The 71,364-nt window shown below is 42.3% G+C and overlaps 2 protein-coding genes across 6 annotated transcripts; both read left to right on the top strand.

Annotated features, from left to right (window-relative positions):
* The first annotated feature begins 9,417 nt into the window (after positions 1 to 9,417).
* POPDC3 (popeye domain cAMP effector 3) lies at positions 9,418 to 24,955 on the top strand. 4 transcript variants are annotated; one of them, XM_076333316.1, is made up of 4 exons: positions 9,418 to 9,574; positions 19,735 to 20,479; positions 22,347 to 22,455; positions 23,359 to 24,955. In XM_076333316.1, exons 2-4 carry the CDS (start codon positions 19,989 to 19,991, stop codon positions 23,677 to 23,679), a joined length of 921 nt encoding a protein of 306 aa, XP_076189431.1. In that variant the 5' UTR covers positions 9,418 to 9,574; positions 19,735 to 19,988; the 3' UTR covers positions 23,680 to 24,955. The 4 variants fall into 4 exon arrangements, with proteins under 4 accessions (XP_076189431.1, XP_076189430.1, XP_076189433.1 ...); XM_076333315.1 differs by lacking the exon at positions 9,418 to 9,574 and adding an exon at positions 10,134 to 10,312; XM_076333318.1 differs by lacking the exon at positions 9,418 to 9,574 and adding an exon at positions 11,913 to 11,924.
* Positions 24,956 to 36,788: 11,833 nt separating this feature from the next.
* On the top strand, positions 36,789 to 70,515 carry POPDC1 (popeye domain cAMP effector 1). 2 transcript variants are annotated; one of them, XM_076333313.1, is made up of 8 exons: positions 36,789 to 36,911; positions 42,095 to 42,328; positions 44,600 to 44,724; positions 55,437 to 55,624; positions 56,821 to 56,929; positions 58,946 to 59,113; positions 62,872 to 63,013; positions 70,167 to 70,515. In XM_076333313.1, the coding sequence occupies exons 2-8, from the start codon at positions 42,106 to 42,108 to the stop codon at positions 70,289 to 70,291; spliced, it is 1,080 nt and encodes a 359-aa protein (XP_076189428.1). In that variant the 5' UTR covers positions 36,789 to 36,911; positions 42,095 to 42,105; the 3' UTR covers positions 70,292 to 70,515. The 2 variants fall into 2 exon arrangements, with proteins under 2 accessions (XP_076189428.1, XP_076189429.1); XM_076333314.1 differs by lacking the exon at positions 36,789 to 36,911 and adding an exon at positions 39,016 to 39,038.
* The last annotated feature ends 849 nt before the right edge of the window (positions 70,516 to 71,364 follow it).

Raw genomic sequence — 71,364 nt, 5'->3', positions numbered from 1 at the left:
CCAGTGCTACAGCATTTCTTAATGATAAACATAAGAGCTGATCAGCACATTGGAAAATATTTTGGAGCTCTGCAGACATAACACTCTCTTGGTTTTTTTTTTCTTTGTTGTTCCTTTACTCCACAGACCATACGGTAAAAGGTAGTATGATAAATGATGTTTCCACTTTTTTTTCTGTGTAATACTTTGTATCCGGTGCAAATAATAACCAAAAGTAAAATATTAACCCTCTAGGTTCCACCTTGCTTCTCAAAAACTTCAGGTCATGATTTCTAGTGCATCTACGTGCCTCCAGGACTGAGCTAGCACAGACAGCTCTGAGTTAGCTTCGCACTAACTAGATACATCCACTTTACAACTGTTGCATAGAAATACCCTAGCACAGTAAATTAGCACGCTCAGAGGGCTGTGATTTGAAAATTAGCTTGGATAGCTCTCTGATATGTATCTGTCCACACATGTTTACTTCAGAAAGGTATCTACTCTTTAGCACAGAAGCAGGAAAAAAAAATTAGCACAAGGTATTTTTTATTTACTCCCCTTTGATTTCCACATGCAGCCCATCACTGTAGTATCTGAGCATGTCATCCATGTTCAGATACTCCAGACATAATTTTCTGTGCATGTAATAAATGCAAAAGCACTGCAATTTTTAGTATCATTTATTCATTATTTGTGTGCAGTGATACATAGTCTATTGGTGTTATGGCAGGCAAGCTACGTTAATAAGCAGAATGACCTTCCCAAATTTCCAGTCTGCAAGAACAATATTCAATTGACATTTTCATAAATACTTCTGAACAGCTTCATTTTTGAGTGCAATCCCATTGAGGCTACATTTTAGCCTATATGTCTGCAATTAGATGTGTCTGTGTTACTCTTTGGGCTGAATGTGTTTAGCCAAAACATATACTGCAAATTGTAACGATAATGCCAGAAAAGACAAAAGAAAAAAAATGTTCTCGGTTGCTATATACAAGTGCAGGCAAACGCCTGAAAACAGATTATGAAAAGAGTAATTGAGATACTCTTTTAAAGTAATTAAGCAACTAGGAGAGTTAACTCAATTGAAAGACAATATCCTTATTAAGGGAGAACAAGATAAAGGAATATGTTGAAGTGGATGACACTTTTCAGAAAGAATAAGCTATTTCTGAAGTCCCTAAATTGAATTTCGATTGTTACCGTTTTGTTACCTAAGCTTGTATATGTGTGCCCAGTATGAGTACAGGTATTCTGAACTCCATCCTCCCTTAATGTATTGATTTTTCCCTCCCACTGGGCTGGCTTGGTAATATATTTTTGTACTGCTAATATACAGCAAAGGTACCTCATGTACATGTTGTTCAGTGAGAACAGCATCATGTTCCTGTTTGGGGAAAAGAAGTCCGCAAGCCTTGATGTACCGGTACTTGCTAATCTTTCATATTCTGTTGCACTTGCACCCTCCTGCTGATTTCTACGGCGTAGAAATGCTTTTGCAGTCACAATGGAGCTCATTAACCCAGTAACTGCTTCTTTGCTGGCTGTTTCCCTCAGTTGGTCTGGTCCTGCGTACAGGCAGAGTCTGGGAGAACATCTGGAGGTGAGGAGGAGGGAGCAACCTTCTGGTTCAGAAGCCAGATGCTCTCTGGTGCCAGGGAAGCCCCAGGTGAGGATTTTGGAGGAAAAGGCAGCCGTCCTGATGCTGCACCACACAGCCAGTGCACTAGCACTCCATTGCTTATACTTTTTTCATCTGTACCTGAATGAACGAGGAAGGCACAAGCGAATTCACGTGTCAGGAAGCTGGTCACAGCTGCTACTTCAGGCTAATGAGCCTGGCTAGTCAGAGGCTTCTTGGCAGTAACAGGAGAAAATGGATTTTTCCGAAAGTGGCTGAGCAGCTCTCACAAGGACCGCTCTGCCCAAGCAGCCCAGGGAGCTGGTGCCAAGTCAGGGCCTGGCTCTGGGAGGAGACGGACGCCTCCCTGCAGCCAGCACCTCTGCCCTCCCTTGCATCAGCTCAGGGAGAGCAGCCGTACCCAGCTCTGCCCAGACAGGCTGACTCCGGCAGCCTGCGAGGAGGGAGCGAGGGAGCTCACGGTCTCCCGGGGAGCTTTTTCTCGGGTTTTCCCTCCCTGCCTGGCACGCAGCCCACAGGAGCTGCTCCCCCTTCGCGTGGCAGGACTTGGAGGCACTCATCGTCCAGGCCTGCATCTGTCTGCCACCCGTGGCAAGTGCCTGCCTCATCCCAGCCGACCAGGCTATGGGACCTCACAGCTGAATGTGACAAAGTCAGTGCAACAGCCAGGATATGGGGTTTTGCCCCATGTGAGGATTTTCAACAGTAGGACCTACCCCAAATCTTTCCTCACCCAGAGCTACACCTAAGCTCCCCTCAACTCAAGGAGAGTCTCCTTTTCCGTAATGGATTTGGAGATGGCTCTCCCAGAGAGCCACTGACAAAATTTGGTGAGCCGCATGTGTGAAAACAAAGGCAGGTTTGAACCAAGAAAGAAGCATATTAAGAGGTGAAGGAAATTGTGTTCTCTTTGCTGTTTTTTTTTTTTAAATGTCATTTTTCCCACATGTAAATGTTGAAGAAAAAGGACACTATCAAATGCAGTCAGCTGTGGTTCAGGTGCTCTGCCTTTTCTTTGTCATCCAAAATATTTACAAAATATTCACATTTTAAAAACCCTTACTTTCCTCTTCTGTCAGTTACTAATTTTGTTTTGCCACAGCCTACGTACAACATAACTCTATTTCTTTTTACTAAACTTTCACTTCAATCGAATATTTTTAATACAGAGAGTATTAAAACAGTCTGGATGTTCTTCATAATGGATTAACTGTATTTTGGTCTTTCCTTTAACTTTCATCAATTTTGGCTAAACTGTACCCCCTGAAGGCATTGCATCCAACAGCCAGGTGTGGTACATTCCTACTTACTTCCACCCGTCCTCGTTTCCCGTCACTGTAAATTGGTCGCTTCACATTATGCAAGACAAACCATACTAAACTAATTCTCCAGTGCTTCTTTCTTTCCATGTAAATGCACATGTTGACTTACTAGATTAAAGTAATCTGCTTACTGACACCTAAGTAGTTGGTGTCATACCAACCATCATAAATTATCTTCACTGACATGAAGCCCATCGGTGCCAAGGAGAGGTGGCAGTCAACATTTGCTGTGTGTCTTGTGCTAGGAAGCCAAAAAGGAATACATAAGCTCAGGATTTACTTATTGAAATTCAGTGCGAAAGCATTTTTCTCTGCCCGTGACCACTTTCATTAAATCAATCCTAATCTTTCAACAATGATGTGAATGCCATTATGCAAATAAGCAACTGCTTTTCAGACTTGCAGAAATGATGACACCTATACAAAGATTTCTGAGGCTCTTTAATAGTGGCAGTCGCTGAACTTCATAAATACCGATTTGTAGGTATTGCATTTGGTGATAATGATTTTCTTCTGTGAGGCTGGCCACTTTTAAAGCCGTATCTCAAAGCTGAGAACTAATGAAATGTTTAATATTCTGGAATAATTCACCTCCGTGCATCAGAATGTTGTAAAAAGGCTCCCATATGATGACGCCTGTAGCTGGCACGGTACGCTCTGCATTTATCACAGTGCTCCAGATAATATTAGTGTTTAATGACTGTGCACTGATAAGCTGAAACTGGATGAATAGACTGTCTTCCATCTCATTCTGCTTAAGGTGACGTGAACTTTCATTTATGTCACAGCCACTTGCAGCTGTTCAGATACACTCTAAAAACGCTGAAAGGAATACTCTATCAATCCACAACTGAATGAATGACCATAAGAATGAGCCTGTTGTCTTACTGTCTTTGGATTGCTTTAATAAAAGCATTTGTATTCCAGGAAGGAGGCAAGAATATAATTAATCATTGACACAACTGAATAGGCACATTGTCTAAGTGATTCATTAGGAAGCAATCTCAAGAATATTTATTTTCATTATATACATTTTATAATTCATTAGCAACATAATAAAGTGAACACTCAAAAGAATCCATTTCCTATTTTTATACCTTTGAATTAAATGTAACTGCATCCTTGCTATCTGTGACTCTCTTCGCAAAGCTTTGTGTCTGAAGTAAAATGCAAGAACAGTGATTGTGATGGATATAGTTAGTAATACCGGGAACCTATATTTACAGGGCTGAAGTCCTTTTTGTATTGATAACCATAATTCAAAACAGAAAATACGATATACATGGTGAAATTCAGCCCCACAATTTAGTATTACTGATAACAACCTCAGCAGGTAAGTGTAGAACTAAATGAGTGCAACTACGTGCAAGAACAGGTATTTGCAATGATTTTTTCCATAAGCCAGGTGCGCTTCGATGTGTGCAGAATATGGGCAGTAGGTGGGAAACAGCAATGCATAATTCCTCACACCGCCGTGCCACTCTTCTGTACCTACATGGAGCTAGGGCTATACTACAGCGGCTTGGTATGCTACGTGATTTTTGTCTCTTTGAATGCTTCAAGATAAAAAGTTTGGTTTGAAGAGGAGGCTTTTTTGACAAATATTTGAGTAGTATTTCTTAAACTCCATCAGCCTTCATGGCAAGTCTGTCCACTAGGGCTTACCTTGGTTCTGTTTACTGCTAGGGCTCGATGACATACGTTACCCATAGTTTCCACCTGCAATTAGTCTAACACTTTTTTGTAAATGCATCTTCCTAACACCGAGAATGAGACCTACAGTGGATGAAACAAGAGTTAAATAGTATGGTATGTGGGTCAACTGAAATTGGTGCAACTTTGAGTTAGTCCAAACCTGTTTTTAAGAAGAAGATGGGCTCCCCCAGCCAAACAGACCTTCTGCATTGGCCGGCACATCTGGTCATCTGGATCTCTCTAAGCAAAGATAATAATTTATTTAAAAGATCTTTATCTATTCTTAATGGCAATGCTTGTGAAAATAGCTTGATTGGTAAGGACTGAGACAGAAGGCTTCTGAGAAGAGATGGAGGGAGAGCTGGAAGAAGGTGAAAAAGCAAAATGAGCAGTGAGAGTACAGAGTTAAAAATAAGAAGTGTAAATCTAAAAGCTATTGAAAACATTATGTAACTACTAAGATATTTGACATGAAAGCTTAGGCTGGGAATTACAGGTTTCCATCCTTTTTCTAACAACATCTAGTAGGAGGTTGATGACAACTCAGAACTTCAGCAAGAGAGAGTATCAGATACTGATATCAGAAACCACCTCCATGCCTGAAGAGTCTTTAAACCTTTGTGATGGAAAGCATCTGCTTTATTTGCCTGATTATAACATAACCTTTTCATTTTCACAGTTGATGTCTTCCATAGTTACATAATGCTTTGAAGAGCTTTTAGATTTTACTTTGTATTTTTAACTTTATATTCTCATTCGTGAGCAGACACCTTACTTGAGGGATGGACTGAACTATGGCTCTGCAGTGATGGAAATGTCAGCCCAGTGAAGCACCTCGTCTCACAGAGCCAAGTTTCAGCCGCATCCCTCCCCTGTGCAGGCAGCCCACCTTTTACCTAACAGTCTCGTGGTTAAAGCACCCATCAGAGAAGCTGGAAGTCTAGAACAATTCAAATCTACAACTCTTTTTTGCCATACAAGCATTTGCCATGCTATATTTGCCAGCTTCTGAACACCCGGAGATACTCAGCATCAGCGGGGTGTATCTGAGCAAGGCAGAGCTGCCATGGGGCAGTGCCTTTGGCACACAGTCCAGCTTTAGTGCTAGTTTCCAGATTTGTTTCTGGACTTGGCATTAAACTGTCTTTAGCCGCAAAGTGGAAATAGTCTTGGGAAAATACAGGTCTTTCCTCTCCCACACTGAGTGCCCTAAGCACTGGGCTTTCAACGCCCATGGTGTCTGCACCCCTCTTCTTGGTCCAAATCTTGGACCCTTCTCTGGTTCCTACATTTGACAACAGCTGAACTTTGTGCAGGGCTCAAACCTGTGAGGACGAGAGAAGCAGGCTCTGAGCCTGTCCTTGGCTCTGCCGTGGTCAGGCACAGTGACTGAGCTTAGCAATGGCTGTGGCAAGTGCCCTGAGCAGAGCGACTCTGGCCACGTGCAGAAACCACACAGGGGGTCCCTCTACAAACCTAAAGCCAGGAAACCACTCACTGAGTGAATTTAAACATCTCCATCAGCAGCAGCCACAGACTGGGATTCACATATTTTTGTTACAGCTAAATCCTACGTCGGGTACTTCTTCCACCTCTTCTAGATGCTGGTGTCTGAAATGAGCTCAGGTTGAGAAGAGCCAGTTTCCAGAAGGAGAAGTCTCCTTCTCTGTGGTCAGGCTGCTTCAGGGTGTGAAGTCACTTGGTCAGGGAACATCCCCCACACTCTTGCTTATGGAAACCTGGGTGGAGAAGCAGCTGAGGCTCTCCACCTTAACTGCAGCTGAGGATACTCAATTCCACATCTATTTGAAAGCCTTTAAAAGTGAAAAGATAAAAACTTAAATGCGATAATTAGCATTTTATTTGACTGATGCATAAAAAAGTGCCTTTTGCCTAAATTAAAACTATTTTATCTGTACCTGACAGGGAATGCTGTTAATTGAATGACATTTTAAAAAAGGTTTCCAATTTGAATTTTGCTCAGTTCTGCAGGCTGCATATGAGCTGAACTACAGGATTATATTGTGTTATGACACAACTTGGTTGATGTCTTGCTTGTAAAAGGTAGCAATAAAAACTAGTTTACTACCTGAATGCAATCCTGATTCTTCTTACTTCAGTGGTACCCACAAACGAAGGGAGGAGGGGTTTCTGTAGAACTCAGCTATACAAAAGTCTGCTAAAAACTTTTCAAAGTACATAAAGAGTTTAATTCTCATTCCAAAATTACTAAGAGCTCCTACTCAAAAGCCTTCTCGCGACTACCTGGGAAGTACAATGTTACATCTGTAGAGGAAAAGCACATCGCTTCTTAAAGAGATAATTCATCATGTCACCTGCTACCATATCCCCCTGCTTCATAACTTATTTTTATTGACCAAGGACAACGCAGGGAAAGAAAAATGCTGTAGAGATTTATTAAACATTAAAAAAATCTAAGAAAATATAAAAAATCTCCCCCTTAAACACAGTTATTGATAACTTCTCTTCCTAAAGTACAGCATGATGTAAGAAACGCCATTACTTTACTTCAGAGATAATGGAGAAGGCAACCATCTGATGTTGTAAGTAAGTCCCTCCTTAAGCGGTTACTGAGGAAATAGATGGGGCTGTTTTCTAGACAGTGAAATCATACACTGAGCTTTTTTCTTCCTCTGTCTGGGGGAAATCGCTGGCACACCCAAGGGAAAGTCTGGTGCCAGCACGCCGGGGGCGCTTTTGGGTGCCTGCTCGGGCGACCCTGCCTTGACTGCAGCAACACTACGAGCAGCGTCTGGAGGCAGGGCTGTCGAGAAGCTGACAGCAAGGCAATCTGCACGTTTTATGGAGCTGTCAGACTTCTCGTAGGATGGATCGTGCCCAGAAATAAGTGCATTTAAGGTACTCCCATAAATCTAATAGCAGGTATGAGAAGAGAGCTGTTTACAACCAGCCAGAAACTCACGCCGTCCAGTTTCACGGCTGAACAGTGGGACTCGCCCAAAGACGCCCGTTCAGGTGTTCAGGTTCCTGTCCAACCCAACTGGAACAAATCTTGCACTTTCTGCTGCCCCTTCCTAGCTGGCCCTTGCTGGCTCCTCAGCCAGGTGCCTTCCCACCCTCTGCGCAGAGTGTTTGCTGCAGCTGAGCCTCTCCCTCGACCCAGAGCCACAAAGTCTCCTGCAGCTTTTCAGGTCTGATACTGGATTTCTGAGTCTCGCCGCAGGCTCTCTTGTAAGCATACCTTTAAGTATGACCTTTATATCTTGCCATACTGCTGCAAAGAATAATATTGGTTATAATTTGGGTTTACATTTATTATATCATTTGACCTTCTAAAAATAGTCATTTTATGTAAGTACCACAAGTGGTTTTAAATATATCGAAGAGTAGTCCAATCACTCAAGTGACTGGTTCAAAGCACGCTGGGCAGTGCTAGTCTCTCCTCAGCGTGTGGTGGCTTTGCCATTTTATTATTGCCTCCCTTGGATCTCTCATCCAGGCCTGATTTTCAAGGCTAGATTGAGAAGGTCATTCGTAGTCTCAGTCTTATAGTGCTAAAGAATATTTGATGTGGCATTGATTGAATTAAAATAAAAACTACTATAGTAGAACTGTTCCTTGGCGATCTATGTGTCTGTGGAGAATTATGATGACCGTTCCTTCCAACTAAGTACAACTCAAAAAGTGTCTTACAGATATGCCATCAAAATATACTGATTTTCTTGCTTCTTTTACGATGATTAGAAGGAACTTGTTTTAATTGATGTACTAGTGGTTTATCAGAATAATGTAATCTCAGCAGACAAGTAGATCAAATAAAAAACTTTAGCATCCTTCTTTTATTATGTATTTCCCCATTCCTTTGCTATCATCCCAGTGAAGAGTAAATATAGTGGGTAATATTTTGTGCCAAATGCAACTGGGGATAAATCTGGATAAGTGGTTGGGTGCTTTCAACTCCACCCAAGTACAAAGAACAAAAAGGGAAAAAAATGTAAATCAGCACTGCCTCAGGTTTGCCAGTATAGAAATCTCTCAAACGATACTGCTAAAATTAAACAAGTTGTAAAATATCATATGCAAAGCATGTCTGAAAGGTAAGTGTTTGGAGCTACACTGCAGAACCCTTTAAATGTTTAATTAACTGTAAGAACCTTAATACATACTTGATTAGACTTACAAAAAGGCTTTTTTCTCTCTAAAATAATAAATATAAGTACTGCAATCAGATAATGAAGTTTTGAATATATGTAACTCAGGATAGCTTTGGGTCAAACTGCTCTGGCTCTTTGTTTTCTCAAATTTTAGGAGAATCGGTTATTCCAAAAATTTATGTACCTTCTTCCCTGGTAAATATGGAGCTAAAAATCTTTGAAAAATAAAGAACCCCCTTGGGAAAGCAAGTTCACATAGGTGTTACGAAAAGCCCTAATCCCTCTATCTAGAGCATGGCAGGTTGCTCTGTCCTTTTACTTCAGGAGACGTTCACGTCGGTGCATCGCCCTGCATCGCCCTGCTGTGCGATGAGCATGTCAGCCTACCGCGGGACCTGAGAGCTGGCCACCGGCGAGCACACGAGGTTCTCCACACTTACTATTTAAAAGATACTATTGCTCATCCTCCAGTTATTGAGAAATAGCTTCTGTAGTAACAGGAGCTGCACATTTAATATGCACGCTTTGTATATTAACAACTTGTAAGTCTGTCTCCTTCCATCAATAAATTCTCTCTCCCCGAGACACGAAGTGATCACCAGAACAAATGCATGGCTAGTACGCTGAAGGGCTTGTGTATCGACACTGTACCAACACTTTTAACTATATTCTTGGTGAGGCACGTGCTTGTTCTGAAACGAAATAACTGAAGACTGTGTATAAACAGATGTATTAGTCAAGTAATGAAGGCAACTCCGAAGGCACGTATCTCCCTTCCGAAGAAACATGCTGCTGGGGTGAGTAGGTGAAAGAGGAGAAAATTGTATTTTTATTTATTCCAAACCAATAATTCCAGACAATTTAACCCGAGGCAGCAGTACCGAAGGAGACGTCTTTCTCTCTGTGTCTTAAAAGCCGCGGGTTTTGCGTGCGAGTCCCAGCCACGCACCCGGGCTGCAGCCGCAACGGGTTTCAGGTGCCCAAGTTCAGCGGGTGGCACCGCCGCGGGCTCTGCCGTCCCGGAGGGGTCTCCGCAGCCAGCGGCGCCGCCTCCTCCTTCCCCTGCCCACCCCTTCGACGCCTTCGGCCCCCACCGGCAGCGCGGGGCGGCGGGGGAGCCCCGCGGCGGGGCCGGCTGCCGGGGAGGGGGGAGCGCGGCCGCCGCCGCCCCACCGCCGCCGCCGCCGCAGGAGGGGCGCGGCGGGACGGGCGGCAGCTCCCGCCGCCTCGGCCGCCCCGGGCTCGGCCGGCGCGGCTCGCCTCGGCTCGCCTGCGGTGGCCCCGCCGTCCGCAGCCCCCCAGGGCCGGCGGGAGGCGCCTGCGCGCTGCGGCCGCTCGGTGCCGGCCCCGGAGCTGGCGCCGCCCGCAGCCTCCCGCCGGCTTCTGCCTATTTTAGTCACAGCGGCGGCTCGGTGGCCGCGGCGGGACGCGGTGCCGGGAGCGGCGAGGAGCGGCAGTCTGAGCCCGTCCCCGTCCCCGTCCCGTCCGGGCGGCCGGGAAACTTTTCCGAGGGCGCGGGCAGGGGCACGGGGCAGGTAAGGGGCGCGGGCAGGGCGGGGGCCGGGCCGGGCCGGGCCGAGCCGGGCTGAAGCCCCGGCGCTGCCTCCGCCCGCCCCCCGCCGGCGCTGTCCAGTCAGGCGGCGCGCGGAGCGTCGCCTCGCTCTGCCCGGGGCCGGGGACCGAGGGGAAGCCGGGGCCGCCTCCCGCCCCGCTGCGCGCCGGGGACACCCGCTTCGGGCCCGGGGCGGCGGCGGGGACCGGCCGTCGGGGGAGGGCTGCCGCCCCGAGGGCTCGGCGGCGTCCCGGGCGGCGTGTGACGGGGAGTAACGCCGGGCGGGTCGGGGCGCTCCCTGCCTTGGGAGGAGTGCGCTCCTCCCCAGCACGCCCCGCCGGTGCGGTCCGGCAGCGGTAACCGGAGCGCCCGAGTTCAGCCTCGGCTAGGAGTTGGGGAGCATTACCATGTCGCCTTTATAAAGGAGCGGGGCACACCGCCCTGCTCTTCCCCTCCCGAGGGGTCTGTCAGAAGTGAGGCTCTTCGTTATATTCGGGTTTAGGGTTTATAGCCCTTCGGGCTTAGGGTTTATTTCTTAAGGAAAGCATGGTTTCTGGTTTCTCCTCGGGTGCAGCTGCTGCCCGCTCGCACAAGAGCTGGCTCGGGGAGTATCTCTACTTTCACAAAACGAACTCGGGGTCCGGGGGTTTCTTCCACGGACTGGGGGTCTGCTTCATAGGCTGCCGTTATTTGATTCTTCTCTCTCTCCCATCAACAAGTGGTAAGAGCAGATGAACCCTGAAATTAAGATCTAGTTTTGCATTTGCAGTTGTTTCTTTCCAAAGATAGAATGAACGATACAAAACACGTCTTTTCCCCAAACTGTAATTTTTTTTTCCAAACATATTTTTCCAAACTGTAATATTTTACCACGTTTTCTTCAGCTGTTCTGTAAAGCTTTGTGTGCTTTTAGGCTGTCAATCACTTTATGGGCAAACATTTTATATAGCTGATCTCTTGTAATATTGAATCATGGACCACCTGGTAGTGTTATAAAGATGTCATTGATGAAATCTGGCTTCCAGAACTAGGGCTTCTTGCCACTCTGTTGATTAATGGGAATATGATTGTATTCATGCAAGTAAAAATGTCTTCACTGACCACAGCAAAACAAGAAATGGTTTCCACATCTGCAGAACTGTTGCTGTTCAGGCTTTCCACAAAGTTCTGTGTGGTGCCAAATAATAAAGTAGCTTAAAATGTCAAGTTTTAAAGAAATGCCTTGCCTGCGAAATAGCAGGTAGACTGCAAGTCCTGTAGTGAGGAGAATAGATATTGAAACAGAAGGAAATGTGATACAGGTAATTCTGAAGGCAAAGTTTGTGGCAGGAGAACCTTTTACGATGAAAGTTGAGAACAGAAAGTTTATTAAGGATTCAAGAAAAGGGTTGTTAGCTGAAGCTACACATGTAATCTTTTTATTAAGTGTGCAGGCTCTTCAGAGATGAGATTTGATTTTATCATTTTAGTGTGTTCCACTACCTTGTGAAAAAGAACTCTGCTCGGTGTCTGGAGGTGATGATACGGAACCTGTAATTGGGCATGCCGCTGTTGCCCAAACAGAAGTCGGATATTGTACAGTGAACAAAGCCTCGGTTTGTGATTATATTACGTGATGAAACTAAGAGTGTTATGGCTCTCATAGAGAGAAAACTAATGAAAGTGATGCTAAACCAGTGCCACGTGCATGCTTCTGCCTGGCTCTGTTTTGTATGTAAAGCTGTGTGACACTTGTTCCAGTAAAGCAGAGAGTAGAACTGTACTTCTAACCCCAAACCCTCCAGTAAAGATAAGTAGTTTCAGCAGCCCCATTAGGGCACCCTCGCTACCTTTCACTGTGTTTCACTCTGGTTTAGAGCTCACGGGGTACGTAAATGTGGCGTTTCATGGCTCAGCATGCTGTCTGTCTGAACACATGGCTCGTGGCACTACTTCTCCATAATCCAGTTGTACGTGCAGGGGTAGTGCGATGAACCAAGCCTCTGTGTTTATTTCTTTTTTGGGATATGAAGTTCACGTCAGGTGGTTGGTTTCATGGGAATACATTCCCGTCCAAAGGTACTACTACACTGTACAAACTCATTTAAGCTGAATTCTGCTGAGTTCAGCTGTAGTTCATTAACACAGTTTTAAAGCACTTGTGAAATACACGTTGTAGCTGCTTTCTCTATTAATTTAAAAGTTGAACTGTAGAACAGCTTGAACTTGTGCTTCACTTTGCAGTTTTTATTAGAAAACACAGTAAAACAGACCCCCTGAATTATTATTTGGCCAATGCTGTTCAATATACAAGAGCTTTGCTCAAATTTACCCAAGTGCTAGCAATCCATAGTTAGTTTAAAAAATGTCTGACTGTCATTCCATATTCATGTTTCCTAGGAGCAAAAGACCTTAAAAAAAGGAGGGAGGGGATTACTCTTTTTAGTTTGGCAGGAATACTACATATACTTACGGTTCATCAGTTCTGATTCAAATTGGAAGAAAATCTGTAAATTTTTTTTTTCATATCAGATACTGTCTAGATGATAAAATAGATAGCATCTTCAGTATTGGCTTTGCAACCACAGAGGATTGCATTGTATATTTTACAGTGATAAATGAGGAATCGTTCCAGTACTGTAAGCTGTGTATAGTAAGCTGGTCTTTAAATATTTAAAGACTAAATAATAGCAGCTTCACTGTATGCGGTGCTTCTAATGAACCTTAAACTATTCTGTATTGCTGTGGGTTTTCTTTCTCTCTTGATGCCTCCCCCCCGCCCAGCTTTCTTCCACTTCTTAAAAAGATTAATAGGAATTTGAGCAAATTGTAAGTAGAATCAGGCCTCCCCAGCTGCAGCCAAACAAGCTCAGTGAATTGAAAGTCCCATGAAAAGGCTCCCGTTAAAGCGCTCTGCTTTGGAGAAAGCAGTTCTCTCTGCTGCAGCAGGGAGACGGGAGTCAGGCCCAGCGTGGCGAGGAGAACAACCAGTCACCAGCCTCGTGCCATTGGTGGGTCATTCGCAGGGACTTCAACGTAGAGATGGCATTGGGGTGTCACCAGGGTTAGGCAGCAGGTGACTGAAGGGAGTTCTTGGTTGAACAACTGTGAAAGTGGGAGCCTAAATTCTGCCTGACCAGAGCAGGGTTTTGGCCCCGAAAAGTCCCGCTTGACTGGTGGTTATTTCTCGGAGCTGCCCTGAAGGCAGTGAAGCACCAGTGATGGTTGGACGTGCCCCAGCTGCTTGTTTTGTAGCTCTGAGCATTCCCGGAAGGATTGTTCTCCAAGAAAGTATCACGTCGTATGGATGCTCTGGGGGCAGGGGTCCAATTCAGCAATTGCAGCCTGCGCAGCCCAGGGGGGTACTGGAAGGGCTGGAAAGGGTGCGGTTTGACCGCTTTTCCTAAGGCCTGAGATGCTTTACCTTCCAGGTGACACCCAGAGCACTGATCCAGGGGTGAGACATAGTGATGAGACATCAGTGAGACACAGGATGCCTTCCTCGGCCCAGGGGAATGCAAATCCCTTTTCCCTCCTCGCATGAGGGTGCCCCAAGTGACGCATTTTGACTCATGTGGGTGGGTCACTTGCTGCCCTTCTTGTTGAAGCTGTGATGTTGTGCAGAAAGGAGACTGAGGGAGGGAGAACCACGCTGCAGTCGCAACTCGTTCTATGATGGGGATACTCACTCGGGGAGCGGGATCCTGAGGCTCGGCTGCCGGAGTTGCATACATGTTTCATGTTAAAGCATTCATTGATGAAACACCCCTTTCTTTGAAGAACGTTGGCAGGAAGGGATGCTGGCTCCACATGGATGAAGGTTTCTTCTGGAAGGTCTATATGAGGAATAATTGCAGAGATATACCTGTCTTCAGTGTTTTCTGTTGTGCAAAGTAGCTGCTTAGCTGGTATCTGAGGCAGGCTTCTAGATTTCATTGGGAAGACCAGCTACATAACTTTCTAGGTATGTACAACTTTTTTATATTAAGTAACTTAAGACAAAAGTCCAGAAGACATTGCGATCATCTAATCTGACTTACTGTAGAATAAAAAATAGAATTGTAGTAAATCAATTAATTTTTTAATAATAGTATACCCAGATTTATTTTAGGTACCAGACAGCATCCTGACTTCTTTAATTCCCAGCAAAGGAAATCTTTAAAGCCATCCTATTAATTAATTACCTTTGCTATGTATGCTTGTGTGTCTTTGTAATCTGCATATATCTAGTTTTATAGTGACTGATTATCTTGATACCTTTGTGTTTTGGATTGGGTAGTCCTTTTCTTCCTCATCCTGCTTCCATCTTCCTGAATAGATGTTATGGACTGTGATGAAGCTACTGTAGCCTTCTCTATATTGCACAGGCTGCATTTTCTCGGCAAAATCATGTGTTTTCCAGTATTATAATTACTGCTTTCTCTAGGGTCTAGTCTCGAGAAGTTTAAGGTAAGCTAGCTTGTGTTGTTAGTTACTGTCCTAATTGCTGCATGCATGTTTTGAGCCTGGAGTGGGTTCAAGGACAGTTTATCACTGAAAATACCTCGTTTATCTGCCCATACTTGCCCGTAGGCGCATAGCCATACCTCTCTGTAGGTGCGTAGCTCCTCTGTGCACTGAGTTAGACACTGCATTGCAGTTAAGAGTTTGGTTGTCTCAGTCCCTTTGGACTATCTAACCCCAAGTGAACAACTGCTGAAGGAAAGTAGCTTAGGGAAAGCGTGCTACATAAACAACCATTGAGAGCAATAGGTGTCAGCAGGGGGGCAGAGAGAGGATTGCAGAGACAAAGGGGCAATGGAAGGAAGGGGTACGTTAATTGACGTATGCGTTTACATTGCACGTTAGAGGAAGTACTTGCTAAAATTAAGGAGCAGCTTCTTTTTATACATCTAAATGATGGCCAGACCAGATGTAACTTGCCAGCCCAGACAGGGTGCTCAGAGCTCGTCCCTCTGGAAGCAGGGGGCGTCGAGGCCGGCAGGGCCCCCCTTGGCTGGAGGGAGCTGCTTGGTTCCCGGTGGAGTCGCTGGAGCAGCTTTGCTGACTGCCAAGCCAGGCTGTAGCCACTAGCTCAGGTATAAACATCTACACTGTAGATGGCTAAAACCAGTGAGACAAATCCTGCTAAATCCAGCATAATCTCATTTTGTACATGAAAGCATATATGCTGTAAAGGAAAGTCTTCCCTTTTGCTTCCAAACCTGTAGCAAACAATTCATCCAGGCTGGCTACACGATCAGCACGTACGGCACTACAGGCTGTCAACATGTACAGTGCGAAAGTGCTGAGGGCTTTCTGGCTGAATACTTGGGATAAGACAACTAAAGAATGGAGTATTCGAATTCTGAATAGCTTTACTTTTGACTTAATCAAAAAGACCAAAGAGAGAACTGCTGGTGGCCTTGGCTTTTAGGGTTTATTTTTTGCAGAAATTATTGTGATCCAGACACAGTAACTAACACTCAAAGCTTCTCAGACTTGAATTTGAGTCATCAGTGACAAAAATGGGGTACAGTACCCAGTTCTCAAGCAAATTAAAAACGTACATAATTGGTAATTCTGTGTGGGAATACTACAGTGTATGGGGAAAATGCCCATTTGGGGAGGGGGAGGTTGTACTATGTGCGTTGAAATTACAATATAGATTCATTCTGTTTTGACTGTTTTAGTACACTGCTTATATGACGTTTTAAGTTGCTGGCAGGTATTTATTTTGGAGAGTATAAGTGAAATACTCCATTTACTGCTTTGAAGCTCCAGCAAACTCGTTGATTTTAACACTTTCTGATGACAGCTTAGTCCTTTCAGCAATGCTGTTGTTTGTTTTAAAGAAGTCCATGCCACTGTATATTGCTCACATCTCTAGTCTGGGCTGATTTTTCCCAGTGCTTGATCTGCTCCTGCTGGAGAGGGTGGAATGTGTGGTGGGGCAAAACACTCGGAAGCATCTCAGTAATTCAGCCTGTGCTGGCAGGGCATGTCTTCTTCCTGGGAGGAGACCTCTTCCATGCACCTCTGGCTCTGGCCGCCTACAGATGTCAATGCTGTGTTATTCTGAATACGGTAGCCACGTAGCAGAGACTGTTCTTGTGCACAGTGCTCCTTCTTCCCCATAGGCAGGGGACAGAGTAGTTAGCATTCAACATTTACTTGGGGAAGATACAGTTCTTCAGGCTTATAATCCAAGATACCTGCTTTAAATGCAGTTTCCCGCTGATGCTTGCCTGATCACCACCATCAAATGAACCTGTAGCGATAACTGTTCACCGCAGCCAGGACAACTGTCGCAGGACATCAAACAAGGCCACGTCAGTTGGCGCATTCCCTGTCCTGGTAGCTAAGAACACCAAAGCATCTCAGTGAAAGGATGGTGTCCCCTTCAGGTGCTTACAAACTTGGTAACGCCGTGCTACTGTGGGCACGGTCCTCAGTGGAGGATGACTCACAGTTGGTACCACAGCTGTTTGGTTTTTTGGTTTGGGGGATTTTTCTCCCCCCACCCCTGCTTGCAGTAGATGAATGGCTTAATTAGAGTGACTGTTCTGAAGCCCTCAAGAGTTTAAATTTTGGACTTGTAGGAACTATAAAGAAAAATGTGAAAGGCCTTATCTAGCACTAAATACCAATCAAAATTAGAAATTTTACTGTATATGTAGGCCCACACATACTATTGTCTCTGCTCTATTTAACACTTCATAAAAAAACCTACCAACAATTTTTAGCTCCCAAATCTTAGAATAATTTCTTGATTGAAAAGAGGTGAATCCTCTCTTTCTGCCTGCAGTTCACTGGCAGCAAGCATGCCTGCTCTTCACCGTAGCCATGAGAAACCAGCTCCATTTAGTAGTAGGCTTCGTCAGTATTTCCAGAGGGTTTGTTTTTGCCTGCACACCTTACGTAGCTCAGGAGAGTGTCATGTTGATGAGGCTGTATTCTGTGCTAGCGCTGGCCTCCCTCCTTTGCCCTTCCTCTTGCCCAGATGGAGGGAGGCCCTCTCCAGCCTGGGTGGTGCCGTAGCACAGTAAAAGTTCTCATTGTGCAGAGCTACTGAAATAAGTGGGAATGTTGCATACAGTGGTTTTGGAAGACAGGTCCCATTCCAAAAATAAACAGTTACAATTACAGGACAGTTTTTCCAGGGCTTTGGTTTTGTGCATGATGACCCTCTATCTGTGTCCTAGTGGTGTGCTGTTCTTTCCAAATTATTTTGACCCATCTTGTCATGAATAGATGTTTTACAGCAATGCTGTGAGCTGCAGTGTGGGCAGACTGTGAATGCTATAAGCGAATTGGAAATAGAACATAAATTTTGTGAAGTTATTGCAATGTCATGTCAAATGATTGCAATGTGTGACTTTACATGACAAAAAGACGTTGGTAATGGAAGGTAGATTACAGTACGGATCCACAGTGGTTTTGTTTGTGGCATGCATACAGCTTCCCATGTAACTTCTCAGTCGTGGTTCCATTCCAAACACTGAATTTTTTGTAGAAATTAGGGCCTTCATGAGAACTGCTCAGAGCAAAATGTTGGCAATAGAGTAGAAGTGTTAACAATAATCCAAAATCACTGTTATCAATTATTCTATTTAAAAAAACAAACAATCAAACAAAAAATTCCTGCCGCCGATTTTTGACCGTGCAGTGGAAATGCTGACTGGATTCAGAACACAAGGTCTGGGAACTGCATGTTTCAGTTTTATTTTCTTTTGGTTCAGAAATCTTACCCCTTGATCACAGAAGTACCGCCTAAAATTCCTCATGCTCTTACCGTGCCTAGGTAACTTCTTTGTAGCTGATGCAGTTCTCATCTCCCATTCTCCAAGGGCTAAATCCTGCATCCGGGAGGAATCCTGTACCAGAGAAGAGTATTTGGGTAAAGAGATAAACAGAAAAGCTTACAGTTACATCCTTGTAATGCTGGTTCTTCCACTGCAGTAGGATATCGAGTATTTTAATTTGGGGAGGTTCCGTGCTCTTTAGCTGTGATATTTTTATGGGTCAGTGACTTCCCTATCGCCACTCCCAGAGAGGGAGAGCTCTCCTCCTAACCTCTTCTTCTGAACTCTGCCGCTCAGTTTTTTGGGATTTTATTTCTTCATTTAGCATTAGCGTTTTTTAATCATGGAATTAATGTTGGGGCTTGAATAAACTTAAAAGAAGTAAAGCTGTAGCAGCTAGGAAATGTGATACGACTTTGCTTTATTAATTTCTTAGACCTGTCACTGTGAAAAAAACCACCACTGAAAGCCCTGCTGAATGGTGTTGGGTGCTTCACTGCACCAGCAGTACTTTTTAAGTATTGACTTCTGTGGCTCTTGGGGGGGAAAAAAAAAAGCTACCTTTGATATTCTAGAGAATCTAATAATTTAGATAGCGAGATATTTCTTGGCTTCCCTGTTGTTTTACCAGGAAAAGAACCAGACAGTTAAAGACTTCGGTGGGTTTCAATCCTGATTACACTACTGATTGATAGACTCTGGCTTTGCAATTTCTACCATGTCTAATTTCACATTGAAGCATGTATTTTTACTTTAAAAGTCAGACATAGAAAGCTAGTTTTGATTTTTTTAATTTATTTTGGTTTTTTTCATGTTTTCGGTTGTGTATTTTACTTTTTATTTAACTCTTCGGAATACATTATCATATGGAAACAAATAGCATCTTTACAACATTTTACAGTGTTAAACAACAAAATTATGTGGTCCATGGCATGAAATTATACAAGGTAGAACTTTGAATGTTATAAAATTCCTTTTAAATGCCCTTTGAGAAGTATTTTGCAGGACTACTTTCTTCATGTTCTAATAACATAATCTGTATAAAGCTGCCTTTAAGCTTTGTAGTCTTCCTTATACGGGACAGGTTTTTGCCTGTCATCCTTGGAGTAGAAAAGACCATCCCCCGTGATACTTGGGTTTCCCTTATTGTGGTGTTTGGGGATGTCGTTTGTTGTCTCCGGGGACAGAGAGCAGCCTTGCTCAGCTCATTAATGAGAGCGGTTTGACTGAAATCCAGAGTGAGATGGAGGAGGTGAACAAGGAACAAGAGTTCGCTGTCACTTCTTGTCCGAGAGCTAGGTGGGGCATTAAATGAGACTCGCAGGCAGCAGGTTCAGGACCAACAAACGCAACTACCTTCCCAGCAGTTAGGCTGTGGAAAGTCTTGCCGCAGGACATGGTGGATGCGATGTACAGGTTTACATGGATTCAGTTGCGATTCGACAGTTGCCACAGGGTTCATAGATACAGAAACATGATCTTCAATTGAATGGATATTAAGGTTTGATCCTGGAATCACAGGGTTACAAGGGGAATTGGAAGATTGTAATGCAGTCTGTGGTTTTAGACAATAAAAGCTTTGATAGAGTTTAATTGATGAAAAGAATTTTGTAAGTAATTCATCTTTTCTTCACTTGTCCAGATCAGATGAAGCTACAGATGACACGGCCAAAGTCAAAAGAATGCATGAACTGGTGAGAGACAGCATTGCCTTCTGAGAACATTAGCTTCCTAGTTGCTGGAAATCCTAAGTGCGACTTTACTGCCAAAAGAGACCCTGACATTACGTGATCATTGAGCAGAGTTTGCAAGAATGGAAAAGCAAAGGACCCTGCTAGCTGCATCTCATAAATAAAAACTTCCAAGATTCAGCTGAATCGAAAAATTATTCCAGCCATGGGAGAAAATGCAAGTTTTTGGGAAAGTCTGATATATGCACATCCTACGTGTACCACCTGGAAGCAAGAGGCAGAGGGATCTATCTACCACCTAGCCAGTATTCTCTTTGTTGTGGGCTTCATGGGTGGAAGTGGATTCTTTGGGCTTCTCTATGTCTTCAGCTTGCTTGGATTGGGCTTTCTCTGCTCTTCTGTTTGGGCTTGGCTGGATGTCTGTGCTGCTGATATATTCTCCTGGAATTTTATACTGTTTGGTATATGCTTCGTCCAGTTCATTTACGTTACCTACCAAGTTCGGAGTGTTTCCTTTGACAGAGAATTCCAGGAACTCTACAGTGCTCTCTTCCAGCCTCTGGGAATTTCCTTGACTGTCTACAGGAAGATCGTTTTGTGCTGCGATGCAGAAGTGGTTACCCTGGAGAAGGAACACTGTTATGCCATGCAGGGCAAAACACCTATTGATAAACTGTCCTTGCTCGTGTCAGGCAGGTTCGTATCTGTTTGTTCAGACTTACTGCAAATATCTTTATTTTTTCCTCCTTCTTGAAAATGAAAGCAAAAAAAATGCCTGATTTGTGTATTGTTTGTTCATTTTCCAGTACAATAGATTAAATATTAATGCAAGTAATATAAATATTAATAGGCTAAAGACACTTGTCTAGGGCAGTACTAACATAAAAACACTAAGCACAAAATCTGTAATAGCATAAAGAAAAGGATTTTAAGTCATTCTTTTCCAGACTACTGTATCATAGCACTTAACAGGTTAGGCAGATAAAGGGAACAAATGTGTGCTTCAGTCTTCAGGCTATGGTTTGCTATCTGTCTACTGCCTAGCTGATGAACACAGCATCTTTCTTTTTTTTCTTTGCCAGTATCATCTGAAACAGGACTAAAAGGTAGTTATGAAACTGAATATACTGAGATAAACTCTGTTTAATAGAGATCTTGACTTTGATACAGATTGTATTTGGTTGCTTTCTGGGGGTGTGAGAGAAGAGAGGGAGTAAGGGAGAGCAGTTTTAGAGGCCTCAAAGTGCCCTTCCGTTACAAGGGGACATAGTTGAGCCCTATCAAGATTTGCAGAACTGAGTCTACAGTTACTGTATACTGTGGCCCTTAGTTAAACCCTGAGGCAATAAGTCCACCTGCTTGTACTCCCTGCTTACTGGAGACCCTTCTGGCAACCTTGCTGATGCTTTCCTGAAGGGAAATACTAGCTTTCGTACTGTATACAAAGTGGTATACAGTACTGGACCACCACAAGAGTAGATGGGATACATAGAGATGATGGCCATGGTGTGTCTTTGATGGGACACTTTGTAGGTGCATTTTGACAGCCTGCTGCGTGGTCAGATGGAATTTGTAGGCAGCTTGAAACTCAGCTGATTTAGGACTACTTGCAATGAACAATATGGATTTTAGGTAGTTGTCCTTAGTGACACCCTGGTTCAGAGCATTCTTGGGAGCTGTCTAGAAAGTACCATGTGGAGGTTGCTTTTGGTCATAGTCATACTGAAGGAGAGGTGTCCATCCTTCTACATGCCCAGCCAGTTAGTAATCATGCAGGGAGTTCCTGCTACCCTTCTTTGTGCATTATAGGGCTGCTTCTTCTGATTGTGTAAGAAGCATTAATCTCGGTGCAGGGCAGATGTAAAAAGGGGACTCCTACAGCTTGCTTTTTTTCTTTTAGCTCATGAGGTTTAAGCATACGTTTCCTGCTTGTGTGCCTTCAAACTTAAAAATGATTTAAAAAGTAGAAAGAAAATTTTTCTTCGGCATCTGCAGAAGGCCACAGCATTCACACAGAGATCCCATACCCATGCTGTTCTCCCGGCTCCAGAGACAGTCCTGTGGCCATGTAATTCCTGTTAAACATTGAGAGAGCCCTACCTAACACATGCCATGGGGAACTCCTGCTTCCCACTTCGTGCTTTTGCCACTTTATTCCCTCTAAAACGCCTATTTGCCAAACTTAGAAGTATAGCCCATGGCTTTCAAGTGAAGGAGGCAAACGGTGTTATGTGCATTGGTCTTTCACCTCTTCAGTGCATGCTGGCCTTGTCATGACAAAGCTTGCACGTCGCTGCACGGACCTGCCCCAGAGAGAATAATATGACTTGAATAAGGCCTGGAAAGATTTCCATTTCAGTTGCATGATTGTCTTGTATTTCTTTCAACTGGCCTGATCAAGTTGTGCTCAAAAATATAATTAGATACTGTTGGCCAGTGATCGCTTTTTCATGCTCTCAAAGCTATATATACAGTCTTCACATACTAGAAATAACACATTCTTGTTGCAGTCATTGCTGCTGTACAGGTAGTACTAACAAATTAACACATCTTATCTTGGTAGGATCAGAGTGACAGTTGATGGGGAGTTTCTGCATTATATTTTTCCTCTTCAATTTCTGGATTCTCCTGAATGGGATTCACTGAGGCCCACAGAAGAGGGAATTTTCCAGGTAAAAGTGGAGAGGTTTTTTTTTAATACTACAGAAAACTGTTCAAGTACTAATTGGTTTAGAAATAAGTTCATTTAGTTGTGGGTTTCATTTGTGAAATTATACAAACAAGTGGCATTCCATTAATTTGGGGAGGGAAGTCCTCTTTACCCGCTGGACTGGTTATGCTGTCTGTATCTTCTTTCTGTTTGCATCTTGTTGTTACAACAAACAAGGTTTTTCTTAAAGCTAATCCAGGAGGTAGACTCTGTTTGCATTCTTTGGCTGTGCTAAAATCCAGCCCTGAGAAACCAGGTTTGCAGGAGGTGGGTGGAAACTGGTGCTGAAGAGGCTTCCCTACGGGAGGTGAACCGGAGAGCACGGGCTGGGGAGAGGCATGCCCGTGGTACAGCTTGGCACGGGGGCACAGCGTGGGAGAGGGTGCCCATCGGGGCTGCGCCCTGTCATCCATGAGCCCTCCCACTGCTGTCACTTGACTGACACGCTAGCTCCTGCCTGTGTGGGATCTGATGTCTCATGTCACGAGGGCAAATGGCATTTGTCGAGAGCTTTCTTTAGACCTGCCTTTCCAGTTGGGGCTGCCGAGAGCAAAGCAGGGAGCGCAGGGCCAAGGCCGGGGCGCGCCGTCAGCCTGCATTCTGGCTGGGGCTGCTGTTCAGTGTGGGCTTAGGCATACTGTCACTGAGGCTGACAAGACAATCATTCGGTCCCTTCCCAGTCACCCTTCTCGCTTGTCTTTTGCATACAGTAGACCTTGCAGAGGTTGCAGCAGGTGCAAAGACGCGAGGTGTACGTTACAGACACAGCCTGCGTGCCTGCTGGGGGGGGTGCTTTCTGAGCAAGGGCAGCAGCAGCAATGTCACTGCCTTATCACCTAGCTAATTTTAATTTGCTCTTCTATAGGTAACACTTACAGCAGAGACAGATTGTCGGTACGTGGCCTGGAGAAGAAAGAAGCTGTATCTGCTGTTTGCTAAACACCGTTTCATCTCCCGCCTGTTCTCAATTTTAATTGGGAGCGACATTGCTGAAAAACTGTATGCCTTGAATGACAGAGTGCACGTGGGGAAAGGCTTTAGGTACGACATTCGGTTACCAAACTTCTACCATGTTTCACTGCCAGAGACCCCTCCGGTGCAGCCCTCCTACCACCTGCAGAGAGGGTCCCCCCGGCGCAAGCTCACAGGGGTTACAAACTGCGGCTCCTTCAGCACACAGTCCTAGGAAGGGAGACTCTGCTGCAGCCATTCCCCAAAATGATGAAGGGAAGTGCAAAGTGGTGAAGCAGAAGAGCAGAAAGATGAAGCAGAATGAGACCCAGTCAAGCCAAATTTGACTGACAAGTGCCATTTACTTTCATTGGAGTAGCTTGAATTCTTCCTCTCTAGAGCCAGCGGGTTGGCTTCTGCATTTTGACTGTTTGTGCAATATGTTTAGTTTCTGTTGATACTTTTGTTGATCTTCATCTCCTTACTTTTGGAGGAAAACAAATCATAACAGGCTGAAGTTTTATTGTAATTGTGGTGGCCTCTGTGTTGTGTTTTTAAAAAAACCAAACCCACGGTATTTGTAATTATACTTTCTCAAAGTTATTTGCCATAATGAAGTATAGTCAGTATAGTCAATGAAAACAAGCAAGTTGTCTTCAAAATACAGCAACTTGCTTGTAACATTCATGTTTATGCCATGTGAACATTGTCTCAATTAACGTGAAGAATATTGCAGAAAAAGACCAAGAGACCGATTGTATTGGTTTTGTTTTTTAAAGAAAGATTTTGAAATGCACAGCAAGATTCTTAAAAAACAAACAAAAGAAAACAACAAATTCTGTCCCATGAGCGATTGGTTTCTCTCTGACTGTCCTAAAGAGGTATTATGTGAAAACAAACGTAAATGTAATTGCTGGCATTAGAAAAGTAAAGCAGTTGTAACTGCTGCAAATATTGCTTAGGGAAATGATTGTGTAGTGTTTCTGATAGAATGTGATGTTATAGGACCTAGGCTTCCACGGTGTCAGTGCCATTCGTGACATGTACAATAAATGCTGTTAATCAATCAACTGCCAAACCATTGGAGTTTGTTTTACAATATTCTTTTTAGTTAGGTTTGTCAGGAAGAAACTAAGAAACAGCCGCAGCAATAAATACAATTTTTAACTGAAGCATTCTTGTTTAGCTTCCAGAGTCACTTTTCTGAGCCTATGAAATTCTTGATTTAAAACGTATTCTCTCCGTAATTCTATGGCGTTTTAATGGCATAAGGGAGCACCAGCTCACGCTTTGGTAGGAGAGAGCTGGTTTCGACCCTTGAGGTCCCTGTGCCTTTGGGGAGGGTGTCTGAATGTCTTTGCTAGCTCACCTTCCTGCTGCTATGCCTGATGCCTGCCAGTAACCAAAAAATAAGAAGCATTACTATTTTATGAGACTGTATTGCTGCTTGATATATCTGAAGGTAGATCACATTTTAATATTTTAAAATTGCTGGACTGTTTGGTAGGACAACCATTGTGTTTGCGTATGTGTGGGTATACATATGAGTTTAGATCTTGGGAGTTGTTGCTGGAGGACTTAAAATAATGGTACAACCTCATGCTTGAAAGATAATCATGCATTATGTATAAGAAAGCTATTAGAAGTGATATGAAACACCACCTGTTTGAAGGACCTTCAGTGTAGAGCAGATAACGTTGTACGAGTTTTGCTTTTAGCTTTATGTCCCTTTCTCAGAGGGAAAAATCTGCCAAACATAAATACCATAGAATGCAATGTGATAATCCCCAAATCCTTCTAGTAACCCTTCCACGCGATGTATTCTGTATGTATTACTTAATATGTTAGTCATATTAAGTCACAAAGCTACTTTGTCTTGGTCAAAAGAGAACTGAAAAAATGCAAACAGAGAGTTCATTGACAGCTGTTAAAGGCTGGCCCAGAAAATAACTAAGGCACAAAGTGCCAGAGGCTGGCAGTGTGTAGTAAGGACGTACAGCTGTGTGTGCCCTCTTCCTACATTTTTCACGGTTAAGGGACAGGATGGCAGGCGACCTGACCCCTTGCTATGACTCAGCACAGGTATTCTCGTGGAGCTTCAGTGCTGTGATTAGTATCACGTCTTATTTGTCAGCAGTGCCCGCTGCCTGAGGTGGGTAAGAAGCGCGTCATCTCTCGTGGATGTTGTCACTTAGGCTGTGCCTCGCAATCCCTGCTCCGCTTCACCCGGCTGAGCTGCTCTGAAAACCTAACGCTGTTTTTTAACAGGTGATTTAAAATTAGCCCCCCCATCTCTCATTCTGATAAAACAACAAGAGTTTATAAATTTCTCGTGCTATAACATGTGTTGGACCAATATGAAGTTTATACTTAATGTTTTATATGTTAACAGTCTAGAAACATAAAAAGATTATAGTCTAGAAACAAAAAGAGATGTTGTTCTAGACTTAGGCATAGTATAAATCGTTGATTAATGCTCTCCTTGGTTTTCTTGAATACATAGGCTTGCCCCATATATTCAAGAAAACTTGCCTTAACTTAAATAGGGTCAGCGTTTAATAAACTAGTATGGTCATCTTCACCTTCAAAATAAGACCAAGGAGTCTTGCCCACACAATTTCTGTATCAAGCTTATATACTCTAATTAAACTATAGCATACTGCTTAGAAAGATCCCTGCTCTGGGGTGATGGGTGCTTCATCACATACTGGTAATTTTTTCTTCTTTGTGACTGGTGCGTGCCTTGGTTTCAGCCTGGTTTCCAACTACAGTCCTCTGTGATGCTTTTCTCTGCTGGGATCGGTTACTATCAGAAATCTCTACTAGGACATGTCTGAGTCAATATCTGAACATACTCTTAGCTAATCTTGTTTAGCTTTTGCTACTGTGCTTTTTGGGCTTTGAGTCACTTTTTAAAAATTGTTTCCAGTTTTCCAGCATCTGTCTGAGTCATGACTAGCAGAACATGTCAGCTGTAGAATTCAGGGCATATATCTCTACAATAATAGAAGTACACACAAAAGGACTGGAAGCAAGACAGCAAGCCCTCTCCACCCCTGTTTTATTTAATCTTGACAGCACTTCTAAAATGTACTGTAAAATACTCTCTGGTATGTGACTCATAAACCAAAGTTTTGGGAGAGATGTACAATCTACCTAAGTAAAGACGTACTCAGACTGATGTCTGTGAAATAATACAAGCTTTTGTGATATCATACACACCCAGCCATCAGAGAGTTGGGGTTGTTCAGCCTGGAGAAGGCTCCGGGGAGACCTTATTGCAGCCTTTCAATACTTAAAGGGGCCTTATAAGAAAGATGGGGACAGACTTTTTAGCAGGGCCTGTTGCGACAGGACAAGGGGGAATGGCTTTAAACTAAAGGGGGGTAGATTTAGACTAGATACAAGGAAGAAATTTTTTATGCTGAGGGTGGTGAAGCACTGGCACAGGTTGCCCAGAGAGGTGGTGGCTGCCCCATCCCTGGAAACGTTCCAGGTCAGGTTGGACGGGGCTCTGAGCAACCTGACCTAGTTGAAGATGTCCCTGCCCACGGCAGGGGGCTTGGACTAGATGACCTTTAGAGGTCCCTTCCAACCCAAACTCTTCTATGATTCTATGATGCTATGATTCTGATAATTTATAGGTTAGTAAACATTTCGAACTAGATGAAGCTCTGACTTGAGCATCATCCAATTTATGCCTATGTTATTACTCAGGAATAACTATCGGTGAGGTGGTCAGGCTCCTTCACAATCGGTTTAAGTGAACGGATACTTGAGTCCATGCTGCTTTGTGAATTGAGGACACAATCAATCCTTTTCTTGATCTGCAGTGATTCCCCTTTACTCACATTTTACATTTTTAACAGTTCCATAATCTTCTATGGGGTTATGTCTATGTTTGTATACTGTTATAGGTAAGAGTGGCAGAATCTGGAGCATGTGATGATTTGCTCATTCATCAGCATCACTTGATCTTCCAGAGTTTTTATAGTTGTGATGGAATCGCCCTTACAGCCTGCAGAAGGGTTCAAATTTACTGCACAAGCTAAAAAAAATACATGGCCTAGGACAGTCCAAAGAGAAAAAAAAAAGGGGGGGGAAAAAGAAAAAAAAAAGAGGGCACTCAACTTCTTACAGGTTTTATCCAGGAGAGGTTTATTTTAAATTGGGCTTGTGGCAAATTAATTTATTGGATGCAGCAATGTATTGTGAGAGCTTCAAAGCGAGTCTTGCCTATTTAGGGGCATGGGACTGACCCTGCAATTCTTTCATTAGGTAGTGTTTTCTTAACTAGTAGTAGCATGAGTACAGGTAACAGATTCTAAGCGATGTTTTTAATCCATCATGAAACTCCACTCAAAACTACAGAATAACCAGAGATAATGTATCCCAATGTACTATTATAACTAATAATGCTATGCAAGGCAAATTGTAAGTGCTTAATGAAAAAGATTATTTTATGCGGTTGTCTATGATAATAGAGGCTGGACTTGGTGACTGAGGAGGGCCATCCTGGTCCTAAATTTTCAAGAATTAATTGTCCTGCAACAAACCAGCAAATGTGGTAGTGATCAAAGTAAACTCAGTAATGGAAAGAATGATGGCAAACTATACATATAGATATATGACCTCTGCTAGGATAAAGCTGGGAAAGCTGAATACATGCTTCGATGAAATTGTAGTTTTGCCACACCACAAAAAAAGCATATGCTTGCAGGCCAACCCCCCTGCCGTGGGCAGGGACATCTTCAACTAGATCAGGTTGCTCAGAGCCCCGTCCAACCTGACCTGGAATGTTTTCAGGGATGGGGCAGCCACCACCTCTCTGGGCAACCTGTGCCAGTGCTTCACCACCCTCAGAGTAAAAAATTTCTTCCTTCTATCTAGTCTAAATCTACCCCCCTTTAGTGTAAAGCCATTCCCCCTTGTCCTGTCGCAACAAGCCCTGCCAAAAAGTTTGCCGCCATCTTTTTTATAAGTACTTTTTTAAGTACTGATAGGCTGCAATAAGGCCTTCCCAAAGCCTCCTCTTCTCTAGGCTGAACAACCCCAACTTTCTCAGCCTTTCCTCACAGGAGAGGTGTTCCATCCCCCTGATCATTTTTGTGACCCTCCTCTGGACCCGCTCCAACAGGTCCATGTCTTTCTTATGCTGAGGGCTCCAGAGCTGGACGCAGTACTCCAGGTGGGGTCTCACCAGAGCAGAGCAGAGGGGCAGAATCCCCTCCCTCGACCTGCTGGCCACGCTTCTTTTGATGCAGGGCTCAATATACATGAAAAATTAAAATACAATGTGGTATTGCTCATATAAACAGGTCTTGCAAACCATGTGTTAAAAATGAAACAAATCTGTGGCTATTTAGAGAGAAGAAAACTAAATAGAAAAGGGAAATACTAATATCTATTATTTGCTGAATTCAGACATTAACAGATTAAATATTTTTCTTTCCATTCCTGTAATAATTGAATGCATATTCTTCTGCCCCAAAGTGTTACTGTGTAACAGATATTTTTGTCAGTACAACAAAATAAATACCTTATTAAGCTGATTTTTTAATCCCTTTTGAAAATACTTACTTTGATTACATTAATATGCATAAAAATATAATAGGTTCAGGGCTCCCAAGGGAAAGCACCCATTTTTTTCCATTTGTCTAATTCACGTTAACTTTCCTTTCTTGTAGTTTTTTTGTGTGTCTGCAGTTTCTGCTTACTCTAATTCTACTCCTGTGTGAATCAAAAGAGTTAATTGAACTTAGCATGTAAATCAAGCCACCTCATCCTGATGAATCAAACCGTGTAGGTGGAGCTCCATCAGTAGGAGTGTGTAGGAGAAAGGCAGCGCACGCACGTCATGTGCGAGCCCCAGGATTCGGGGTCGCGTCCCAAACCACGGCTGGCAAAGCCCTTCTAGAGGGTAGCTTTGGAGGTGGTTCTGCCAGCAGAGGGTTTGGACCCAAATCATCACTCTGCAAGCCACAAATGTTAAACGTTGTCATGGACCGGGAAAAAGATGGGACATTCCCAAAAGCTTGTTGGAGCAGAAGGATTTTGTAGCAGTTATTCTTCTGCTGTGGATTCCCAGGCAATTTTGTTCATTCGTCAGTTCCACCACAGCTCCTAATTTAAGGGATCTGTGGTGTATTGCGGGGACAGGACTACTTCCCTACCTTGGTGGGGTTTTGAAGATAAATGATGATAAAAGATGATTAATAACTTGGACACTAAAGTCACATAAATAAACAGCTGCAGTAAAATAGTGGTAAATAGCTGCTTTAGCAGTGAATCTCGTGGTTTTCATTGTATCCACCAGTAACTCTCCACCCAAACTTGTCTAAAGCCTGGGCGATATGGTAATTTTCTGGGAGTAAGGTACCTTAGGCTGAGAAAGACACTGAAGCCAAAAATCCCATTTCATGGATAAATGCTCTAACTATGTCATTGTATAGTAGTGGGCAGCACCATCACCTTCTGTAGCAACCGCATGTCATAGGCGAGCATTAAAGCATCTCAGATCCGTGAAAGGAGGTGAGCGGGTCCCTGTCCCCAGGCAGGGATTCTGGCTGGATGACCCCGAGTAGCTGGTGGCCTGCCGGAGCCAGGGCTGGGTGGGGGTGAGGCACATATCTCTGTTTAGCGTTTCCCATGTGTAGGTTTTAGTGACTCCTAAGAAGCGTACAGGACAATCTAGATACCCAACACTGGGTTTGGACTTCCAGGGGCCAACTGTAGGCCATGGCTACAAGGGTGGGATACCAGCAGGTAAGCTATGGGGTGGGTTTAAAAGACGTTAGGTATGACCCTGTATCTTCCTGTATGCCTTCTCTTACACTGGGGTAAACACAAAATAACGTATGCCCTAACAAAAGTGAGGCAAACCAGTTCACATCTGCTAGGATACACAAGGATGAGTATCAGCAGTTACCATAAAATAGCTGGAAATCCTTACTGCGCTTTGTTCATTTAACCCGTTCATGTTAAAAATCCTTAAAATTTTTAGTGAATCCAGTTGTAGCAGATATTCTATTTTACTAAGAGATTTAGCTTAGATAAAATATTTTGAATATGAAGAAAAACTGTCCTGTTTTCATTTATAGAAAGGTCAGGTCCTCTCAGATGACCTTTTTAAGCAGATCTCCCTAGTGAGGTGAATGGGAGTACTTCTTAAAAACCAGTCATACAGCACCATGCTCTGGTTTTAACTGGGTCTCCATTTTCTTGTTCAGTTATGGCTTTTCAAAAACATTGTGTCCTTTCAGTATATATGTTCATATTTTAAAGAGCTAAGGAGTAATTATTAGTAGGAAAAAATACAATAAATACTGATATTCTGAAATCAGATATGGAACATAAAACATTTTAATACTGTTTTTGGTTTACAAATGATTAGTACTTTTCTCTTTACCACCATCATTGCCATTTTAGTTCTGAAACTGCTTTATACAGTGGTATATGTACTTAAGCTAATACTACATGCAAAAGCAATAATCATATATATATTATCTGTATGTTTATTGTGGTCTGTATCCCTGTTTTTAACCCTATATAATAGGGTTTTATTTGTTGCTTTTTTCTTTACCAAACAAAGAAGTATAATAAACATTCCTCAGAAGACTGGTCTTATTTATTCATTGAAATTAGAGGAAATTTTTTTTTTTAATTCTGTGTTTGGCTTTACTCTCACAGATCACTCAAACAGTAGCAAGAAACAGTTGAGGTATAACATAACTCTGCACACATTTTGATAGTCATTTACGATACGCGCAGCTGAAATCCAGCATCTGAATGTACAAAGCAGCATAGCTGGGGTGGACAGTAAATGCAGACCAGACGCTGCTTAGCAATTGTTTGATGCTGACTCTTCTGAAATGGTAGAGGAGGCAGCTAATCCAGAAATTGGGTGCTTATTCTTCCCTTGAGGGTTATGCTCAAAACAAGGAGTATTTCAAAGACTCTTACTTAGTTAGGACTGCTAATCTGATCAAGTGCATAAAATGCTCCTGCTTGATACTTGGGCTACATCAACCCGTTTCTGTGCATTTGGACCAAACTTGTGCATTCCTGGTTTGCTTTTTGCTCTTGAACTTTTGCTCCTAGCATTTATTTTGGCTTACTTTCTTCCCCAGTATGTTCCTTCATGGGATTATCCATTTTCTCTCCACTCTTGCTCTCTTCTCTCTGTGTCTTTTTGCAAAGAAAAAATTAACTGTAAAAAAGCTACCTCATGCCCATTCACAGTTCTTCTGAGCTAATCTATTTACCTTTTCTTCCCCCTCAGTGTGGAGTATTTTCACTCTCAAATCCTACATGCTTTCTCTGTCGCTTGTTTAAATAATCCTATGGACTCATCTTCTGCCTCCCCCCACTTCCTCTTTGTCCTCCTTCAAGTTAGAGTTTTTGATCTTTTTTTTTTGGGGGGGGAGTTCTGTCTGTCCTTCTGGATATGTTAAACACTTGTTATTTAGTTCCTTTTTCATCTTGAAATAAAATTCTAAATCCTATCAATAATTTAAAAAATTCCTAGAAAATGGTAGTTTTTAATGATGCTAATATGCAAAGTCCTGGAGATTCAAGCCTAGCCTTCGCTTCTCAAAACCAGCCACTAATGAATATTAAAATGCACAGCTAAAAAGGACTAATATTGCAACAAAACATTAATTGCCGTTGTACCAACACCCAAAAGCACGCGTACATTTGTACCCTGACAATATTTGCAATTCTTTTGGTTTATACAGACAGTCACATAGGCTCACACAAATTCACAAAGACCTCCGCAGAGAAAACATTGTGAGCTGCGGTCGAGATGGATTTACTTCAGGATTAGCACAGACATCTTTGCGTGATCACTTTGAACATTCTTTGTGCATGGAAGTTGTCCAAAAAGGGAACAGAGAAATCACAGCCAGTTCAACCAGTGCTGCCAAATCCGCTGTAGCGGGGACCCCTAAGAAATGGGCTGTCACCCAGCGAGGGGACAGATGCAACGCAAAAGCACTGCTTTATTACCCAGCTTCCAATTATGTGTGAAGTAAGAGCTGCATCACGCTAACCAAGAGCAACGTGTCGATAGCAACTTGAGTCCTGGACAAGCGACGCGGTCAAAACCCGTCTCCAGTACTCCTCTATTTCCGGAAACAAGCAGACCCGCTGGGGACAGGCTCCCTGTTATTCCCCGCCGCCGTTAGCAAGCTGCCCCAGCAGGGCATTGACAGGTGCACCGTGACCCTGCCCTTAGGAAATCCAATTGGTTCTACAGCATCTCTCCTTTTTTTGGGGGGAACCATGTGAGTCAGGTAGAGCAAGAGCAAGAGGAGCAGGCCCTTCCAGCAGCAATCTCAGGAAAGGCACTTGTGAGCAGCTCGTAGGCTTGCATATATTCACAGAAATCGTTCACTGAGCAATTTCAAATAATGAACATACAAATTAAATTGTCAGCAGGAGACTGCTCACGCATGATTCGGGAACAGGGATAATTGCTAAGTGTGATTGAATAAATTGTTTACTGTGCACAGTTCAGATAACTTTAACAGCAAACAATTTTACTCTGCCCTTACACCTCAGGATTGCGTACCCTTTGCATAAACATCTACGATAACCAGTGCATCTGCTAAAACTTGGATACTTTGACAGATCATTTTAGAAGAAAGTTGGCTCCTGGCTCTAAGTTTGCAAAAACCAATTACTATACTATCGGTCAGAGACTTGTAAGCCCTGGGATACTGTGTCTTACCTCTCTGATTCAAATGAGGTTCGCAAACAGATAGCCCTTCTTGTATAAACAGGAGACACCCTCCCTGCAGAAACGGCATGGGAAAAATTGCCCAACTGTATTGCGATACATCAGAAAGTGGCCATCAGAGGGTCTGAGGTAAAAATGCACCAGAATGCACACACTCCTCTTAAATAAACCTCCAGAATATAAAGAGATGAGAGAGTATTTGTCATTCACAATCTCCTCCATACAAGCATCCTTCTAATAAAATGTAATTCTCGAGGATGCTTCCAGGTAAAACCCAAATAAATAATTTTTTCTGTGGAAAATATGTCTAATTTTTCAGTTACACGGCACATAATCTCAGCATCTGGGATGGGATTTGTCTCAGAGAAATGTGGCACTTCTGAACTATGCCAGCGTATTTCATCCCACTCCAGACAGTTGTCAAACACACAGAGGATTAATTACTTTCTAAAAGAGCCCCCTTGCATTGTCTATAGAGGGAGTTTAAAAGATTAGTTTAGAGTAGACATCTTTTAGCCTGTAGATGCTGAGTACGCTTCCTGAAACTATAAATGGAAACATTTCATAGATCTCACCATTGTCTGAAAATAGCCCTGTCAGCCTGGCTCATCTGGGATCCCGAATACAAAGCATTTGTTCTCTTTAGTGAAAACTTTGCCTAAAAAAGGCTGCGGAATCGGGCTCTCATTTGGAAGAGGCAGAGCGCTTGCAATTTTACAGAAAGTTACTTTATCGTCTGCTTAATAAAGTCTTTCAACGCCCGGCTAGGCTGAACTGAGAAGCAGGAGAGGGAGGCTCTGGTCTCGGCTATGCTTCTGAACTCCTGCCTGACCTCCGCCGAGCGACATCTCCCCGCATCGTCAGCAGGCCTTATATCCCCTGTAGTACGGAAGAACAGCCAGGTACCAAGACGTTAGGGTATACTGTCGAAGATCACAAAGCAGGTCAATGGAGATAAGGAACGAGACTGAGCAATTTGCAACATCCATGTGACATTTTCTACTGCGGACCATTACTGTGGAGAATAACTAAATAATTGGAAAAAGTCCTTAAGCTATCAAGACTTCAATAGCAAGAGAGAGAAACACGACAGAGAGAAAGCCTGCGTCAATGAACAGCTGTAATGCCATTAGATCTGTCTCTGCTAACAAAATGCATCAATTCAACACAAATCTCTAAAAATTGATCTGGCTATTTGAAGCCAACTCCTCATCAACGTAGATGCAAACAGTTTTTATTTCTTCCCTCTGTTAGATTAATTTATATTAGCAGACCTCGATGAACTTGTGCTTTATTGACACAGCTAGGAGGTTAACCCAACTCTTTAAGTCTTTACAGTGGTTTAACAGTAGGACATTAAATTGATTTAATTAAACCAGCCCATTCTCCTACAGTACATAAGACCTTGGTTTAAGAGAATAAACCGTACTTAATACATTCTACTTAGAGAATGTTTATGTTAGCTATATAATTATAGATGATATCTATGTTATCTAATATTATGTATGTAACTAAAGGTTATGTAAAATTATGGCCATTAATATCTGCATAGGACTATGTGCTATTATCTATATAAAATTGATGCTAGTCGTTCTATTAGAGAAAGGAAGGTTTTTCTTCTATGCACAGGTGCACCCCGCAGCACAAGACTAGAGCCCATCAGAGCCACGTCTACACTCTTCATCTGCTTATGGTCCTCCTGTAGGGCCAGGAGATAGGGGCAGCTCTCAGATCCTTCCTCATTTCGCTCTTTCTGCTGGCAGCTGTACTAGATTCCACCATCTACATTACCTGCGTACCCTTGGCTCTGACCACTCCGCTGCGCAGGGGAAATGACATTTGATCACGAATATACTGAAATACAAAGATCCCAAGAGACTAGCTGCAGTCAGGACAAAGTTCTACACCTTCACGTGGCTGCAACTATTATTAGTTCATTGCCAAGCTTTCCTAACTAGGATTTTCTGCACTGGGCTAAGCAGATACTGTTTATCACCAAGGCTCCCCACAAAAACAGAGAAGACCTGGAGGGTAATGAGAGAACTACAAAGACTCTATAAAAGACACAACTAGTACAGCAAACTGTATTTCTCCAATGCACAGCATTCAGTAACGTGCTAGAAAATGCTTACACGTCAGTCTAGATTTGTATAGGAGCCCTCTGACAGACTGCTTTGTGCTGCTTTTGGAAGCTACTTGGCTTTGCTCCAGCAAGCATAGCTGAATATTATCAATCTCAAACACATGCTAGATGCTATCTCTCATGACCGTTCCTGCGGCCATGCTATCCTGACTCACTCTTCCTGCCCTCTTTCCAGCTCACTTACTCTGCGTATCTCGGGAAAGAGCAAATACATCCACAAGAATGACTGGCCAGCCAGAGGAAACAGAGTCCCAAATCAAGTCCTTCATAATACATTCATAATATATTTTGGAAAATCAGGTCTTATACCAGGCAGCAGGATTCATAAAAACGCTATTCACATGGCACGCATCACTGGAAAGATCCAGATCTCTTCTCCAAGATGTAAAGGCAAGAACAACCATAACAAAGCCGGAGCCTCCTGGGACACATGTTGATGTGTATGTGTGTAAATAGTTACTTCAGAAATTATTCAGGATTCTGTATTCTTCTTTCCAATAATATTTAAGTATAATGCTGACCATATGCTCTCGGCTGCTGACACCCCCCCACACACACACACTTTGTAGCTAGCTCATCAGAATGTATTGAAAGAAATTTTCTGCCTTTGCAGTCCTCATTTATCACTGGCAGTCAGGTTTCGGGCTGTGCTGGGCTGTCCATAGGCTGTATCTGCAATGCCTTTCATCGCTGGATGATAGACATCAACATCCTGGAGATGACGGCGGGCTTGGTGGCTACTTTGCCCATCCTGCAAGACTGGCGGTGCAGGAGAGGGCTAGACGGGACATCGGCAGAGCAATCTGCCAACATGCAGGGTCACAAGTGGCCCGCTTTGGAAGCCCGTCATTCCTGGGAGCTGTCAAACTGCCACACGAGCAAACTCAGTGACGTTTCTTAAACATTATGCTCCTGACAAAGCAACCACAGCAGGTGCCAAGTTGAGAAGAGCAGTTTTATAAAGGCTGTTGTGGCTCCTTGACTCACCATATAGGGGAAATACTGCTTGCCACTCGTTTAGGGGACAATTCAGCTCTTCTAATTTTAACCACCCAAAAGCGAGGCACTTTGCCCAAGATCTGGGTTCACTCTACCGTGAATGGAGGCATGTCTGTGGGGTGATTCACCCCACGTGTTTTAGATGCCCGAGTTGGGCACTGCTCCGTATTCGCAGGCTTCTAACTGGGAGGGAACGGGGGTGATGCTCACAGTCAAACGGGGAGACACAGACCAGGCTCCCAAACCTCCGGCCCCCCACGCCCCCCACCCCGCCCCGCCCCGCACCGCCCCCTGGCGGCCGCGCCTCGCCCCGCGGGCCCCCCGCGGCCCCGCCGCCCGCAGCCCCCCGCGGCCGGCGGGAGGCGCCTGCGCGCTGCGGCCGCTCGGTGCCGGCCCCGGAGCTGGCGCCGCCCGCAGCCTCCCGCCGGCTTCTGCCTATTTTAGTCACAGCGGCGGCTCGGTGGCCGCGGCGGGACGCGGTGCCGGGAGCGGCGAGGAGCGGCGGCCCGAGCCCGTCCCGTCCGGGCGCGGCGCGCTCCGGCCGGGAAACTTTTCCGAGGGCGCGGGCAGGGGCGCGGGGCAGGTAAGGGGCGCTCCTGCCGCCGTGCGCCGGCGGCACCGGGGGGGGGACGGCGGCCCTGCGGCGGTGAGGCCGGCGGGCAGGGAGTGAGCGAGCGGCCGGAGGAGCGCTTTACCTTGGCGGCGGCGGGTGCCCCCGGCTGGCTGCGGGCGGCAGGCGCCGGCGTCGTCGGGTCCCTCTGCCCCCGGGGCCGGGGGCGGCGGCAGGAGGGGTAGGGGCGCTGGGCTCCGTGCTCGACCTGCCCTGCCGCCGGGGGAACGCGCCCCCTGCCCTGGTCTCCGCGTTCCCCTTTCGGGGGCTCGCAACGTCTCGCCGCGGGCGCAGCTGCCGGGCGCGGTCCTGCCCGCCCCGGTCACAGTCCCGACGGGCGCCCTGGGAACGGGGGCTCCACCGGTGTCCTTCCTGCGGACGGGCGCTGCCTTGGAAATGGCCCTTTGGGGGGGGAAAGGGACGGGTTGCTTGGTTATTTTATTTTTTTTAATTTTTTTTTTGTACAAACGATGGGTTTGGTGCTTGCACGCTGTGGGCTACAATGAAGCTTCGGAGGGACGGGTGAAAAGCAGGGTGCAGGGTGGCAGCTGTGGTTGCGTCCCGCAACTCGGGCTTTCTGCGCAGCGTGTGCAATGCGATCAGAACGGAGAGTGAGCTCAAAGCCCGTTAACAAACTTCCACTGCCGTAGTACAGCTGTGCTGCTGTGACGTTGAGCGTACCTAAGAGTATTTCTCACGGTATGGGTGTCTTTGTTAACTCTGCAGAACGAAAATGTTAAATTTTGTCTAGAATAAAGTGTAGAGTAAGGCTAACGAATTTCTGTAGTTAATGACACGTTTAATGGAAATGAACTTGCCCCAAAGAGCATATTGAAATACATCTTTTCTTATCCACTTTTCCATTCACTCCTACTTCATTATAAAAAGGAATTTGGTAACTGACACTCTGCAGTGTCCCCTATCAGCTTGGCTGACCTGTTCTACCAGAACCATTTTCTTCTATGTCTGTCTTCTGTGAGTGTTGTGTAGGTATCCATAAAACCCCTATTTTTTTTTAAAGGCATCTTTGTGTCTGAAGATTTAGGGGCTAAGTACTTCTGGGAATGGCTTTCAGAAGTTTGGCCTCTTGTATAAAGATGTCCTGAGCATAAAAAAAAATCCTAGAGTAAGCTCACCTCATTTACATTCTGAGAATTTGTATTTTCAGACCTAAAAACATGATCTGTTACCTTAACTCTCTATCAAATTCATGCACAAAAAAAAATTAATAGGCTTTGTTGTTAACTACAAATTTCTGATAGATTTAATGTTAAAGTGTCACTGAGTGGAGATTTTTTATATTTGGTTTGTTTGGGTTTTTTTCCTGTTTGGACAACAAATTGGCTTGAGTTTTCAATCAGCTGACTTTTCAAACTCTTAGTTTGGTAAATCTAAATCCATATGAAGGAAAAATTACTTTAATGGATATTAAAAATAGTCTTTTAATTTTTTGTCTTATCTCCATAAAGCTTTCATTTCAGTTGACACTATTTCAACAATTTTTCCAAAATTATTTGACTGTGTTGGTTGCATTTTTAACTTCTGATATTAATACATGTCTTCAGGTATTGAAGACTTAAGCATAAGACTTTGAAGTCTTATGCTGTATTAGTCCTTAGCACACATAACCCTAAATTAAAGTTTTAAAGGCCTGATTCTGTACTTCCAAAATTAATTTTTGACTCTCTGAGGTAGCAGAGGGTAGCAAATGAGAATTGCTTGTTCATCTGTTGAACAGCAGATTTTTTGCTAATTCTTCAATATTATTTGACAACAGTAGACGTTAGGACTCAAGAATTGATCTAAAAATTACAGAGATGTTATTTTGAATATTTGTCTTTCTGGTGTTACCTGTGGACAAACATTTTAGGTTAGAGCTTGTAACTCTGCCTGCCTGCCTGTTTTGTTGGTGCTTGAACCGGCTCCCTGGTTGAAATTCATGGGCAGCTCTCCTTCAGAGCCGGTGTCACAATCTGTCCTTGTGTCATTTTGCAGATAGCATCGATCTATTTCTGCCAGCTTTAAAATACCATCTTGACAGAGAAGTTCAGCAGCTTTCCACTGTTTTCCAGTATGTTAGCGGTGCTGCAATATTTATTTGTGAGTAAAGTTAAGTTCAAATGTCATCATGTAAAGACTTCAACATATTAAAGACAAAGCTTATAAAAAATGGAGGTGGCTAGATTTAGGTTCCTAGGTTCTAATTTAGGCAACTAAGTAGGTGGCCCAGACTTTCAAAAGCATTGAACGTCCTGTTGTTACAACTGTGGACTCTTTATTGTCAAAGGCTTTTGATGACTTGGTCAACACTTGTTGGAGAAACAACTTCCCGTTACGACAGTTTACGGGAACAGTAGGTTGTGGCATCAGTATCTGTGGCTAACAAGGGGAGCGGTGTTTTGGCTGGGTTGTAAGGAGAATGAGATTGTCACATGTTGTATAGTTGATTTGGCTCGTTGTCTTTCCGGTCTTCAAATATGTGATGCTTTGCAGCCAAGTCTGAAAGAGTAAGGTAGCCTCTCTTCTCCCAGCGATGCAGTACAAAATTTTGCTATTAAAAAATCAAGCATCTGGAAGGCTTTGTCGATTTGTAATCAGATGCAGCTGAAGTTACTTCTTGCAGCCCATTTTGATCTTGAGATGAGTTGATGGACTTACGGCTGGTTCTGCATCTGTATGTGAGTTTGGTTGTCTTTACTTGTTCTGTTGGCGTGTTAAGTGGTGCTTTTATTGGCAGATGACTAGGCAGTGAAGGACTGAATGTAGATAGAAACTCAGCTGATAACCTTGCAAAAGGTCTAGAGGTCCTGCTGTTCCAGTGTAGGGAGTTTATATTGTTTGAAAACAACAGGAGTACGATGATGAGATGTGTATAAGATGATCACACAGTTATCCGGTTAGCAATTATCTTCTGTTTATGAGCGCATTAAAATGCCAGTCCTGCAGCCGCCTACGGGCTCACGCTTTTGCTCTGTGTGTGAGCGGCTTTGTCAGGACAGAGGAACTGCTCTCGTGGCTCTGTCACCAAATTCATGCAAAAGAGCTGAAAGAAGATAGGAGCGTGTTTGGATGGTGCCTGTATGATACCTGGACTGTGAATTTGTTTGGGCACCGTGTTTATTGGTAACAATTTAGTGTAGAATTTGTTTATGCAAAAAAAAAAAACCCCAAAAAAACCTTTGTGAATAACTAATGCAGGAATGAAGAGAGGAAAGTGAGCTTTTAAGAAAGAAGTAAATTATATATTTTGGTAAGAATTAGATAAACTTTTTTCTTTGAAAATCATTTCTATCCAGATATGGATAGCACTATGTCCGTGCTAGTGTTTGATGCCGCAAGATGCCTCTGCGTGTTCTGTAGCATGCCTTAGCTGTGACAGGCTCTGGGCATAGGAGAGGTACTATCAGAGGGTTGAGGTTTTCTTTCTGGTTTCTTTCTTCCCACTACTTTAAAAAGGGGTTTAAAAGGCTGATTAATTTCAGAAATTGTCCAGCTTGCTTATGCCTTGTACACAAGTTGATTGGGGGGAATATAATAAAAAGAATGGATGAAGCAACTCAAAATTACTTCACAGCCCAAGAAGCACTCTCAAGTAACAGAGAGATGCCGAGTGTATTCCAGTCTGCAGGAAATACTGAGTGTATTAACCGTGACTCAAAATTGTCTGCTGAGCAGATGAATTACATGACAGTTAGTAAGCACACACGGCAGGGACGTGCACTGTCTCTATAGAATTTCGCTGAACGCGAATCCCACTATGTTGTATGTTATGGAGCCTGTTTGTTCAGTGATACGTGCATGTATTTCATTAACAAGACTCCAGCGGAGCTCCATGTAATCTCTGCTGCTGCGGCAGTGGGGGACCGTACGTGCCTCGCTGGAAGCAGGGCTCTCCCGTGTTTCTGACAGCCCATCTAGGAGCAGTCGTGCCCCTCCAGCTGGGAACTGCTCTGGGTTGAGAAGACCTTCTGGAGTACTTGTAAGACTGACTGCAGTTCCCTAGAGAGACCAGCTTTTAAGATTTTTAAAGGTAGTGTCTTGAAATCTTCCAGTTTCTCTTTGTAGTTTGTTTTTAATAGGAATTTTTTACTTTGTGTTGGGAAGATATTTGCCCACAGATTTTTTTTTTTTCCTTTTAATTGGTGTGAAAGGAAAATGTGCTAGATTTATTATTACAACAACAACAAAAAAACCCTATGTATTTTTAGATTCGAAATCAGCTTTTTTAACTGTCTCGTTTTCTCTAGGAGTTCCACAGACAACCAAAGGTCTTGCAAGCTTCCTCATACTAGGTAGACCAAGTGATTTCCCTGAAAGACTGGCAACCTTGTCATAACTTAGCAGCCTGGGCATCTCCCTTTCTGTTTTGGTAGCATCTGATCAACTAGGAGGAGAAAGGGTAGTTTTTATTTACTGTTCTCAAAAGTGGTTTGGGGTTTCCCTGCCTACTCTGGTTAATGGGTGCAAGATGATATGTGGCTTAGGAGACCTCCAAATGATCCTGCAAATACTGCAAGGAAGCCGGAAGTTGAGACTGTCTTTGGCTTTGACTTTTGTACAGTTTGTTGGCTTTTTTTTTTTTTTTAATCAACCAAGGAGCATGTGTTCCTCCTTTGAGACCTTCCATTCCTTATTTAGAAGAACAGCTTTGTATGCCATAAAGGAGACTTACACTACATAAGCCTGTTTTTCTTTTTTCTTTCAATTCTCATCTAGGTTGTTAAGTTCTCTTAAATATTTACTTTGCCTAAGATCGTGGGCCCATTCAATAAATGGTAGACCAAAATGTGATATTTTTTTTTTTTATTATTTGTGCAGGACTAGGAAGAATGCATAAGATGTTGTACTGAGCAATGACAGTCATAGTAGCTAGTGTTCAAGCAGTGTTGTTTATGTGCATATGGTCCAAATTTTGAAATGTACCATTCTTCAAGCCTAGCGCTTAGGTGAAAGAGATAGTAAAGCGTTACTGAACTGTAGATCTAGCTTACCCTTTTAAAGCATTTGTAGATATTATTTTTTTTTCTATGAATGATAATGGAAAATACATCCCAGGAAGAGAGAAAATAACCCTAAAATCCATGTGTATGTCCAATATATTTCAGTTTAATGCATGGTGATTTCCCCCCCCCCCCCCCCTCTCTCTCTCATTGCAGGAGTCTCCGAGATGAATGCTACAGCAATGAGCCCACTCACTGTTACTCCACTAGGTTTTATTCCAGACTTAAAAAATGCCACCCTTGTGCCTTTCAATGAGACTGCATGTGAAAACTGGAAAGAGATCCATCATCTTGTTTTCCACGTGGCAAATATTTGCTTTGCAGTTGGACTGGTTATTCCAACTACTCTGAACCTTCATATGATTTTTCTGCGAGGCCTGCTCACCATAGGTAGGAGAATTGTTCTGGAGAGATTTGCAACCTTCCTGTGACAGAAATAACAGGTCATGACCGCTACGGAACTGGTCCCTTCAGTTTACGGTGAAATTACAGACTGTATTCATGGTCATTGTACTCTGCCAAAGGTGTTTTTGGTGTAAGTGGGGGTCTGTTCTGACCCTGACATACCTTTTCTAGAAGGGTTATATGTGCCGAGGCTCTTAAAATTTCCCAGAAATGTAACCTACAGTTTCAAACCTACGAAGATGTCAACTTGAAAACAAGTGGACCCCACTTACTTCAGATGTGACTGGCTGCTTAAAATTCATTAAATTCCAAATCATAGTTAAGTCTATGGATCCTTAAGACCTTAATTTTAGGTTTCAAGTAAGTACTGGGACTGTATATTGGCTGGTGCACTAGCTTCGTATGTCTGCAGTAGGTGAGGTTTTCTTGAGAAGCTTGATGTCGGCCCACATGTTCTTTAAATGTGGTTTCAAACACGCGGCACTTGCGGGTCACCAGCATTATTTTCATTGCCGATTTAGAAGCACGGGCTTTTGATATGGAGTGCAGTCTGTGTTCTCCTGAATTCAGTCATATTTCCTCCACCACTGTAGGCATCTTGCAACACCAAAATTTGACTTCAGAGGAAAAACTAAATTTGGCACACTTGAGACTGAGCAAGTGTGGTTTCATTTGTAACACTTGCAGTCCCACAGCTATTTCAAAGCCCCTGTACTTTGTGTGGGACAAGGCCTCTGTGATCAAAGGAGGAGGAGGAGTGAGTCATTGCAGTGTAAGAAAGATAAACCCGACTGTATCACAACACAGAGCATGCTTAAGTATTTCTAAGTGAGAATGCTTATTCGTATAATAGTGCGGGTCAATTTTATGGTAGAACTTCTTTTTTATAGCTATTATAGGATAACTTATTAAAGCAGACTGCACTGATGACCAAGGGTCTGAGCATTGCAAGACCTTTTGTCTGTGTAGTTCTCATTTTAAAAGCAATGGGAGCTCTGCACTTGCTGAGCTTGCCACTTTGGTCTGTAGGTCTTGTTGCAGTTTGAGCAGATACGGAATCAGTTTTGCAAGCTGAGGTGGCAGCTGGAAGCAAATTTACTCTGTGGGCAGCATAAGTAGTGAAGCCTGGTTCCTAGGGATCAGTCCCCTTTGCTTTGATGACCCTGCCCCACCTCTGTGCTGCTCTACAATATTGCTCCTCTTCAATACTTCCAGACCTTGTATCCTCCCATCCCTTGTAGTGTAGTTAACCAGCTGATCAAGAGTCACCATATTTTGATTTTTCTGATCTGTATGTAAGTGCTGCCTGGCCAGTCAACAACCCAGACAGAATAGATAATACCGAGTTCATGAATTCAGCATCATCTTCAGGGAGAAAGGGGGGAAGGGACACTAATTTGGCACTTTCTCCTTGTTGTCTTTGCATGAAACTTCAGGGAAAATGTACCTGTGACCTCTACAGCCATCTCTATTGGACGGTAGGCTCCCAGTTATCTGGGAGAGACTCACTGATGCGTAATCTATCATTTGATAAGCATTGTCTTTGTAGGCTAAAAATAGAATGCCTAATCATACAGCATGCCTTATCTTTTAAAGCAACTGTCATTGTTCAAAGTAAAGGAACTAAAAAAAAGAGTAAGCATTTGAAATTTTCTTTGTCGTACAAGAGAATTCAGGTTCCTGCTGTGACCTTGTCAAAATGCAGCAATGATACTTCCTTTAAATTTTCAAAAATATCTGCGTATGACTTCAGGAGGTTTTTGTGCAACTACTGCTCACTAGTTAGATACAAATGTTACTGATATGAACAGCAAGCATTCGTTTCTAGGGTCTTGTTTGTCTAATGCAATACTAGTAATAAAGTTTTGTTAGCTGCTTAATTTTTTTTTTTTATACTTAAGATACAGTTTTCCCTTATCCCATTTGTACTTCATTTTAGTAACAGACCATCGTGGGCTGCACCTTTCTGCTTTCCCCAGTCCTGATGTGAATTATTGTCAACTCCAGTATTGCAGTCCCATGCAATAGGACTGCAGTCTGCTGTCAACCTGCTCTCAGTGCCTGTTTGTAGCATTGTAGTGATTAGCTCATGCTACCAGTGCATGTATTGATCCACAGAGCCTAACTATAGTAAAGCTTGTAGAATATATTGCTTTTCAGTGTCATTACACCCAGTGGACACATTCTTGATGGCTTTGTACAAATGTGTTTATTGTTCAGTGAAATTTAACTTCCTTTTTTATTTTATTTTTACAGGATGTGCATTGTTCATCATTTGGGCTACACTCTACCGTTGTGCCTTGGACATAATGATCTGGAATTCTGTGTTTTTGGTTGTCAACCTCTTACATTTCATATACCTAGTGTATAAGAGAAGACCGGTACGTATAACAGCTAAATTGCACAAGCAGTCTAGTAAGATGCAAGAAAAAGGAAGTTTTGCCCACGTTTGCTGGACAAACCAGTGAATTAGACAGCAGTTCTTGAATTACACAGCAGTTCTTTTGGACGAAGTCAGTTAGCTACTTCAGGAAGGATCCAGACCATAAGCATGATCTGATGCAGTACATAATTATTTCCCTGAAATCCATATTCTTGAAAAATGATTTGACTTTAGAAGTTACTATTGGCTGGTTTTGGCTGTTGTGTTTGGTTTTGGTGGTAAGGAAGGGGTTACATAGTTTCTTTGCAGAGAGACCAGAAATGGTAGTTTGGGGGTTGTGTGTGTTTGGGGTTTTTCTGTGTTTTTTTTGGTCACTTTCCCCACCCTCCCACTCACAAGTGTACATGCATACAGGCCTCCTGAAATAAAATCCCACCAAGATACTTAAAATTGAGCATTCCAGGACAGTAGTTTTTTTAAATTAGGAGTTTGGGACTCCTCACTTTTAAGTCTTGAACATCCTCTGTGGTGGGAAAGGAGACCAATAAATGACAAGTGCCCTGATAGACTGTTATTTCAACATAGAAACAAATGCTGATGTCCATTTATAAATGACCTTCACATTCTTTGCTTTGCTGACAAGTGCTTTAGCCCATATGTTTTGTACTGCCCTCTAAATGCAAATGAAAGGTGAGATGCTACTACCCTTTTTGAACATCTGTGGGACTTGGATAAGCAGCAAAATTGAGTAAGGTGTGGGGAGAGCAGTATTAAGTAAGGTGATCCTTCCCTTTATCCCATTTAGTGCATTCATTGAGTTTTAAGGGTCATGTCTGGGAATTTTGCAACTCCTTTGTTGCCTTCAGAAGAATGCATTGGGATATGGTGCGATGGTAGCAGTGCAAGGCTTGAAGGGTTGGGCTCTGCTGTGGCACCTTTGCTGTCCCCTGACACACAGGGCGGCTCAGCACGGTGATGTTACTGCAGGGAGGGAGATTATGGCTACCTTCTTTGCCCTGGTAAATGTGCCCTTGAGCACTATATATTAGGGCTCTCTTGCAGGATTTTGCACTGCCTACATGGTGGACTTGGCAGTGCTAGGTTAACAGTTGGACTTGATGATCTTAAAGGTCTTTTCCAACCTAAATGATCCTATGGTTCCTATGATAACTTTCTTCAAATGCACTGTAAGAATATATTTGAAATGTATACCAAAAATACAGGATTCTTTGCCCTGCCTTCAGGTAAATGTATATCCAATAGAAAATCAATTTATTTTGTCAGTATTATTCATCCAGAAGTATATTCTGTTTCTGCAAAATGATTAGCAACCCAGCCTTCTGTTGGTATATGCACATCAAAACTAGATAATCATTAATATAATAGTTGCTATTATGTGCCAGTCAAATATTAATGAAGTGCTAAGTGTTCAAAATATTAATATTACATTCTATAGTCTCCAAAATCTAAGGCAGATAGATTTATAATGTGAAGATTACAGGAATATATATGAGGTTACATTATCAGCAAAATAACTCTGCCTTTGCCCAAAACCAGACACATTCTGGAAATGTGTAACAGCTGGTAAAAAACCAAACAAACAAAAAAACCAAACACTAGCTGGAAATAAGCTCTTCACCAAGTCAGCGCAACCGGTGCAAGAAAGCAGCTAGGAAATCGGCAACCTCCTCCTTTCTGGCAAGGCAGCATAAAGCTTGACTTCTGTCTCGCCTAGAAGATAGCTTAAAACTATCTGGACTGATCTACTGCTAGACGTTTATAGATGTGTAGTAAAAATTTCTAGTAATTTAAATTACTCTCTCTCAGAGAGTAATCTTCCCAGTTGTGATAATGTAGAGCCAGTGAAGCCAGACTCCATGTGTTTGTGTCTGCAGTTAGATGTCCTGTGCAGGTACTCTGGTCTTTAATATGGGATGAGCACATGTTGCATTCTTTGCCCTCAGTGAAGCCACCAGGTGAGCATGTTCTGCTTCCCCTCAACCCACCCACCAACTTAGCCTTTTAATGTCATCTTGAGGTCTCTAGTCCTTTGTCAGATGGAACAGGAATTGGCTAACAAAGTCAGAAATTATTGCAAAAGGCAGGAGTGCACAGCTGATATAAACTCATTTCCCTAGAAAACCAAGCCTTAAAACTTGTCTCTATTTTTAAAAATAGGAGTTGTGGCATCTGTTCTTAGAACATCAGTAATGGTCCTCTGGTTCATACCCATCCAACTCTTTCCAAAATTCTAAATAAAAAGTTATTGGAGAATGAAGGAGCATCTTGAGAGGAAGACACACTGGTTTGTGGTTGAGTTAAAAAAAAAAAAAAAGCCCTTAAAATATGTAAAGCAATACTGAATGAAGAAGGAAAAACATTTTCTTCTGTGACTACAATTGTATACTAAAAGCTATGCTAGTATAGATTGGGGTTTTTTGTGCATTGTAATACAGACTTCATTATATTGAAGTGCCAGCTATTTTCACTAAATTTAGTAAATTTGTGAGCAGAATTATTTGTAGGCATTTGGATACTACAGCGATGGAAGTGGATGAAGTACTCTATAGGTGGGTTCAAAAGAATGAATTATGTAAGGACATGAAACTTGACTGATAAACTGTCAGTCGCTAAAGTTGGTACAAAATTACCTCTAACTAAGAGAGGAAGGACTGGAGGACCTGCCTTTAACTTTGCTCTCCATTTCTCTACCCCTTCCCCGCTGGCTCTGGAACTGCAGCAGAGTCAAGGTGCTCAGCACTCCCACAGACACTGCATCATACATGTGGTGCAAAACCACAGCTGTTCTTATACAGAATAAACTAGAGTTCTAGGCAGAAAACATTAGAGGAAACATAGGAAAATAGACTTTGGACATCTTCTAAAATGCTGTGCAAGATAAGGATTTCAACTTAAGTAGAGCCAGAGCAAGCTGTCAAAGGAAGAGTTAAGGGAAATGAGAGAAAGTGAGAGATGATAGAAAGGCTGAAATCTTTACCAGTATGGCTAAAAACAACTGCAGAACAAACTCCGATAGGCAACCACAGCATATAAAAAGAGGCTAAAGGTTAAATTGCATCTGTCTACAACAAGGTGATAAATTGAGTACATCTACTTATAAGTGTTAACAAAGGAAGGGTTCTACCTACAGCAGTGTTCCTCCAGTATGGAGCACAGATTCATCCAAAGGTTACCATCTGCAGGGCTACGTGATCTTTACAACTTAAAGCTTAGCCAAGGATTAGTTCTGATAGATTAGCCATGCAGTGGTGTTTCTTTGTATATTAAGACTTAAAATAATTTCAATATTTTTCTTTCCATGAAGTTTAAGAAATTACAGTATTTATGAATATTACATGAAAAATTATACTAAATACTATTTTAATTGGTGTAATACATAATATTTTCAGTAATTATTTTTAAATCGGTGGTTTTTTTTAAAACACCCCCCTACACACCTTAACACTAGTTCCTTTTCAGTTTTAATTCTCAGCTCACTGTCCAACAATGAAATGATACAGAAAGATCTCTCTTTTTTTTTTTTTTTTTTTTTTTTTTTTTTTTCAGAAAGACCTGAAAGGAAACTTAGTGCAAGCTAATTAACTTTTTTTCCTTTAGAATTTGTATTCAAGGCACATAATTTGGGCAGAACTTCTAAGAGCGAATAAGAGTTGAATTGCATGACAGCTGGTTCTTTGGGTGGGACCATGGTATAGAAGAACCATCCAGTTTTAGGTGAGTCCAGCATAAAGAAGTTTAGTATCTGGTTCTTGTTAGAGTCTACCAAAATACTTCCCATGTCCTGGCAAGAACACCAAACAGTTGTTTGCAACCAGCTTGATCCATGGTGTGGAAACTGTTCAGACAGCCACACTCCTGCTTCTCTGGCTGCTGAACAAAACCAGAGGAGAGCAGGGCTTCTGAGGGGGCTGGAGTTCCACCTGTACCTGTAGGCAGCAAGCTTGTGCTCTAGCCACTGATACCTGAGACACTGGGCTGTTTGAGTTCATGCTGGAACATTGAAGGAGCACTTGCACAGCTAGATACCTACTGGGAGGCAAGCTAATTGGTCTGGCATTCACCCGAGTGCAGTCCTGCCACACTATATGTTCATGCTTGACCGCGTCCTAACTTGGGTACAACATCATCAGGGGACTTTCCTGGCCAAGGTCCTGGGCTTGTGCTTGAGCCCAGGAATGTTTAAATAGTCTTTGTGGTGGTGTTTTTTGGATTTTTTTTTTTTCATACTCTAATCTGTCTAGTTTCTTGCATGACTCCCATCGCTGTATCTGATCGTGGCTAGGATTTGTGCTTTACTTCAAGGTAATGTGTATACCAGATTACAGTGAATGTAAAATTACTCATTTCACCTTTGTCCCTATATGAACTTCTGGACTGTAGCTTTTGCTCTCTGTCCATGGCAAAACGTAGCATTGTTCCATAGGGAAGGATGAGGAAAACTTCTCAAACTAAAAATAAAGCATTGGAAAGATCTAATGAAAATTCTGTCTTGGGACAGTGAGAGTACTTACAGTTGTGTTAATGAATGACAGATAATAAGTAGTTGAAGTCAGCTGCATTGAAAATTCTGTCTTGGACAGTGAGAGTACTTACAGTTGTGTTAATGAATGACAGATAATAAGTAGTTGAAGTCAGCTGCATTTAAAATAAGTTTCCTGAATATATATGCTGACTTTATGCATCCCACCATGATCAAAATATGGTCTTCCACCAATTCCATGAACAACAAAAGTGACATGGTTGAACTGTAAGTTTCATCTTTCTTGTTCGGTCATGTGAAACCTCTCTGGCACACATATCAGTCATTTAACCCTGACCTTTGTAGATGTGCACACTCCTCTTTCAAAATACATTTTTTGCAGTGGTAAACCTTGCAGCACTTAGTTCAGCTCAATGCCCCCAGCTCCCTACTCCAGATCTTGAACGGAATGAGAGAGCTTGCAGGAGCAGTCTGCCACGTGAAGGCTTCCTAGATGCTCCTTCTTGTGAGACCGGAGTTACTGCCGGAAGAGCTGCGTGAAACCAAATGTCAGTTCTGTTGACTCTGAAAATGAATGACTATGTCTTGACAGTCTCTATAATTTTGGATAGAGAACAAAGTAAAATCATGGAACCACCACCACAGATGCCTTTACTGAATCTCTCTTTTTTCCTTCATCTTCTGCAATATTGAACTGCTTTCTAAAGACAGAAATACGTGGGAAATAGAAACAGTGAAATGTAGGAGTACTATCAAATCCTTTTAACTAGGAAGTGCTCTGCATAGGCATTGAGTGTTTTCTTAGGTAGTCTCAGTCGCATTCTGACACTTGTCCTGAAATACTACATCGTTCAGGACATGGGCACTCCCAGAAATGAAAGGCCTCTGAGAGGAAGCATGTAATATTTGAGTCTAACAATTAAGAACATTTTCAAAGAGCACAAATAATTATTTGTGGTCGCTACTTCTGCAACAGTAGCTTTGCCTCATGAAATAGGAATTGGAATCGTCTTGTCTCACTGCATCCATCTCCGAGTTAACATCTAGTTTAAGCTGGTTGTCCAGTGTGATTCGACCCACCCACCCAATATCTGTTTAAGATGTGATAGTGACATCCCTCTCCACTGGCTAGAGAAAAAGCCTACACAACCATTATGAACTACTAACCTAGCTTTATATAGTCATAGTTAGGTGAGACGCACTTCATCGCTGCTCTCTAGCATTATGAGGAAAAAAATTCAAATTGCTTCATGCTAATCTATACCATAACACAGTAGAGAACTGGGGTCTGGCTTTCAGACTTGTATTACTACCACTGCAGCTCTGGTCTGGGAACTGTGGGTACTCTGCTTCTCTGAAGACTGGGCTCTAAACATCTAGGAAATTATGTGAATTTAAACAATAGTTGAAATTATATGGAATCAGGGTAATATCCCAAACAATATATGAATCTCTCTGTTACAGACTGTGTAAAGTGCTTTTCTTATAAAAAGCTAGAGAATGAAAAAAAAAAAAAAAAGAAATTCTCAGGAACTAATTTTGAATGACATTTCTGTCTGCAAATATTGTATTGCCCATCTCAAAATCAATTTTATTTAGTCATCCTCACAAATGGCGTTTTTAAGGAAAGAAAGGAATGGAAGAATAATTACAAGTTAGTCATATTACAAAATGAATAATTTATATGTTCAGTTGTTAAATATTTATTTTATTAAATGGAGCATGCAAAATAGCAGTGAGTTTCTCTTCTGACCAGAAGATTATTTCTGTGGTTTTGACTCCTTGGAGCTTTACAGATTTGGCTTTTTTAGTCTGAGTGGAAGCTGAAAGAGTCTGATCGGTGTCTCTACAGAACTCTGACTTGGAACTCTGGCAGCATCCCAGAATATTTCAACCACTGCTGAACAAAACATTACACCTACCCGTATGGCTCAGTTGGAATACGACCCACAAGCGTGACTGGAGAAGCAGTCAGCTGCACTTGGGAAGGTGCATAGTATGTTACAAGGGAGACCATCTAAAAGATATCTACGGTGTCCAACCTGAGCAATCTCTAAGAAAGTGGTTATGCCTGCTTTCCCTTTTAAGTATTATACATTAGAGGAAGATCATGAAACCTGAATTACGTGCTAGTTAAGGGATTGCATTAGCGCTCCAGGGCCAAATCCTGTCCTCATGTGCGTATGCATTGTTTTGAATTCAGGAGTCTTGGGAGCTACTTGTATGTTCATCTGAGAAAGGAATTTATCTTTCTTTGAGTTGCAGTGGTCGTGTATAGAAAGGTGCAAATTAAATTGGCACGGCTGTTAAAAATGAGGGAGAACCTGTCGCCAAAACAAATGGTCATCTAACTTCACAGGTATATGGAACATATTTTGAAATCAAACAGTTCAGGGCAATCCCTGACACAATTTCTCTTGCTAGTTTAAGTTTAATCTTTTGTTTTGTTTAAATTTAGCCTTTGTTTTGTCCGTGTAGATGTCCTCTGAGGTGTTAAAGACTGTGGCGTAAGGAACATACGGGGAATTCAAAACCTCTGTTTCATATAAATGTAGTCACTGGTGGAAGATGTAATTAGTAATTGATTCAGTGTGAAACCAGTGTAACTTGAGGTCAAGTGACATACTGGACATATGTATATGCCCTGCTATTATGCACCCAAGAATGCTGAGGGACCTGGCTGATGTCACTGTGAGGCCACCCTTGATAATCTTTGAACAATCGTGGCAACTGGGAGAAGTGCCTGAGGACTGCAGGAAAGCAGATGCCACTGCTTTCTTCAAAAAGGGCAAGAAGGAGGACCCAGGGAACTGCGGGCTAGTCAGCCTCACCTTGATTCCTGAGAAGGTGATGGAATAATCCTGGAAACCATTTCTAGGTATGTGAAGGACAAGAAGGTGATCGGAAGCAGTCAGCATGAATTCAGCAAGGGGAAGTCATGTTTAACCAACCTGATAATGTTCTACAATGAAATGATTGGCAGGGTAGATGAGGGGAGAGCGGTGGATATTTTCTACCTTAACTTTAGGAAGGCTTTCAACGCTGTCTTCCATGAACTCCTCATAGAGAAATTGTTGAAGTATGGGCTGGATGAGGAGACAGTGAGATGCATTGAAAACTGGCAGAACAGCAGGGCTGAGGGTGGTAGTCAGGGGTATGAAGTCTCTTTGGAGATGTGCACTGTGCACGCTAAACTAGTGTATGGTGTGTACACTAGTGGTATAACCTAGGGGTCAATACTGGGCTCAGTCCTGTTTGATGTCTTCATTAATGATCTGGATGATGGGGCAGAGTGTACCCTGATGACACAAAACTGGGAGGAGTGGCTGATAGGCCAGAAGGTTGGGCAGCCAACCGGAGGGACATTGACAGGCTGGAGAAATGGGCCAACAGGAACCTCATGAAGTTCAACAAGAAGTGCAAAGTCCTGCACCTGGGGAGGAACAACTCCATGCACCAATATATGCTGAGGGCCAACCAGCTGGAAAAAATCTTTGCAGAAGAGGACCTGGGGGTCCTGGTAGACACCAAGTTAAACATGAGCCAGCGATAGGCCCTTGCAGCAAAGAGGGGCAACAGTATCCTGGGCTGCGTTTAGGAAGATTATTGCCAGCAGGTCAAGGTGGGGGTGATCCTTCCGCTCTACTCAGCACTGGTGAGACACATCTGATGTGCTGGGTCCAGTTCTGGGCTCCCTAGTACAACAGAGACATGGACATACTGGAGACAGCCCAACAAAGGGCCACGAAGATGATTAAGGGACTGGAGCATCTCTCATATGAGGAAAGGCAGAGAGAGCTGGGACTGTTTAGCCTAGAGAAGAGAAGGCTCAGGGGATCTTATCAATGTATGTCAATACTGGAAGGGAGAGTGCAAAGACGACAGAGCCAGGCTCTTTTCAGTGGTGCCCAGTGACAGAACCAGTGGCAATGGGCACAAAGTGAAGCACAGGAGGCTCCGTCTGAACATCAGAAGACACTTTTTATTGTGAGGGTGACTGAGCACTGGCACAGGTTGCCCAGAGAGGTTGTGGAGTCTCTATACTTGAGATATTCAAAAACTGTCTGGACACAGTTCTGGGCAACATTGCTCTAGGTTACCCTGCTTGATCAGGGAGGTTGGACAAGATGACCTTCAGAGGTCCCTTCTAACCTCGACCATTCTGTGATTCTGTGACTTTATTGTTAATCTTGTCTGAACATTTATATTCTAGCCCTCCTCTTCTCAGTCCTGATAGCATTTCTGGGGCAGAGATTAATTTATAGGAGGGAGACATGTCACAAAATGTTGACAGAGTAATGAAACAGGAAGATCCATTTAGATCTTTTGAGGAGGCAGTAATTCACATTTGATTGAAACTTATGTATGGACGGATCAAAAAATCAAACAAACTGAATGCTTTAATACAGTTATAGGTGGTAAATGTACACAGATACTGTACACAAAGTTGACAATAAGTTTGGCTGTGTATAAGGAAAAGAGAGTTCTCAGGAGTGCTCTCACGAGAATTTTTTACATTAGGCCCTTGGAAACAGGTATTGGTGTGTGTTTCACATGGAGGCTGCATAAAAATCCTCGTGGTTTATAAACTTGCTTTCACTTTTTGTGGTTTGAGGCTGTCTGGGTAAAAAGTGAAGTCTGCAGGTTTGGGATATCCTTTTGTTGAGCTTTTGTGGAAATATAAATGCTGAGAAGTCATGAAGTGATAATAGCAAGGTCACATAAGCAGCCTTATCTTTCCTGTTTAGCAATTTAATAACGAACTGTATACTATTTCTCTGGGATTAACCCACTATCTCTGCCCACGGGATTGTCACTTGCAGAGTGATTCCCATGTCATTCAGTGGCCCAAACGTGGGATGGATCGCATCAGTGATTGAGGCTGTGTGTGAAATGCTCCAAACATGGTTCCATAAATCTAGAAAGTTTCTGCCTCAGCTCAATTTGTTCTATATTTAACTAAATTTGAAATGTAACAAGGAACCTTTCTTAATTTTCCCAAAACTTTTAATTATGCTTGACTTACTATTTCACACACACATGTAATTCTACTGAAAACAGTTCAGGGAGGATTGTTGATGTGGAATACATACATCTCTTAGGGGCTAAAGACTAATATTTTCACTCTAAAATGCTCTCCTGGGCCAGGAATAGTGTCAGTTTGAAGCCCTCATGGGCCTCAGACAGCCTGGGGCCTCCCGTGGTCATTCTGGGTTCCCCACCTCCTCTAGCCACAAGGTCACCAGAAGTTTCTTGATTCCCACGGTTGGTTGCCATCAGCTGAAAAGTGACTCTCCGACTCCTGTGCTGCTGCCTTCTCTCCTCCCCTGTTTTTTATATGGAAATACAAAAACATCTAGAAAATTGTGTAAACTCGGAATATTCTCATTTGTTGAAGTGGTGACTCCTTTTCTTCTTTTTCTGCCTTTTTTCTTGGTTACTTTTCCTTATTTTCTGTTCTATGTATATTTTATCTTTTTATTATCTGATGCTTATTGTTCTAATTTGTTTTCCTCCCAGCAAATCTGCAGGCTTTGTTCAGGCTGCCTCTGCTTTCGGGGAGGCCAGGACACTGTCTCATTCCCTGCTACCTTCATTCCAGGCTTGGGATTTCGGCCAGCTTCCTTTCCCTCATTGCCCGCTGCCTGAGTTTGGGTGGGCTCCTAGATGTGGGATGTTCAGCTGGCAATGTTTTTTTTCCCTCCCTCATCACACGTGGTTTCAATTTGATGGGTTTGTTTTTCAAGACTAATAGTACTGCTTTTCTACTGCAAGTAAGCCAAGAAGCTCAGGGATGAAAGGGGCTCTCCCAGGAGAGCCTGAGAGATGGCCAGAATGAGATGTGCATACGGTGTGAAAAATGCAGACAACCTCATTTGTTTCCCCGTGTAAGTCTGGCCCAAGTCCTATTCGCTGTTACACCGACAGAAGTCTCAGAAGACTCCCTGTGTCTGATTTAACATGCCACTTGGGTGGAATAGCATCCTGAAGCACCAGGGTGTCAGCCTGGCTAATTTTAGATAAGGTTTTGGTCACCCTTTCATAGGCAGCGTTTGTGGATAGATGTCACACATTTACCACTTCTTTCCTTGCCCAAACGTAACAAAGATGTTCCTCAAATGTAGCAACTAAAGCACGCACGCAGTCTTACTCTTTTTTTTTAACTAATTCCTCTGTGTTTATTGATGTCTTTTGTTTTTGCATTCTAGATCAAGATAGAGAAGGAGCTTAGCAGCCTGTACAAGAGAATGTTTGAACCTCTCCATGTGCCTCCAGAGCTCTTCCAAAGACTAACTGGACAATTCTGCAACATTCAGAGTTTAAAGACGGGTCAAGCCTATGCTGCAGAAGATAAAACATCGGTTGATGATAGGCTAAGCATCCTGCTGAAGGGGAAGTAGGTTCTGTAAAACTTGGGGACAGTCTTATGCGTTGTCTGATGGTTAAATAGATTAGAAAGTTGTTGAGCTTTTTGTTAGCTTTTTAAATGTTGCTGTTTGTAGCATGTTATGGTCTATAGCCAAATAGTCTATAGCCATAGACTATTTTGTGACACAGTTTTCAAATGACAGTGATGTCTCTTAGTGGGAGCACATTGTGCCTCCACTTGTGTGTGCAGCTGCATGGATTTTAATGGGAATTCGATTTCCGTAAGACCAAAGGCAGTGTCTTCCAGAACAAGCAAGAGATTTGTTTGAGTCTTAGATATCTAAGTCTTCTCAGTGCATTCTCAGGTTTTAAGGTTAAAAATATTGTGCATGAGGGAAGGAAAAAATATCCCTCCAGTAGACTTTAAAACAGGCCTATTGGAATTGATTCATTGCACGTGTACGTGCAAGCAGAGAGGGGCAGGTACACTGCTCAGAGGCTGACGGGACCCAGGTGAGAAAGGGTAAAATAAATGCCCATGGCCAGGCTGTAATCTTGAAGCTCTTGCTAAGTTCCGGCCAATATTTTAACCGGTTTCTGTTGATGGCAGCAGTGACATCAGGTTTCATTGTTTTTCTTTGAAGTCATTAGCTGCTCATTAGATATATGCTCTAGATATAAGGAAGAAATTTTTTATGCTGAGGGTGGTGAAACACTGGCACAGGTTGCCCAGAGAGGTGGCGGATGCCCCATCCCTGGAAACATTCCAGGTCAGGTTGGACGGGGCTCTGAGCAACCTGACCTAGTTGAAGATGTCCCTGCTCATTGCAGGGGGTTGGACTAGATGACCTTTAGAGGTCCCTTCCAACCCAAACTATTCTATGATTCTGTGATTCATTACTGCAAAGCTAGTTATCTAAAGGAAGCCTGATTCTGGTCTGGCTGTATAGCATAACCCTGCAGACCTTTTTCATTTTGAATAGCAATGTTCTGAGGATACACACCATGTCTGGCAATTCGAATTGGCTGGCAGCCTGTTCTGCTTGGAATCGGTGGAGGTTTAGGCAGAAAATAGGTTAGCTCTGGGGCTGAAATTCCAGCAGATGAACATATTTTTCCCTGTTACCTGCTGCATTACCACTGTCAATAATCATATCCAAATTTAGATTAAATTAATCAACCTCCATGACTTTAAAATGTTGTTTCGTACATTTTTATTTCCAGAATGAAGGTGTCTTATCGAGGGCATTTTCTGCATAATATTTACCCCTGTGCCTTTATAGATTCTCCTGAATTTCGATCAACGCAGATGAACCGGGGTGAAAAATTCCAGGTACACTTCGGTTTAAATGTCACTGGATATGAGCTGATGAGATCATTAAAAAACAGAGTATAAATTTGATCAACAGTGAACTACTTGACTTGCATAATTTTGCTAGCTTTCTAGTACTGGTGTTTCATGATGGACCATATCAAGAATAACTTTTAAAATGAAATGCTGCAAAACAGTATTATGACGTTGTTCACAGAGCAGTCTGGCTTTTGTTATTCTGTTCTCTTTTACTGTTTCCAAGTTTATTTTGTGTTAAGAAGTTATTCAGGACAAATAGCTTAAGAGGTAGCTTTACTGGAAAAAGAGGTTATGTGAGCAGTCTCATTGCTGGTTCAAAAACAAAAGGAAAAATAATTATTGTAATATTTGGTGTTACTAAAATGAAAGAAAAAATTCAGGCACTAGTAGTTTGAAATTGGTATTCATCTAAACGTATTAATGTTTCTGTCATTTTGAAAGTTGTTAAAGCAACATAAGCTGAAAGAGATCACAGTATTTTAAACAAAAATATTCATGCGGGGAACAGTAAGGGTATATGTCTCTAGCAGTGTAATTATGCTACTACACTAAAGGATCTACTATATTATTACTATAGCTTGTGGGAAAAAATACTATTAGAGAAGTGTTTTTTCCACATAGTACTGAAATGGCTATTTTGCTGCTTCTTACTTGTTGTTCTTTAACTGCGTATGTGTAGTAATGACTGGACAGTGGCTGACTGGGTACATCCACATGGATACCCTGGCAGAAGGGGAGGGAGGGAGAGCAATGTAGACTCTAAAATCAGTGATTGATGTCATATGTTCCAGTCAAATACGAGGCTTAACGCCAAGGAGAGAGAGTTGTCCAGACGTATTAATTTCGCAGCAGTGAGGCGTCCTGCAGCCCGGCCGCCCTCTTGGCACAGCCTATTTCTCTCATAAGCGACTGGATACAAATCGGTCCCTCTGAAGGGAAAAGGCTCATGCCTCAACTTCTGCCTGCCTTAAAAATTATTGTAGTCTGGTGTGGCGTACATCCTTCACTCGTGAGTTCTGCTTGTTACTGCCGTATAAACACTCTCAGCATTGCCATTGCAAGAGGACGCGGATTCAATCTTAAGGTCCCCACCTGCTGGCAATGCTGGCAAATTTTTTCTCAGCCTGTGTGCTTGTATTACAGACCGCGAAGTTAAAATCCATTGATACGTGACAGTTTCCCATTATTTCTTAGGCTTTATATATTTTTAATTTTGTAGGAGGTAACGTTAGCTTGTAATAGCAGAGAGCACCTGATTTCTTTGTAGATGACTGACTTTCACTTGGAAAACACGCCGTTGGGTATCACCCAGCGGTGCAGGTTTTGGTGTGCCATTGCCCTCTGCCGGCACAGGGAGATGAACCTGGCAGGTCCAGCCGCCCTGGAGAGGGTGCAAGCTCCGCTGTAACTATCGATAGCAGAATTGTCGGTAACTGAGCAAACGGAGCCTTAGCTCAACTGCTAGAAGGTGGTACTTGTGGGATCAGCAGGGCTGACATTGAAGAGAGAAAGGTGAAACTTTTTAGTGATTTTTTTTTAATTTATTTTTTTAAAACCTCTTTTATGGAGACCTTTGGATTATACCAGTTGTTCCTGTTTGGTGACAGCGACATAAAATAAAACCAAGCAACATGTAGGCCTATTGGGATGTAAGTGGTGTCATCACTGTAGGACTGACTTTATATGTAAATCTCCTCTAACGTAAATGCTTTTACAGTTTGGAACTTATGAGAGATTTTCCCCTATTATCTCCCCCCAGGTTTTCTGAAAAACAAACTGGCGATGCTTATCAGTTAAAAATATGAGGATAATAAATATCTGAGATGTTTTACATTTGTAAATATCATGTTCTAAGGGATACCAAAAAGCTTTATGACTTTAAGAGTTATTTTAACTGGAGGCACAAATAAAATGGTATCACTTATTTTAAAGCATGTTTAAATGTGCTAATTCTGAAGCATTCTTAAATGTGTTAATTCTGGGCATGTGTTTTCTCAGGTCACCATTATCGCAGACGATAACTGCAAGTTCCTGTGCTGGTCCAGGGAAAGGCTGACTTATTTTCTGGAATCTGAGCCATTTCTTTATGAGATCTTTAAGTATCTTATTGGCAAAGATATTACAAATAAACTCTATTCATTGAATGACCCAACCTTAAATGACAAGGTAAGCAACTGAAGTTTCGTTTGGGACTTTTCCTCCCACGCACGAATGTATTGTTACTTCAATTTTAAATCCTCTTAAAGCACCTTTTTTTAACCTCCTGCTATCAGCTGCTGAATTCGCACTCATTGCCTTTTAGTGCCAAAGTATGAGTCAGTGCAACATTTCTGTCAGAAGCAATATTGGTTAAAGTTAGCACGGTCATGTGCAAGACGGATGAATAACTGAGATTCAGAACTGATCGGCTAGCGCAAATATATCTAGCCAACTAGTAGACGTGATGGCCGGTAGCTAAAAAGGTGCTTCTCCCTGGATATCCTTTCTCATTAACAAATGGGTGCCTTTGTACAAAGAAGCTTCAGGGTTTTTTCTTAAAGGATTTGCTTGCTGGGGTCAAACAACTGGGTAATACTGATTGCCAAGAAGAATAATTTTAACATGTGTTTGAGGGTTGCAAATACAAATAAAAAAAAGGACTGTTAGGTTGATAACAATGTAGTTAGTGGAAGGAGGCATGAAATACATACATATAAAACATTCAGTGGACCGAATATAACTCATTCTTCTTTGCATGTAGAGGGAGTGTGTTTTAGGTGTCACGGTAAGCGGTTGGGGTGTAGTCATGGATATATTGATTATCTTGTTTTACTTTCATTTTGTCTCCTTACTTAGTTACATGGCTTTTCAAGATTTGGATGGTAACTCGGCTGCTGGTGGATTTTTTATTATTTATGTAGTGGCCGTAGGGTTCTCATATGTAATTTATTTGAAGAACTTTCACCATCATTTATGAAAAGCTTTATGATTTCATAATACAAAATAATAATTTTCATATTCTGTATTGATTTAACTCAGAGCAAAAATCCTCCTCATCAGCTTGTCCATAAATATCTCATATATAGGTTAAATAGTTACTTCTGCAAAGTTGTGAATTTACTGGAAAAGGATCCAAAAGGAATGACTGCCACTGCTACTATACCACAGACATCAGCAGGCTTCACCTGTAATGTCTTTATGGCTAATTAGACATCGTAAGTTTTCTCACTGTTTATACTGGCTACAGAAAGAGAAGAGAAAGAATTGCTGGAGAAACAATTTGATAGCAATAAAGCACTGCTTATTCTGCTGTCTGGTCAATGAACTAGAGGATTACACTGTCTTGCAATCAGATCCTCAGAACTATTTCGGATCGCTGTTTTCATCTTACTAATGCAGTAAGATAAAAGTGATCTAGCAGGAATGTACCATCTATAAAATACATCTTATGAAGTGTGTGGTTAAAGCTGCTTTTTTTTTTTTTTCTTTTAAATAAATAAGAATTACAGGGGAATGTTCTGTAATAAAATCCGTATCTACATAGACAGTAAGTAATTTCTGGAGTATGGTGTCTGAAAGGAACATGTAGCGACGTGCCTCCTGTGTGTGCATTCAGACTGCCTCTCCTGGGAGACTGCTGTTCTCCACGCTCCGTCTCACCTTGCCTTTTTTTTTCTCTTTTATCTTTTTTGCCCTCTTTTTTCCTCTTTCTTCTTTTTCCTTTTTTTTTATGGTTTTCCTTTTTCTCTTTTTTTCTCTTTTCTATTCTCTATTTTGTTTTCCTCTTTTCTTTCCTCTTTCCTTCCCTCATTTTCTTTTTTTACACATGGATGACAGCATTAGGGTGTCATGCCTAATATACAAAGTCATCTGCAACAAACTTGTGCTGATGACTTCTGGCACTGTAGAGCTTCAGCAGTAGTATAAATTTTTCTTGAAATGGATGTGTACTAAAATACTCATTGTAAGGTTGTAACTGATTGTTTTTAAGTGAAGGGTCCTTATCACACCTTCTAAGTATTAAAAAAACCCCACCAAACTTTGCCCCTCCTTTGACTTAACATCTGCGCACTTTTATAAAAATAACAGCACAAGCATTTGTCATCAGTGCATTCATTTTAGGCTTCCTTGCGAGGGTAGTGAGCTCCCCCAGCTTCTGCCTCCTCCCTTCTAATCCTCTTGTTGTGTTGCCGCCCCAGGTATTGCTGTTGTTGGATGGCGGTCCTTGCTGTTTGAAAGGTTTATTTGGATTAGCGCTGTGTTGTATGTGCACAGCCTGGAAACTCAAATGGATGTCCAACCGGTGGGGATAGGCGAGATCGAGGCTGAAAGGGACTTTCTATTTCTGTACTTAACCTGTCTATATTTCCCACTGCATGGTTCAAGTATAGCTATATAATGTACGGACGAGTCAGTATGAACAGAACAGTTCCATTTAACTTTATTCCAGCTAATAACAGTTTTGACATTTCTATTTGCCACTTCGTTTAACGCAGAGTATATAGTTCACTCGCCATCCTAAAATCATACACAGATATGTAAATCTGGCCTCACAATTTTATGTATATTTCTTAATTAAATGATATTTTCATTTTAACTTGAGTTTGTACCAAGTCTTTAGTGAAAATAGTCACATGAATTTAAGATTATTGTAACTGTTTTATCACAGTAACTTTTGAAAATGTATGTTATAAAAATTAAGAGTGAGCATTTGGTTAATTTGTAGTACCTTTTTATTCTTCCTCAAATGAAAATCCTGTTGCACAAGCCCTTCCTACGTAACGCAGGACAAGAACTGTCTGTCAAGTAAATTCTCCTTCATTTCCCCGCTGCCAGCACCCTATGGGCATGTCACTTCTCGCAGGCTTCATTGTCAAATACACATATTATTGGTGTCTTTAATGGTTTTTAGCTGGTGACAATCTCAACAGAAAATTTTGTAGTAGACTTCCGTACATAGGGGACATACAAGAGAACAACTAAACCAAATCCAGTACAGATTATTCATAATCGAGGTGGTAGTAAGAAGATAAGAATATCAGTTCATTGCGTGTTGGAAAACAGAAAAGTATCCATTTATTTGTGAGGAACCTTGTGATTTTCTCCTACCTAAGGAGATTTTTCACCACTGTTGGGAAAACAATCGTTCCTCTCTGCATGAAATAGGATGCTAATTCCAGACCAAGTTCAGTAAAGTGGAGTTACCCATTATGCTTTTGTCATTGATTACTACCTTTCACATACACCTAAAATAGCATTCTGACTTGCAGTAATACTTAACAAGGTACAATGTATGGTTTCATATAAATGTTACAGTACAAAGACTTCTCAGGAAGACTACTCAAAGCAAAGGGAAGCTCCTAAGACCATTTGACAGGCAGAGGATAATGTTCACATGATGCATTTAATCTGTCTTCAGTAAAATCAAGAGCCAAATGATCATCTACTAGGAAGGAATGACATTTGCCATTTTCTAACATGATGAAATGAAAAGCCAGGAAAGTGAAGAAGTTTCTGTTAAGATTTAAATTGCTAAACTCTGTATGTAGCATGCTGTTTTGTTTAGCAAAGAGGACCAGGCTCATCATAAAGGCTGTATTTAATTGCAGAGCATCATACCTGAATAATGAATTACCAAATAATAAAAATCAACCTTTCTGTAGGGAAATATATTAAAAGTCCAATGCAAAACAGAATTAAAATTTAATAATTAATCTGAGGTTTCATGCTTGTCAGTGTTCTAATTCCAATATATCACTGGCATCTTCTATTTTCATTTAAATCAATTAATACTGCATAGAATCTTCTGCTCTAACCAGCTTCTTCGTTCATGAATAGTCATAGCTGAGACCAGAGCATCTACTGCAGAGGAAATAGTTATTTTCCATTTTTATTTTAATTTACTTGATACCTTTTTTAAAATAATAATTATATATTTGTTTTAGGCTTCAAAAAAGATTGATCGACAGCCTAGTCTTTGCTCACAGCTCTCTGTGATGCAGATGAGAAACAGTATGGCCAGTACCAGTGACAGTGAGGATGGCTTGCAGATGTTTCTTCGCGGGACTTCCTCTGCATCCTCTCTTCGTGAGTGCTCAAAATAGTTCATGCCAGTTTTGAACGCAACTTGGTTGATCATTAGAGATGACTGTAGAACTCCTGTTGTCTTCAGTGAGAGCAGACTGTAGCTTTTTGGATGCTGCTGTACATCAACCAAGTGGAGGGACCTAACTGTAGGGAATTCCTAAGATGCATAAGGCTTTGTATGCTAACTGAAGCTACCTCATGCAGATACTGGCAAAAAACCAGCCCGTATTGTAATAATTTTTGGCGTAACGTGAATGTGTAGGCATAATATGGAATGTTTATAGCAATGGGGCAAAACTGTGAATGTACAATGCCTGTCACAGTAGTATCTCCTTTGGTCTGTGACTGGTGCTTGTAGAAATTAAAAACCTTTAATTTGAACCTTTTGTTCAAAGCTTTTGAACAAAAAACGCAGAAGATGCTGAATTTTCTCATTTGGCATAAGCTGTTAGTTTAACAGAAATTAAAAGGATCATACAGGATTATTTATTTTTATTTGGGAAATATTATTCTTTAGTAATTAGAATTCAAATATATGAGGAAAAAAATCACTGCCAGTTATTTATTATGGTTAAACTCTCTGCTAAGAAGAGAAAGTGATTTAAAGTATTTGCACTTTCCCATTTAATTATCTGTTCCCCATTGTGTTCCTCAGAGTTCTCACCCAGGAGCTCCTTCAGATTTGGAGGGCCTATCTGTTTTCAGTCCTTAACATTGGTATAGTCTGCATGCCCAGATAGATGGGAGCAAAAGCCCTGCCAGTGTTTCACCCTATTAGAACGTCGAGGGTGACAGCTAGGATATAGTTTGATGAAAATTCTGGCATTGTTTTCTTTATTTCTCCTCTGTTCCCTGAAAGGACATTTAGAATCACAGAACAGTTGAGGTTGGAAGGAACCTCTGGAGATCGTCTAGCCCAACCCCATGTTTAAAGCAGGGTCAACTAGAGCAGGTTACTCAGGGCCACGTCCAGTCAAGCTTTGAATATTTCCAAGGTGGAAGATTTCACAGCCTCTTTGGGCAACCTGTTCTAGGGCCTTACCTCCCTCACGGTGAAAAAGATTTCCCTTATTGCAACTCATGACTGTTGTCCTTTGTTCTTTAGTGCATGCCTCCGAGAAGAGTCTGGCTCTGTCTTATTTATACCCTTCCATTAGGTAGCTGAAGACAACAGTAAGATCCCCTGAGAACCTTCTGTTCATAAGGCTGAACACACCCAGTTCTTGCAGCCTCTCCGTGTACGTCATGTGCTCCAGCCCCTGACCATCTTGGTTGCTCTTCACTGCACTCACTCCAGTATGTCCATGTCTGTCTTGTACGGGGAAGCCCAAAACTGGATACAGCACTCCAGATCCTGTCTCACAAGTGCCAAATAGAGGGGGTTAATCTCTTTCATTGACCTGCTGGCTGTGCTCTTGCTAATATGGCCCAATATATGGATGGCCTTCTTCACTGCAGGGGCACTCTGCTGACTCACATTCCATTTTGTGTCCACCAGGACCTCCAGGTCTGTTTCTGCAAAGCTGCTTTCCAACCAGTTGATGCCCAGTCTGTACTGCTGTGTAGGTTTCTTGTGTCCCAGGTGCAGGAATTTGCCTTTGTTGAACTTCATGTGGTTTCTGTCAGTTCTTTTCTCCAGCCTCTGAAGGCCCGTTCTGACTAGCCGTCCTACCCTCTGGCCTATCAACAGTTTCCCTCACTACTTGGCTGTTGTCTATGAATTTGGTGGGAGTGCACTCCATCCCATCATCCAGGTCATTAATATATTGAACGTTATAGGCCTTGGTATTGGCCCTCGAGGGACACCACTGGTAGCCAACTGCCAGCTGGGTTTTGTACTGCTGTTCACCACCCTGTGAACTCAGCAGTCCAGCAAATTTTTCACCCAAGCTGTAGTCCATGTATCTGGTCCATTTCTCACCCATTTGGCTAGAAGGATTCTATGGCAGGCTGTAGAGGGCCATGCTACAGTCCAGGTAAACAACATCCACTGTACCCCCTTCATCCACAGAGCCCATCATCTCACCACAGAAGGCAGTCAGACTGGTCAGGCACAATCTGCCCATGGTACGTTCGTGTTGGCTGTTCTCAGTCACCTTCCCGTCCTCTGTGTGCTTGAACATGGCTTCAAGGAAGGCAGACTCCATAATCTTCCTGGGGACTGAGGTTAGGCTGATAGGCCAGTAGTTCCCTGGGTGCTTCTCCTTGCCCTCCTTGAAAATGGCCATGACATTGGCCTTTTTTTCTCTCCCCTGACTGCCATGACCTTTCCAAGATGATAGAGCGGGCTCTTGCGATTGCTTCAGCCAACCCTCAGCACACTTGGATGCAGCCCATGTGATTCCACAGTCGTGTGTTTGCCCTGTTGACTTAAGTGGTCCCTAACTCAGTCCAGCTTTCCTGTAAGTCAAGTATCACCCTCCCAGTGTCTACCACTAGACTCGGAGACCTGGGAGGCCTCAAGACAAACCTGTAAAGTAAAAATGGAATCAAAAAAGCTATTGAATATCTCAGCCTTTTCCATGTCCCTAGGTCCTGTGCCCCACTGAGCCATGACCTCACAGTTTCCCTGGTCTTCCTTTTGTTGCCGATGTATTTGTAGAAGCCCTTCTTGTTGCCCTTCACTAGATCCAGGTCCACCTGAGCTTTGGCTTTCCTAATTCCATCCCTGCATGCTTGGGCCATGTTTCTGTATTCCCGCCAAGCAGCTCATCCCTGCTTCCACTTCATGTGTGTGTGTTTGAGCTCTGTCAGGACTTTCCTGTTCATCTATGCCAGCCTTCTACCACGCGTGCTCAACTTTCTGTACACTGGAATGGACTGTCCTTGTGTTTTGACAAAGGTGTCCTTGAAGATCAACTGTCTGTCCTTGGGTCCCTTTGCCCTTGCGGGCCATGTCCCATGGGTTCCTGTCAAGTAGATCCCTAAGCAAGCCAGAGTCCCCTGTCCTCAGGTCCATGGTTGTAACTCTACTATTTGTCTTGCACACTTCTCAGTATCTTAAATTCCACCAGCTCCTGGACACTGCAGCCAAGGTTACCATCAGCCTTCAGCTCCCTGATGAGTTCTTCCTTGTTCATCAGTGACAGGTCCAGCAGAGCCCCTCCCCTAGTCGGCTCATCGATCACTTGTGTGAAGAAATTGTCTTCAATTCTACGCTCTCCAGAAATCTCCTGGACTGCTTGCTCCCAGCCCTGTTGACTTTCCACCAGATACTGGGGTGGTTAAAGTTCCCCACGAGTACCAAGGCCTGCGATCATGAGGCTTCATCCAGTTGTCTAAAGAAGGCTTCCATCTACTTGCTCTTCTTGATCAGGCAGCCTGTATCAGATACTTGCCATGAAGTCTCCTGTGTTGGTCTGTTCTCTGGTCTTTACCCATAAGCTCTCGACTGGCTTTTCACCTGTTCTACGGCAAAGCTCCATGAAATTGAAGCCACTCCTTTGCATAGAGCGCCCTTGGACAAATTTGCACACTAAGAAGCCTGGAAGAAATTGTAAAAATGTGTTTGTGCAATTAGCTAGAATTAAAATTCTCTTTCAGGCTTAGCAGCAAAACACTTACACCAGTATTTCAGCTTTGGGAGAAAGTAATCTGAACGCATGACATGTTCAACTGTAATTACGTTAATCCCTAAGATGGATCCATGCTTAACGCACACTTGATAAATACACTTTCCTCTGTTGTACTTTTCCTTGGTTTGTGTACTGTATTTTCTGGTGTATATTTTGCACTTTCCCCAAAAGAGAGGTTTAAATGTCTTTTATGTTCCAAAATTGCTCAGTCCAACAGTGGCTGGTGTAGTTGATACTGCCACTGCCACCACCCCATTGGCAACAGTAGGTGTGGCGGCAGCCTCCCGAGTCCAATACTTCCTTACTTTTGGGGAGGCAGGGGGGTTACCCATACAGCAGTGTATCATACACCTCGGGAAACACCGTCCTTTATTTCTCCTTTGCGTTTTGATTAATGCAGAATTTCTGACTTCTATAGAAGGTTGAAAAAAATTCTTGATGAAAGGTTATTTATCTCACTAAACTGTAACGCTTCAATCTTTCTTTTTGCCAAAATAGCTTGTTAGTTATTCCTGGGTACTGTGATTGCCAATGAGGGGTTTGCTACCAAGGTGAGCTCTGCTTAAAGATTTGTATTCAACGTGGATTGTGGCTATGTATGTACTTTTTCTCAGATCACAGGGCAAACTGAACAAAAAAGCTGCCATTTGCCTTCCCACTGCTGTGTTTTCAAAAACCTTCTCCAGGGAGCTCTCAGTGCAGCAGTCAGTCTTTTTTTTTTTTTTGGTCTGTTTTTTAAGATTCGGTATGAGGTACGTGCTGAGGCATACTGTCCCAGTGCTGTTCCCCTGGATCCTCCTTCTGCAATCATACATTTGTTTATTAAAAAAAACCAAAACAAAACCCCAAAACCAAACCCAGAAGATTTAGTGAGGAACGACAAACTTTTGTTTTTTTTATTTTAAAAAAATTTAAAATTTAATTTTAAAAAAATTAGAATAAGATATTAATAAGAGAAACTTATCTGTACAGGAGCTCTACAGGAATACTGTCTTGTCATTGCTAGGGTATCGATTGTTGTGTGGACAAAAGCTTCCCATTACAAATACGATATTTGGCTACTACAATACAAATAAGTTTTATTCTCCTAATTTCCATATTCTTGAAAAATTGAGCATTTATATTTTTGCATAATCCAAACTTTTTAAATTATGCTTTTATCTGTGCTACAATTGTCTTTGACTCATTTTCTCAAGAAATCGATATAAAGCTTTTTTCAGTGTTTAGTAGTGAAAGAGTAAAAAATACTAATTAGTAGATCCCAAACTACGCTTACTAACAAAGCTGTGTTTTGAATTTAATTAACTAAGAAACCCAACTAACTGTTTGCTTTTATATTAAGGAAATAACCAACAAGAGTTCTATAATGCTTACGGAGTGAGTCGTTTGCAGCATGATGTTTTCTGTTGATAACATCACATTAACTCAGCAAGCATCCTCAAAAAGGTATTAAAGTGGGATTTGTTTTTCACGTGGTACTTGTGCTTGACATCCATGATCCATCTGTATGTAGTTTATTAGTAAATGAAATCGATGCATCCCTTTTTCCAAAATTTGAGTTAAGCAGAAATAGTTCAACCTGATTACAAGGGTAGCTTCAGCTAACTTTCTGTCCTTTAAAAAACATTTTGGTATTAGCTTCTATTCAATAATTCTATTGCTTGATAGTCATTTGTACACTTATTAGTGATACAGTCTCTTTTTCTATGCTGCTTGTTTTAGATCACTCAGATTTGCTGGTCTATGAATCTGTATTTGCAAACTTCTAAGCTAAGCAGGAATGTAGAAAGGTTTTGTTTTGGTAATGCTTTTATTGATATTATCTCGTTACATGTGCTCCTGATGTTATATCCAGCTTGTGGTTAAAATCAGGATTGGATTTCATGGGAAATGCCATTTTAATAGGCTTTTGGGCTTAGGTCCTCGAGAGAGGGCAACAGAGTAGTGTATGGAAGGCCTGGGTTCGAGGTCTGACTCAGTTTCTTGAACATCTGTCCGACACTGGATAGAGGCATCAGTAGACAAGTTTTTTTGTATTTGGAGAAAATAAGGGCATGTCTTTGAACCAAACAACTTGACAGTATTAGACTCAATATTGGATCCTGTTCAACAGACTTAAGGCTCCTTACTTCTGATTTCTGGAGAGAACTGAGCACTTTTAAACAAAAGAGAACTAGTCTAAAAATGCTACTAAACTGGTAATAAAAAAAGAAGTGCTTAACAATTCCAGTATTTAAAAATGTGTGCGAATAACCCTTTATTATGGTAGGTTTTGAATGTTAAAAGAAAATACTAATACATTGTTAACATAAAAAGTTCTAAAAAGCTAATTCCGAACAGTGTTTGTGTGATGTGACTTAAAAATGCAGTAATACATAACCCGCTGGTCTTGCCTGTAGCTGTATTTTGTTCTCTGCGTGTAACATATGCAGCACAAAGGAGTCCTTCTTCATAAATAGGCTTCCTTAGCAGAGCACTTCACTGTATATCTGATAAACTTTTTTTAAAGTAATAAGAATAGCCCTGCAATAAGAGTATGTTATGGCTATCAGTATTTTTTTCAAGAAAAATTTAATTTTTAGCTTGTATACAGATGATCTGTCAGACAGGACCGCTACCTCTTTCTCTTTTCTTCTAAAATGGTATTTCAAAGTTTTCCCTACTCTTTTTGGTCATCATATTGTAGCTGTTTACAACCTTGTACCATTGTGGTGGTTTAACTCTAGAAGAGGGTACTGAGAGAAAAAAAATGTCTAAGTGCAGATGCAATTTCAGAATGGACAATGAGAAATAAACCTGTTTGGTTGATGTCAAAGGAGCTCTCTGGTTTAACCCTCATGCTGAAAATTTAACTACAATAGAGGTAGTTTGCAGCAGTAACTTGCACAAAAACTCCATTTAATGTCTTACCAGCAATGGCTGTGGTGTGGGCTCCACTTTGGCAAGCTCTATGAGTTGCTACTTTTCTAAAAGATTGTCTTGGAGCAATGAAATCATTGTCAGCCAAAAGTTACGTGGCCTTCACCTGTTAATCTTGTTTTCTCTGTGGTTGTTTATGGGGGTATTATATTTTCCGTAAGTTTTACGTTATTGTGCTTTTAAGGCTGTTAGGGCTGTGACCATGTATCCACCTGAGGTTTGCCCAGTACAAAAACGAGGAGTTTTTTCACAGCTGAGGCAAATGTACGTACCTTTTGTACTCTGGGCAGCCATTCACATCGTCGTTTGTGGAGACGAATTAGTGGCTGAGTGTAATGGTGAGAAAACGATCGCTAGGGACACAGCGTCGGGCACCTCACGCACTCAGGATTTGCACTGAATTTGAGGAGAATACTGTGCCTGTGGCCGGCCGCAGGGTTTGAACCTCGGAGGCATGGCTGGTTCCTAGCAGCGTGGTGTCCCACGTCTAGGGTTTCCTGATGCCTGTGGCCAAATAACAAAGAAACCTTCACTTACAAAATCCTCTCATGAGGGAATTAGGACAGGATCATCAGACTGTGTACACTTTGTCACAAATAGGTGTATGTAGCAGGTATGTGCTGTTATATTAATTGGTAATTTCTTTGTAACTGTGGCAGGCCCGGGCCGGACGTCTCCCTACCTGAGAACTTCGGCAAAAATGAAGCCAATAGAAGAAAGTGTTGAGGATGACGTCTTTGAAGCACCATCTGCTGATAAGCTTGAACTCCAGCGGCTGCCTTAAACAGATGTGTCCTCAGGCGTATCGGAGCTTGTACAAGGCTCCACTGCAAGAGGAAGAAGCTGAATTTGGGAGGAATCTGAAAACTAAAACCACCTCTCTGTGTTTGATTTACCACAGCATATGTCAGTGGCTTCTAGATGGAAATGTCACATTTTATTTTACTTCTAAATAAAATAAAATAAATAAAACCCAAAAACTTTCATGGGTTTTGTTTTCTGGACATGGGTATTTGCTTTATTTCTACTTTGACTCTTGCCATCGTAAATTTAGTATTAAGTGGCTGACTAGGCTGAAATTTCTGGAGACTTACTTGGTGGAGAACATCCCCAGTTTCATTTCCGTAAGTTTCTTAGAAGCCTGTATCTTAGTGCTTTTCAGTGGGAGGTTTTGAAACTATGTTCCAAAGCCATGTTGCTGTTGTGAGAGTCTCATGTGAAATACACACGCTCTTCTGCACCTTCTGGTAGGTATTTGCTCCTAATTCTGGCATTTCCCAACCTGACTGCTTGACTCTGCAATTGTCATAACGACTTCAATTTTTCTTGGCCAAATATTTAAATTTAATGTGGCCTTTCCAACCTTAACTTTTTCTTCTTTAGGTAGCTGTATTACACCGAAGTCTATGCTTTTCCTTAGTCTTATCCATGGAGTGATTGAGCTGTTCTGGATTAACCTTTCCACACACCAATAGGTGAGGTACAAATGACACTTGATGTAGGAAATTCAGTTCAAACCTCAAAACTGGGTAGCTGCAAGTACAGTAAAGCAGAGCCTCATAATGGGAGGCGTTGGGAAGCCTTTATAAGAGGCACTTGCAGCAGTCCTGTCTGTGGCATGTGGAGACACGTAGATGGTAGCTGTCCTTCTGTGCTTTGACAATTCTTGAAAATTGTTATGCAACAAATAGTATATTTTAAGTAAACATAACAGAAAACAGATACTATTCCTTTTATTGAATTGCACAAAACTGCTACACACAATAATAGAAGTTTGGTGTAAACTCTCAAGCAGTCAGAGGTGTCGGGGTCTGGGTTTTGCTGGTTTGTGTCATTCCATTTTATTTCTGAAATTTA

This window comes from Aptenodytes patagonicus, chromosome 3, assembly GCF_965638725.1.
Source record: "Aptenodytes patagonicus chromosome 3, bAptPat1.pri.cur, whole genome shotgun sequence".
NCBI classification, from domain to species: domain Eukaryota; kingdom Metazoa; phylum Chordata; class Aves; order Sphenisciformes; family Spheniscidae; genus Aptenodytes; species Aptenodytes patagonicus.
Note: the sequence above shows the minus strand (reverse complement) of the source record. Positions and strands in the feature narration are given on the sequence as shown.

Bases quoted from the DNA above. Each gene is read 5' to 3' on its own strand.
- POPDC1 (XM_076333313.1), top strand. From the start codon at position 42,106: ATGAATGCTACAGCAATGAGCCCACTCACTGTTACTCCACTAGGTTTT. The intron at 55,625-56,820 runs GTAGGTTCTGTA...TTTTATTTCCAG, and splicing joins AGCATCCTGCTGAAGGGGAA to AATGAAGGTGTCTTATCGAG. The intron at 59,114-62,871 runs GTAAGCAACTGA...TATTTGTTTTAG, and splicing joins ACCCAACCTTAAATGACAAG to GCTTCAAAAAAGATTGATCG.
- POPDC3 (XM_076333316.1), top strand. From the start codon at position 19,989: ATGGGAGAAAATGCAAGTTTTTGGGAAAGTCTGATATATGCACATCCT. The intron at 20,480-22,346 runs GTTCGTATCTGT...TTATCTTGGTAG, and splicing joins TCCTTGCTCGTGTCAGGCAG to GATCAGAGTGACAGTTGATG. The intron at 22,456-23,358 runs GTAAAAGTGGAG...GCTCTTCTATAG, and splicing joins CAGAAGAGGGAATTTTCCAG to GTAACACTTACAGCAGAGAC.